This window comes from Cygnus atratus, chromosome 18 (genome assembly GCF_013377495.2).
Source record: "Cygnus atratus isolate AKBS03 ecotype Queensland, Australia chromosome 18, CAtr_DNAZoo_HiC_assembly, whole genome shotgun sequence".
NCBI classification, from domain to species: Eukaryota; Metazoa; Chordata; class Aves; order Anseriformes; family Anatidae; genus Cygnus; species Cygnus atratus.
The window spans coordinates 11,725,768-11,793,386 of record NC_066379.1 but is presented as its reverse complement, the minus strand read 5'-3'; the positions used below and the strand labels follow the sequence as shown (position 1 = coordinate 11,793,386).

At 65.4% G+C, this 67,619-nt stretch overlaps 1 protein-coding gene across 1 annotated transcript; it reads left to right on the top strand.

Moving 5' to 3' along the window:
* The first annotated feature begins 16,178 nt into the window (after positions 1-16,178).
* Positions 16,179-63,042, top strand: SDK2 (sidekick cell adhesion molecule 2). Its single transcript, XM_035558765.2, has 45 exons — positions 16,179-16,285; positions 35,807-35,966; positions 43,654-43,760; positions 45,094-45,241; positions 46,102-46,235; positions 47,226-47,337; positions 47,584-47,774; positions 47,922-48,005; positions 48,093-48,287; positions 48,468-48,584; positions 48,733-48,900; positions 49,125-49,227; positions 49,393-49,569; positions 49,650-49,786; positions 50,044-50,191; positions 50,262-50,402; positions 50,496-50,677; positions 50,930-51,045; positions 51,725-51,920; positions 52,124-52,222; positions 52,351-52,542; positions 52,631-52,752; positions 52,822-52,931; positions 53,023-53,173; positions 53,340-53,577; positions 53,669-53,784; positions 53,951-54,140; positions 54,338-54,436; positions 54,691-54,885; positions 54,974-55,175; positions 55,396-55,499; positions 55,606-55,676; positions 55,883-56,018; positions 56,736-56,792; positions 57,015-57,116; positions 57,301-57,416; positions 58,147-58,333; positions 58,445-58,582; positions 58,649-58,810; positions 58,953-59,078; positions 59,771-59,935; positions 60,111-60,251; positions 60,986-61,124; positions 61,343-61,469; positions 62,689-63,042. Exons 1-45 carry the CDS (start codon positions 16,207-16,209, stop codon positions 63,040-63,042), a joined length of 6,534 nt encoding a protein of 2,177 aa, XP_035414658.1. The 5' UTR covers positions 16,179-16,206.
* Positions 63,043-67,619: the final 4,577 nt, after the last annotated feature.

Here is a 67,619-nt window from a genome sequence, read left to right as displayed (position 1 = left end):
CGGGGCTTTTGCTGCTGACGCAGCCTCGGCGCTGCCAGACGGTGCCGGCCCCTCGTGCGGACGCGCGCGGCCGATGCTGCCCGCGGCGGGACCAGCCCTGCTCCTTCCCCCGGCAGCGTGGGCGCTGTGGATGCGGGGAAATGTTGGAAATCCAGGCTGACGGCTCCTCCGTGGGGTCAGGGAGCACTGGAGGGGGGGTCCTGGGGCCCCACGGAGCTCTATGGGGTGGGTGTACCCTGGGTGCTGCAGGGTTTGATCGGGGAATCCGATGGCTTTGCAGCCCAGCGCGGTCCCACAGCCCCGGCTGCTCTTAGCCCGGGGTTCACTTGGCCACCGCTGTGCAGGCACAGGCACAGCCCGGGCTCGGAGGCAGCCAGCTGGCTGCGGCCCCTCGGCTCGCTCCAGCACAAGCACATGCCTCCGGAGCGACGTCTCCGCGCCGCGAGCCGCCAGCGCGGCCTCTCAGGGCTTGTCTCCATCCCTGCCGCTGCCTCCCCGCCAGCTCCGGGCCGCCAGCCAGCACCGGCGGCTCGCAGGGCCAGGAAGCAGCCTCTCCCCTGGGCTGGGGGCCGCGGGGGTGCAGGCGTCCCGAGGTGCCTCTGCTCGTGGCAAAGCTCCTGCAGCAGGCGCACCCTGGCCCTGCTGCGTGCGCGGGGCTCCAGCACGAAGGGGACCACCGGGCACCGCATCCCTCCCGCCCCAGTGGCTGCAAGTCGCTGTTACTGCTGGACCTTGTCCTCGTGCACAACCCGCTGGTGCCAGCGAAGGTGGTGATGCATCCAGGAGGGCTGGGGGCACAGCAGAGCGCAGGCAGCACTGCCAGAGGAGGAGCGAGCAGGGGCCGGCACGGCCTGAGCACGGCGCCGGGCGTCTGCCAGCAGAGCCGCCCCCGCTGCCGCTCGGAAGTGGAGCTTCGTGCGGAGGTTTGCTGCCATTTCGTGGAAAAATGGGTGGAGCGAAAAAAATCCTCCTCGTACAGCTCAGCCGGGCAGACCTGACTGCCTCTTCTTTTCCCCAGTTTCCAGCTCCTCTTCTCAGTGCTGCCTCTCCCAGCAGACGGGGGGGTGCTTGGAGGTGCTGCGCACCCACACCCGCAGGACTCGGTGCCAACCCTGTCCCCTGCCTGGCACGGGGTGTCACCGGGGGCCTCAGTGTCACCCAGCCAGCAGGATGTGATCAGACCCACGCCGTCCAAGCCAGAGCAGGATTTCTGCCCCACAGTAGCACGGCGGGGGGGGGGGGGAGGGGTGTCTCCTCGCCCTGAACACAGCTGCTGGGGAGCATCCCCTTGGATGCATGAGGGGGCAAAACCCGCAGCCCCTCCATCATTCACCTGTGCTCCCTCTGGGACGTGCTGGCTGTATCCACCTCTCCCCTTGTCCTCTTCCCCTGCAGGAACACATGGCATCACGTCCTCAAATAATTGCACAATTATGGGCTAATGAGTGCAATTAGATGAGCAGCGCTCCTGTGAGTGCGCGCCAGACCCATGCCTGGAGCCGCGTCTCCTCCAGCCCCTCGCAGCCCTGCCAGGCACGGCCTGGATGGACACGAGGGCCGAGCTCGGCACCCTGAAGGGCGCTCGCCCCCATGGGGACCCCGAGAAGAGCACAGGGCTGGTTGAGAGAGTTTTCTGGCCCCTTGTAGCTGCCTCGGCCAGCACACGCCTCCCTGCAGGTCACCGCAGGACGGGCACGTGCCCGCAGCACTGCGTGGCTCCGCTCCCCCGGCTCTGCGGTGGCACCGGTGACATTCACAAAGGGGCTGCCGTTCTCCACTGACCTTTCATGCCTTTGCTCGTACGCTGTGGCTCCTGGCACCCCGGCAGCACCCCTGGCAGCTCCGTGAGCGGGGCCGGGGATGTGCCAGCGGCCACAGCCCGGTGCCGGCCGGGAGCAGGGCTATCTGAGGGCTATCTGTTTCAATTAGCGCAAGCGGGGGAGCGGCTATTAAGTGCCTGGCTATTATGGTAATGGATCTGCTCTGCATGCACGGGGGAAGCCCCGCGCCCTCCCGCCAGTGTCCAATTTTTTATCTTTAATTTCTCCCCTGGGTCTCCTCCCGTATGTGGCATGAAAGAAGAGAACCGCGGATGGCTGCAGCCCAAGGGGAGAAGCAGCTCCTCTCCTGTGCCCTTCAGCGCTCCCAGCCCAGGGGCAGAGTGATGGGTTCCCGCACCCTGTGCCTTGGGGTTCCTCTCAAAGCAACGGGAAAGGGACCCTGGGTGCGTGGAGGCAGGATGCGGCCCTACAGGCTGGGCTGGCACACGGGACCCCGCACTCCTGAGAGGCTCCACTCTGTGCCACCAGTGGGGTGTTGCGGGGGGATGCTGCGGAGCCGTGGGGGTCCTTTCACCTGCTGCCACGCGCTGTCACAACGGGTGCGTAATTGGGCTGCGCTGCACCGGTGCGGCGGCACGCATCCCTCCCGCCCCGGTGCGCCGCTGCGCTCGCGGGGAGCCGGACGGGTGACAGGATGTTTTCCCGTAATTGGCTTATTTGCTTTCCTTTGTAACTGCGTTGTTGATACAGGAATCGCTTACGGTGACACGGCCGTGGGCGGTGTGCGGCTGCTGAATGGGCCCCCCCCCCCCCCGCCCGCATGCAGGCAAGACCCAGATCTGCTGCTGGGGGTGCAGCGGGCGCAGAGCACGCGTGTCCCCGGCTGTCCCCCAGCACAGGGAGCGAGCAAGGAGTTGGGGTGACAGGCGGTGGCCCCCAGGTGCACCCACCCTCCCTGCCACCCCCGTGCCAGCACCGTCCCGGTGCCGCCGTGCGGGCAGGGAGCGCTGGGCACAGCGCGTCCCGTGCCAGCGACCGGCTCAGCGCCGCTGTCAGCGCCGCTGCCTGAGCCACGGCGATGCTTATGAATAAATGAAGTGAGAGCAAAGCGTCTGCCTAATGGAATGATGACAAATGTGCACCGAAACCGAAGGGAGAAGGGAACGATTTGAGGAATTCAATTATTTAACAGTAGCTTGTTACTGGTATGCACTGGAGAGCTGTGCCAAGCGCATTCCCGAGTGCCAGCGGCGGGAGGCACGGCGTGTCCCGAGGTGCCCCGTGGGACACTGGGGACCGCATCGGGGACCACAGGGGATGGGAGCACCCCAGGGTGGGGACCTGGGGGAAGGTGGTGGCCAGGCAAATGTGGGCAGAGCAGGGGCAGCGCAGGGACAGCGCCATCAGCATGGGGACCGCACGGGGAGCGTGAGGGATTCATTCGCACCTCGCCTGGGCTGGCGAGGCCGGGGCAGCCTTGCTAGGGAGGTGCAAATGGATTCAGCAGGAGTCCAGTGCGTGCTGCAAACCCCCCCTTTGATCGGCTGAATTGCAGGCAGCTGAAAGTGGCTCGGGGCCTGATCCTGCTCAGCGGGGCCCTGCACACTGCGGTGCCCATGGATGCTGATCCTGCGGTGCGTGGTGACCAGTCCCCCCCCAGGGATGCCGGGGTTTGACGTCACATTGCTCAGCGCCAGATCTCGTGCAAGGGAAAATGCATTTCAGAGTGATTTCAGCCAGTCTGTGTCGCCAGCACCCATCGACCTGTGTCCCCACGTCCAGGCTGGGGTCAGTTCTGCATGGCACAGGGGACGAGGGGCACACACGGGGGATCGGACGGGTCCGTTCTTCCCTTGGGGAGTCACAGCGGCGATGGGGACCGCTTCTTCCACCCCGTACCATCGCAGGGAGCCGTGGATCAGCGCCTGTCCCTCTCCCTCGTGCGGCTGGCAGTGACAAAACCTGGCAGGGGACGAGAGCGTGTCAACACGGGCAGGCTGCTGGCAGGGGCCGCGGGCTCTGGCAGCCAGCTCCCCGCGCACGCCCGGCTGCTCGCCGCGCTGCCTGGGGACCGCTCGCTCCCGGCTTGCATATGCTGCGAGGCGACTCGCTTTGTTCCCCTCCAGCCTCGTTTGGCTGCAAGCCACCAGCACCCGGGACCGAGCCAGGGCAATGACATCCCAGCACGGCCCCGCTCCCCCCGGTCCTGCTGGGAGGGGGCACGCATGGAGCAGACCCCGTATGAGGCCCCGCATGGATGCTGGGGGACGTGCCCCCATCCTGACAGTGCCAGCAGGCGCTGGCAGCTCGGTTACTTGATGAAGTGAATGTGAACCTTGCACAGGTGGCTGAGCGCTGACAGCCGGTCACCTTCAGGGGGACAAGCAGTGCTGGAAGGAGGGCCTGTCCCCTGCCAAGACAGGGAGGGAGCAGCAAGAACGTCCCTGCTAATCGTCAGGGGCACTTTTCAGCAGGAGCCATCGGGTGTTTGGATGCCGGCATCTCGTGAGCACAAACCTGGTGCTTCCAGGTGCCCGTGCTGGGGGAGCCGGGCTTGGTTGTGCCTCTGAACAGCCCCGGGGGTGCTGGGTTTTGGGGTCCCCTTTGCAGGGTCTGAAGAGGCACAAGTGCCCCATGGGCTGGGTGCCCACGGTGCCCCCGTGCCCCCTCCCCAGGCCCCCAGCAGAGCCCAGCGGGCTGGGCGCCCATCTGGAGAGAAGACAAACGCCGGCATCAATCAGAGCCGGGAGCGGGAGCGCAGCCGGGTGATTTAGGTGACTGGTCACTGCCGTAACCGATGATGAGCTGCGAGTCGAGGAGAGAGAAATAAGGAAGCGACACAGCCTGGCGTCTGTTTGCATAAACTATCTTATCCGCACAGAGGATACGGCACCGGGGGAGGTGATAAATCCCCCTCTCCGCGGCTGTGCGCGGAGATTAGATGGATTTTGAAGCAAGGCAGTGGCTCAGCCAGGAGTTATTGGCGGGGAGAGCGCGCGTGCAGACAGCAGGGTGGGGGTCCTGGGCTGTGGGGACCCCAAGGATGCCGGGTTGTGGTGGGGAGGATGGCTGTGACCGAGATGTGCAGGGGACCCCCAGTCCCCCCGGTGCCATCCCGTGTCAGGGCCACGCTGTGACGCCTCGCAGAGCCCGGTGGGGGTGGCACCACGCCGCACCAGGCGGGCCCCCCGCCTCCATCCCTCCCAGCCCTTCCGTCTTCTTCAGCTCTCATTTGCGAGCGGGCTGCAGCCAAGTGAAGGCACGAGGAGGAAATACGAGCCAGCTTCGCCGGAGCTGGGGGTTTCATTACCTGCACACCTGTTCCCCAGCGCCATATGGGCAGAGGTAAATAGGCGGTAATTGTTTATCCAGAAGCGGCTCTGCGATGCGGCGAGAGCCGTCTCACGAGGAGTCACCTTCCTCTGCAGCAATGGGGCAGGAGCTCAGGTGCGGGCGGTGGGGCTCCTGCACCTCCTGCTCCTTGGCACTGCCTCCGGGTGACACCGGCACAGCCCCCGTGGAGCACCCCCGGCGGTGCCGTGCGATGTGCGATGGGTGCTGCTGCTCGCCCCGGCCTCGGCACCTCTGCCTGCTTCGTGCCAGCTCTGCGGGCTCCCCGTCCCACCCAGGGCTGTCTCCTCGCCGGGGGGAGGCTGTGCAATCACAGCCGTGTGCCCCCAGCCAGGCCTTGGTGGCACAGGGCGATCGCTCCCTGCTCTGCCGGTGGCCAAAGCCTGTCCCGGCTCTCGGAGGCGGTGAGGCCGCACGGTGCTGAGCCGAATGCAGAGAGGAAGGAAGGGTGTCCTGGCACCTCAACCCCGTGCTCTGCTCCCAGTGTGGCGAGGAGGCCGTGCTGCTTTCGGGGACAATTAATCATGGGCAAAATAAAAGCGTTTATTCGCGCCCAAGCAGTCCTTGGGCAGGCGGGGAGCCACGTGCTGCGGTCCGCCTGCCTCCTTGGTGCCGTGTCGGGGAATTGCTCTCCCCCGCCGCTCCGAGTTTACATTTCTCTCCCCTGCTCTCCCTCAGCTGTGTAAATTTCCCCTCTTTTTATTTAGGCGCACGAGCCGCTCTCCATCCCCAGGCCCTGAAGCTCACGTAGCCGAGCACGGCAGACGATTTGCGCAGGAATGATGTACGACCTGCTCGCTCATCAGAGTTCGTGGCTAAGGCTGTGGCTGCGATTTCTCTGCGGGGAGAAGGGACGGCTTCGAGGAGGGGGAGCCTCCTCGCACGCTCTCTCTCGGCTGTTTTGATCGTGCTGTTTGAGGAGGGGCTGGGGCACGGCAGCGGCACATCCTGGCACCACTTGCCTGCTGGAGGTTTCGCTTTTCCCTTTAAATGAGGTTTTTAAACAGCTCCGCAAATCGATCCCCAGTCACCCGTTGCCTGCTTCTGCCTTGGGTTAATGGCAGGCAAACGGGTCCCCCGCTCCCAGGCAGGAGCACAGGCTCTGCCCTGAGGCTGGTACTGGCAGCGGGGGCTGCACGGCCCCGTGTGAGCCCGGGCGGCACAGATCTACCCCGTGTGCGTGTGCGTGAGCAATGTGTGTGTGCACGGAGCCTCCCCGTGCGCCACGTCTGCGTGCACGTGTGCCGGGACTTGCCGTGCATGTGTCTGCACATCCATATTTCTGAGCGTGCGTCCTCGCTCTCTCTCTCTCTCTGTATATGGGTGTGCATAGCTTTATGACATCTGAAATAGAAAAGACAATTGGATGTCAAAACCTATCTGAGGAGCCCATTTATACCCACCGACTTTTATGGGATTCCCACTGATTGATTTGGGCCCCATAAAACTTCCCGCGGCAGCTCCCACCCCTCGCAGCCGCCTCTGCCTCCCCGCACCACGGCGGCGTGATTGACTCCCCGGCCGCACCGGGATGGGATCAGGGAACCCAGGGCCGTGCGGCTGATTTCCAGCTCCCCCCACCCCCCCCCCTCCCCGCAGCGGCGCCAGATAACGGATGCGGCGCATGTGCCGCGGTGGCAGGGGCTCCGCCGCCGCCATCCATCACGCTGTCAAAGCATCCATCAGGACGGCGGCCACGGCTGGGCCCCCGCAGCCCCCTCCGCGGGGGGCCGCGACTTTCCATTCGGAGCCACTTTCGTCTCCTCGCCGAGGTGAACCTCGCGCTCTGCTGACAGCCTCCAAGTGCCGCCTGTGTGTTAGAGGCAGGAGCCCGGCGCCATCCCAGCAGGACCATGGCTCTTGCCCCGTGCCAGCGCCGCAGGGTGCAGGCTCCTCGGAGTCCCCGCAGCCCCCCGGAGACCCCCGGTGTCCGAGGGTCGAGCGGGAGCTGCGGGCGGTGGTGTGCCGTGGAGATGCTGGCGGTGTGTGCGGGAGGGATGGGGACGCGCTCGCCTGAGGCTCGCCGGCATCAATCACCGCAGCTGCTCTCGGGTAACGGGCAGCAGGCAGATTGGGGAAGGCACTGAATCTCCGCGTTGACACAGCGCATCACTGTCAAACTCCAGGAGCGAGGAGGAGGGCAGCCTGGCCGGCAGGAATTGGGACGGGGACAGGGAGCTCTGCTCCCCGCGCACCTGCAGAGCGGCTGGTCCCCAGCCTTTGGGACACACCAGGCTGTGTCCCCCACCCAGGACAGGACAGAGATGCAGGGCCCAGCCTTGTCCTGCATTTATCTGCGAGAAAACCCAGCAAACCTCTTTACAAATGAACGCGCAGCTGCGAAGGTCCCCATTATCCGTGCAGACAGCGCACCGACGAGGAGCACACGGGATCGGTGGCTGTCCCTGGGGCGGGCATGGCCGGGGGGGCTGGTGCAGGTCTCCCTGTGTCACTGGGAATCACACAAGCTGTGCAAACCCTGCACAAGTCTGTGTGAGGCGCGACACATCCCTCTGGCCTTGTTCGCTGGGTGCTGGCCCCGTGCCGTCGCTCCCTGCTGCGGGGGGGTGGGGGGGGGAGCCGTGGCGGTGACAGACCCTCCCCGGCGTCCCCGAGCTGCTGGCACTTGTCGGAGCGACTCGGGCAGCCGCTGCCCGGCAGCGCTCTCCTTCCCCTGGCTGAGCACGCTGACCTTTCCCTTTCCCAGCATCTCACAGCTCTGCCCCCAGCCCGCTGCTCCTGCTGGCTGCAGCGAGGGGCGGGGGGCACGGGGGGGCTGCTGCAGATGGGCAGCCCGATCCCTTCCCCCCCCTGCTCTCCTCCCAGCCCTCTCCTCCCCAGCACTCATCCGGCACCTATGAATATTTATACCTCCCGGTGTGCAGTGAGAGCTTGGACACAATCAGGACACTGAAATCGTTACGCGGGGGCTGCCGGCGTGTGCCCGGTGAGGGGGGGCACCTGTGGCACCCAGGGAGTGACGGCGGCAGATGAGGGTGAAAGGCAGAGCCTGATCTTCCTGCTCCACGGAGAGGATGGGGGACACAACCCCCCAGGGCTCCCGAAATTTGGCCTGAAGAAGCTCGGCACAGCCTTCTTCCTGTGCAGGCCACCAGATTTCAAGAGCACGGGAGCGCAGCTGCTGCGTCGCCGTCGCATTGCCGCTGTGCCGCCGTTGCACTGCGGCTGCACAAAGCCCTGGATAAATCCCCCTGCCCCCTGCTCCCTGCAGCCCTGAGCCCTGGCCGCATCCTGACGCCTGCGGAGCCCCTCGGCAGCACAGCCCTGGGGCTGGCACTCAGCCCCGGGTGTCGCGGGAAGGGCAGGCACACGTCGGCTCCGCCGTGCACCGCGCAGGGCGACATCTTCCCACCCCCTTTTATGAAAAGCAACGCTCCTGTAATAAAGAATTTAATAACCCGCTGTGCCTGTGTGGATAGAAAACTCATTTGTTTAATAGGCAGCAGTTTGGCTTTGTCATGTTCATTTAGTTTTTAATGACGCACAGTTGTGCCAATATTGATTTTAGCTTATAGGGACTCAAAAAATTTACTATCTGGAATTATCTGAAATGTAGCCGTTTTATCTGGCAGTCAGGAAGACGGATCACTCCCCTGCCTCGCTGCCGGGCCTGGCACGGCTGCACAAGCTGCACGTGATGGGCTCCGCGTGGTCCTGAGCCTCTCCGTGTCTCACCAGGGTGCTGGGGACTCGGGGCAGGGCTGGGCTGCAGCCCCCGTCCCCGCGGATGCACCAGGTCACCCAGCTGAGCGCCACCAGCCGCTGGTGCTGGCCGGCCCCATGCATGGGGAAACTGAGGCAGGGGGCAGCGGGGTGGCCCTAGGTCAGCCTCTGCCTCCAGGGAGAGGATTGGGTGCACGTCGGGGCTCTCCGCCTGCCTTTTGTGAGGCTGTTTGGGGCAGGAAGAAACATTTTGGTGGATCCGGGACCGGATTGCCTGCTGGCTCCTGGGGGCTGCAGGCGGTGAACCCCCGGGTAACCGGGGGGTGCTGGGGGCAGAAGCAGCCCCGTGGCTCTCCACCGCCAGCCCTTGCAGCGCAGTCCTGCCTCGACTGCTCCAGCACGGAGCCGTCTCCATTTCCTCGGCTCATTTTTAATGAGTCAGCAGTCGGTGCGCAGCCCGTCCCCCCCCGCCTGCCCCCACTCGGCTGCTCGCTGCGCGGGGTGACAATTGGCAGCAGATCGCATCGACAGGCTCTTATTGAGCGTAATTACTCGGCAGGAACCGGCCACGATCCATTTCCCACATGTCTGCGCACATCTCTGCGCCCGGCCCCGGGGGAACGTGGGGATGGCTCGGGGTGCACCCCCCTTGCCCAAAACCCAGCAGAGGGGAGAGCCGGAGGGGCGCAGAGCCCACCCGGCAGCACGGCCATCCTGCTGGGTGCTGGGCACGGGGAGGGGGCTGCGCAGAGCCCCCCCATGCCCAGGTTCCCCCGGGTCCTGATCCCAACCTGACTTTTTGCCAGTGCGCGCGGAATAATTCACTTTGAGGTTTTGCTGCTGTTAACAGGATTGATTGAGGAGCTGGTAACTGCATCTCCCTTAAATGCCCCTGGGGCTTTGTGGGCACGCAGGCAGGGGTAAGGAATGGCTGGTATTTGGGGTGGGGAGGCTCTGGGGGCCCCGCAAAGCAGCCTGCTCCCCTCCCCAGCTCCCCGCTTGTGCCCAGTCCCCTTTGCAGGTTCAGCAGCGCTGTGGCAGCCAGCTCCACCAGGCATGGCGATTCATGCTCAGCATTATTCATTATGCAAGCCTGTAAATATATTATTTACTATTTCTACTATTATTATCCATTATTTATGACCTAATCCTGTAGTGCTGGAAATCAGTGCAGCACCTGAAGTGCCCTGTGCTGGGAAAGCACCCACCAAGTGATGGAGAGCCCCCCGCACCGCGCCGGGCTGGAACACCGAGGCTGGGGTCGAGCCGGGCAGGCACAGTGAGGTGGGGGGGAGCTGGGGTGTGGGGGGCTCATGGGGGGAGGGTGGATGTGGCCTCGCTGGAGGAGATGGTTCCTGCAGTGGCAGCACGTGGAGAGCCAGCAGCGTGACCCACATTGCGCGGCGAGCAGGCGAGCGAGCCCCGCTGAGCGTCACGGCACACGAGGACACACGGGGCTGGACCTGATGGCCATGGGGAGCAGCCACCCACTTCGGGCATTCCTCTGTAGTTTTCTAACTACAGCATATCAGGGACCGAAACACTCTGCAGCCTACTGTGGGCGTGCAGCGGAAGGAGCCAGCAGCCCCCTGCCCTTGTTCCAGTCGGGGGCCTGATCCTGCCTGAGGCATGGCAGCGCCCAGCGAGGTCCCCATCCTTTGCTACGGCCTGTGACCCTGTCAGCGAGGGGACAGGGCTTCCCCTCCCCTCCATATCAGCCAGGGCAGGAGGCTGGCACAGGGAGATGCTGAGGGGCTGAGCACACAGGTGTGTTGCATCTCCCCGCTGAAGGCAGATGTATTAAGTGAGCCTGAGCCAGCAGGGCTTGGAGGTGCCTGCAAGGCTGGGGCCAGGAGCCTGGGAAGGAGCAGGCGCAGCTCTGCATAGAGCCCGGTGAGGACCAGTAAGAGGGGCTTTGGCTCTTGTTTCTCTCTTTGTGCTGCTGCTGTGAATTGGGGTGCCCAGGTGGGTCTGCGCGGCTCTGCGCACACTTCAGTGCGGTGCGGCAGATCCGAGGCCGAGGGGGTGCTGTAGAGAGCTTGGGTGGTTTTGATGCGTGCTCCCTAAAAAGGGAGCCGGCATCCTACCAAGTGCTTTGCTTTTGGGCGTGGTGAGTCCGTCAAAAATCCCTTCTCTGAGTGGGGAGCTGGGGGTCAGAAGTGTGGTTACTGCAGGTGCCCTGCCCAGGGGCACAGAGCCGGGGGGGCTCAGACCTGGCCTGCTCGTGGGGCTGCCAGCACACGAGGCTCAGCAGTGAGCACCTCTAAAACCTCACCTTGTGCATGCTGGCGATTAAGTGAGAGCCTTGGATCCAGCTCCCAGCAAACCCGGCCGGTCCCCAGCTGCTGTTAGCGAGAAGCACTCAGGAAGATGGCCTTTAAATGTTAAGCAACCATTTAAAATCAGCCAAAGCCTTTGTTTAAATTTTTAATCTCTTGATTTAAAAGTCAGCCTTGTGGCTGGGGCTGCTGGTGGAACCCAGTGCTGGCTCATGGGCATTTCTGTGCCGGTGGCTGTAGAGTGGTTTCACCTTCATCCTGCCCGCACGAAGAGGAGCCAGCTTTCCCCAAACCCATCCTGGGGGGCTCCTCTCAGCTCCTTGCAGCCTGCAGGAAAAGCACAGCTCAGCTTTGGGGTGGCGGAGGAGCCGTTGGCGTGTCCAAGTCTCAGCAGTGACTTTGGGGTGGGGAGCCAACCCCACAAAGCCCGTGTGCAGGGTGCTCGTTAGCCCTAATAACAGGGGAGGGCTGTGGGGCTCGTGGTCCCTGGGCTGCAGTTTGGGCAGTTTGCTTTAACGTGGGCATGTTCAGAAATGCTTCTGCTCCCCAGTGGCTGCTCCAGAGGAGGATTTCTCCCTGGTTGGAGAAGGGCTGAAGAGTTTGGAGCTGTTGGAGCAGTGCTTCCCTGCCGTGGGGCTCAAGAAGCCCCCTACCTGCCGCAGCACTGGGGTCCTGCTGGGCTCCCGAGCCCCCTGCTGCCCTCCCCATGGGGAGAGGGGCTGGCGGCTGCCCCCCTGCCCTGCCCTGAGCTGCGGGGGAGCTGATAAAAGCTCTGTGCTGGAGCGAAGGCTCCTGTTCGTGCCTGCTTCCCAGCGGAGCACGGCTGCGGGGATGAATGCTGCCTCCTCTCGCATCTCTGGCACGGTGGGGACTGACGGCGTGAGGGTGGAGCGGAGCTGTGGCGGCTGCGGAAATGTTTCCCTGCTCCGGGGAGTTTCTGGCTCTTCCTGGCTTGTTCCCAAACCACTGCTCACCATGGGGAGAGAAGGATCCTGCTCAGAAATGGGGCAGGAAGATGTCTCTGCTTTGCTCTGCCAGCTCTGCAGCCCCTGCACCGAGCATGGGGATGTGCGGCTCAGGGAGGGTTTGAAGGAAGGTCTTAATTGGGCTGAGACACCCCAAGCAGCTGATGCTGGGAGAGAGCTCCCGGCTGAGAAAGGGAGCAGAGCTGGCAGGTAGAAGGCATTCACTCCTCTTGCTATTCCTTCTCCTGGTATTTTATTTTAAAGTCATCAAATATTAAAGATGTTTCTGCTCTGAGCCGCTTTGGAGGCCCCTTGCACAGCATCCGGGGGCAGCGTGGAGCCCCGTTTGATGCCCTTCAGTGGGAGGCAGCTTCAGTCCTGCTGAGAGCGGAGCATCTGCTGTGTGCAGCCCTGCCTGGGGGCTGGGAAGCCATCCCGCAGCCCGAGGTGCGCGGTGGCTGCCTCGCCCCATGCTGCCTGGGCTCTCCTGGGGAGCAGGGAAGTGCCCGAAGCCCAGCTTTAAAGAGAGGAGCTAGCAGATCAGAGTCTGCTCGTGGTCTGCTGAACCACCTTGAATTCACCCCTCCAGGAGAGCAGATGCTTCTGGAAAAAAACAGAAAAACAAAACACAACTTCCAATCTTAATTACAAAGGAGAACTATCGGGGAGCCTTGCTGCAGCCAGTCAGTTATCCTGGCTGCTAGGAACGTGCACCTTATTGCTAGTCTGGGTATGTCTGGCTTCAGCTTCTGCCGGTGGGAGCTTGTTATACCTCTATCTGCGAGACTGCACAGCCTCCATTATCCAATTTCTCTGCCCTGCGCCGGTGCCGACAGCCTGTGGTTACATCTGCCGCCTCTCCCCTCGGATGGCAGGAGAGGGCTGAGGGGCTTCCAGCCCCTTTCTGGGGCTCTGGGGGCCCTGGGTCCCCATGGCACTCGGGGACAGGAGGTGGCACGCTGCTTTCCTGCTCATGGAGCTGTGCCGAGAGAGCTGGGGCCTCGTCTGAGGAAGACAAGGGGTGCCGAGGACGGCTGAAGGAAGCTCTTGGCTGTTGTCCTGTAGCCTTTGGATAGTGCTGACTCTTGGTCCCCAAAGCGCCTGACATCTGAGCAAAGACTTCTACATTTCAAACAGCCTTGATCTTTTTTTGGAACTTGCCTTGGTTTCAGATGAGTTTTTTAATTCAAGCCTAGCGACGTATTTTGGGTTTGACTTTGATGCGCCCTCTTCAAGCAGGAGGCAAAATAACAGCTTTCAGTTCTACAAATAGGCCTGAGGCTGCCTTCTGCTGCCTGTGGGGCTGCGCAGGGCAAACCCCTCATTAGCAGAGGCCCCAGGCAGCAGCCGGTGGCCGTGGGGCTTCTGTTGGGGGCTGGAGCCCCCTGCTCTGGGAGCCAGGGACGGGGATTTCTAGAGGGGAGCTCAGAAATTCACCCTCCCCCGATGTGCACTTGGAGACCTGCGCCTTTTCACCTCTTCCAGAATAGTCTCGGAGAGGCGAGAGTCATGCAACCGGCTTGCAGCTGGTCTGTGTGCGAGCCTCACCGTAATTACAAGTGACACTGCCCCGAATCGTAGCTCAGGAGCTGGGATGCTTCATAGGCCACGGGATGTTGCTGGAGGATGAGGCCAAAGCTGATGTGAGATGGAGAGATGGGGCGGGTGTGCACAGGGGTGCACAGATATCACCCAGTCTGTGTTAGGGTCATAGGGAGTGGGGCAGTATGGGTGCCACCCGAGCTGGGTGCCCTCTCTGCGGTGTACCAGCATTGCCCAGGGAAGGTGTCAGCTTTTCCAGCCACCCCTGGAAACAGCTACGGGGCTGCGTGCGGGAACTTGCTCCTGCTTGGATAAATCTGGGCAGAGGAGAGCTGGTATGGAGCAGGCAGTGCTGGGTGGGAGTGTTTCTGTGAGATCAAAACTCTTCCAGTCCGCCCGGGTGGCTGTGGGGAACCAGGTACCTCTGAGAGTAAGTAATAAAGGGCTCGCACCTTGGCAAGATTAATTGTAATAACCATAAATCAGTGCTGGCAGCAGGGGCAGGTGCTGAATTTATGGCCCTGGAGACAGGAATTCCTGTTCTTTCAGGAACAAAGCCCTGACCCTGCGGGGGGCTGGGAGCGTGCTGAGCGCTATCGCGGCTGCTCCCTGCTGCAGCACGTGTTAGTGCTGCGGGACCGGGCTCCAAGCCCACCGCAGGGTCCTGTGCTCGCCCCTGGCAGGGCAGCCTTCCTCCCCGCTGGTTCCAGCCCCCGTGCTGGGGAACACCTCCTCGAGGGGCGAGCCAGGCTTGCAGCCTCCCACAGCACATCGATCCCTGTCGTCTCGGTTGAGAATGCCAGCCACGGAACTGATTAATGCTGGGGTGGGCAAGTGCTGGGTTATTGTTCAGTCTCGCCTCGAGAGGTCGATGGGAAATTTGGCAGTAGCTCTCCAAATACGCAACATGCACACAGGCGTTGTCCCCCTGAGCCCTGTGCATGATTTACATCTGAGCCTATATCACGTAGTGAAAATGCATGCCGGTGCCCAGGCACCAACATGCAGTTGTATCAAGGCTTGTGTGAGAATGCTCCCCCTGTCCCTGCCCTGATTTGACCCTCTGGTGCTGGGCCTGGCTTCAGCCTAATCTGCTCGTGCTCTCACCCTGATCCTCATAGGTCCCTTGGCTCAAAGGTACTGCCTGTGCTCAGGAGGCTGATCCAGCATTCAGGGCAGATATTTCCTTCTGTGTGAATGTTTTAGGTCCTTAGGTGTTAATGCTCAGTAGCAGCCCTGACTGAGCCGCTCTCCCCCACCAAATGCAAGGCACCATACTGACATAAAGCAGTCATTTTTGAAGGATGTGTGATCAAGGCCTGATCCTGCTGGGAGATCTGGGCTTGAGGAGTTGCAGGATTGGGCCTGAAGAGGTGGTATGTTATCTGGGAGGTGCCGTTGGCTCGTCTCTGGGGTTAGAGCTTCTGTTTTTTCCAGAACCCTATACCATTTGCGTTGATAATCTTGTGGCAGCGAGTTCTCCTTTTGTGCTGTCTCGGGGCCCGCACTCTGTCCCCTTCCTGCAAAACGGGGACTGGGTGCAGATGCTGTGAGCGCTGTCGGGGGAGGGAAGCAGCGGGGAGAGGGGCGGCTCCAGGCGCCTGCCGAGGCGAAACCTGCGGAGGGGCTGCTCCTACTGCCGCCCCAGGCGGGGGCAGCGGGCTCGGCTGGACATTTTGGGGGGGGGGGGGGGGCGCACCCGCTCCGCACCAACCGGGGGCGGCCGGAGGGGACGCGCCCGCTTCCCCCCCCCCCCCCCACCCTCCGCGGCTCCGTGCGCGCCCGGCCGCGGCCGCTGGGTAGCGCTCGGAGCCGCGCCGACTCCCCGCCTCCCCTGCTCGGGCTGCCCCCAGGCTCCGCCGAGCCCCGCCGCCGCGGCTCACTCGGCCGCCGCGCCGCGCAGGAGGAGGAGGCAGCCGGCCGGAGCTCCCAAAGGGGTCGGCGCCGCGCCGCCAGCCCGCCCGCCGCGCCCCGCCGCCGGCTCCGAGCGGGACCCCGCGCCGCTGCGCGCCGCCGCCGCACTTTCCGCGGCTTCCCCCGGCTGCCGGGGCGCGACGGGGGGGAGAGACGCCCCCAGCCCCCCCGCCCCATCGCCCGGAGCCGCCGAGGCGGGGATGTCCCCAGCAGGGAGCTGAGCGCTGGGGAGGGGCCCCCTGCAGCCCCCCGCCCCCGGACCCCAAACTTTGTGTTTTTTGTGTTTTTTTTTTTTTTTTTTCTTTCCCTGCGGCTGCGGTGTGCTCGGCTCCGGGAGCGAGCCGCGGGAGCGGCTCCGGCCCCGATAGTGCCTGGGGACGCAGAAAGGGCCGGGGGCGGACAGCCCAGCGCTTCCCACCGCCTCCCCTGACGAGGGGCTCGGCTGCCGGCCCCGCTCCGGATTTTGAGGGTCCCGGCTCTGCACGCCCCCCGGGGAAGTTGGACACGGCGGGGAGCTGCCTGCGGAACCCCCCCCGCCCTGCCGGGAGCCTTGCCCATCGCCTTCGCCTCCCCCCGAGCAGCGCTGCTGGGGGGGTCCCTGCGCCGGGGGGGGCCGGAGAGCAGCGGGGGCTGGCGCGGCAGCCGCCCGGATTATAAAGTCGGGGAAGTTGCCCCCGCCTCGGCGGAGCCATGGCCCGGCTCGGGAGCTGGGCGCTGCTGTGCTTCGTGGTGCTCGCCCTGCCCGGCCCCCCGGGAGCCGGAGCCCAAGGTAAGGGGATGCGAGGGGGGGTCCCGGCGCGGGGTGCAGCTTCTTCACCCCCCAGCTCCCGCTTTGATGCTGGAGGTGGAGCAGGAATGGGGGGCGAGGGGGTCCCGGCGTTGCTCACCCCTTCAGCCGAGCCCACTGAGGTGGGAGCTCCGGGGAGCCCCCAGTCTGCCCTGGGAAGTTTGGGTGTCAGCCGGGGGGGCGGGGACTGAGGCAGCCTCGGAGCGAGGAGGGGGCACAGCCCCGGCGGTGCTTAAGGAGCCCCCCAGGGGCTGGTGCCCAGGGCTGAAGGGTGCGGAGCGCAGCTCGGTGCCTGGTGAGCAGCACAGCTCTGCTCTGCCTCCTCCTCCCCCCTGCCCCATAACAGCCCCTGCTCTGGGGGTAGGAGGGAAATTTTGCTCCGAGCATGGGGTAGAGACTGCACCGGCCTGTTCCGGGGGGGCTGAGCACCCTCCAGGGACAGCGCAGGGCGAGGGCACCCATTTCACCCCCTCCCGGGGGACCCCACTTGTGTGGCAGGACCTGGGGCACAAGTTTGGGAGCTCCCAGGGAGCAGCTCTTGCACTGGTGTTGGTCCCATCGACCTCCAGCCGGCTGGTTGGGCTGGGCAGGGTGCTGGGGCTGGAGGGGGGGGTTGCATCCCCAAGCCCCCATGGGTGCCCTGGGGCTCCTCGTGCACCCAGCCGGTCCCTGGGGCGAGTTGGTATCGCTGGGCAGGGCGAGCCCTGTCTGCTCGTCACCTCTGGGGCTCTGGCGTGGCACAGTCTGGTTTTAGCTGCTCCGTTACCCTAGAGAGAGGTAGAAATAGTTCCTGGCCCTTTGGGGTGCGACTGGGGTTCAGGGGTGCGAGGGGGGGCCCTCCTGGAGTCCTGCCCCACCCTAGCAGAGAGGATCCCCATGAGGATGAGGAGGAAGGTCCTGCCTGGAGGGCTGCAGTGCAGCTGCCTCCGTCCCCACTGCTTGGACTGAGTGGATCCAGGCTGCAAAATGGGGGGGGGGGGGGGGGGCACAGTGGGGTGCAGCGCTGTGGCTCGGGGGTCCCTGCCGGTGACATTTCTCGCCCTTGTTTGCAGCAGTGAGTGGAGCCAGAAGTCCCTGTGCGTTCCCGTCCTCCTGCTCCCCCTGAGCCTCCCCTAGCACTGCTATAATTTCTCAGTAATTAAGTTCAGAACATAACATCTAAAGCGGCAGTATATTATCCGGGCAGGCCCTGTGTGGGGAGCTGTGAAGGTCTCTTTGATTGATTCACTCCCTTGCTGAGTTTCTCTCCTCCTGGCTGGCGTCTCCAGCTTGCGAGTCCCCCACGGTCCGTTTGTTCCTGGCTGCGGGATGGGCTCCTGGCGGGACCCGCTCCCCTCCTGTTTGTCTGGGGGGGCTGCAGGGGCTCCTCGGGGGGGGCCATCCATGCCTCAGCCGTGCCTGGAAGCGAGGGGAAGGAGCTTTTCCTGGAGCACGGTCTGGGCTTTGCCTCTTCTCTCCCTGCAGCGCGCCGCACGTCCTGGCGGGCAGCGTGACATTGCGCTGCGTGGCGGCCGGCAGCCGCTGCCTGCGACGGAGCAGCGCGGGGAGCGTCGCCGGCCTGGCGCGTGCCTGTCCCCCGTTACGGGCTCGGCAGAGGCCCTGGGGACACGCGGGCAGGGTCACCTCCCCGGCTGCCGTTCCCCGCGTGCGGGGGCTGAGGACGAGCATCGCTGCAGCCCGTCGTGGCCAACTGGACGCCGGGGTGGAGGAGCTGGAGGAGGAGCGGCCCCACGGGCGCGATGCCCGCGTCGGCTCAGCCCCGCTGCGGTGGGGCAGGCGGGGAGCACGGGGTGGTGCCCTGCGGGGACAGCTCGGTGCGGGCACCCCCGGAGGGCTGGCGGCCCCACGGCCAGGCCGGGAGCGGAGGCAGACACACGCTCTGTGCGGGTGCTATTGATTCCGGCAGCCGAGGAAAATGGGATCGATAGAGATGGAGAGCAGCGGGGGAGGAGGGCGCGAGACCTTCCCGGCCGGGGCGCCGAGCTCCCCAGGCGCAGGATGAAACGCTTTTAATACCTGCAGTTACTAAAACAAAGGCTCCGTACCGCTGGGAAGAGATGGGATGGAAGTTTAATTACAGCCTGGCTGCGCCGCGTAATTATTAATTACCCATGGCAAAAAATAACTTATTGATTAGGGCCCTCGTGCTAATTACCCGGAGGCAAATGCGGTGCTGGTGGAAGGCTAATCAGTCAGCGCTGCCCGGGCGGGAGCTGTGTCGCAGTGCGACCCTCGCAGGGGGTGCGGGCAGGTTTTGTGGCCCCCAGGGATGCAGTTTTCCCTCCCCTGGGGCTGGGGGCGCAGCCCAGGACCCCCCGCACAGGCACAGCGGCTGTAATGGGATTGAGGAGGCTGCGGCCAGTCCCAGGAGGGATTTGGCAGGCTTAAGGTTCCAGACGGGATTTGGGGCAGGGGCCTGAAAAGGCAGCCAAAGAGGCTTATTAGGGGCTGGAGTGGAGGTGCGGCTCCTCCTGGCACCCACGCGTGGATCCTGGGCACATCCGCACGCACGGAGCCTGCGGAGCAGAGCTGGAGGGGAGCAGCCCCAGCCCCTTCCTGGGGATGTGACAGCGGCGACGGGCTCGTGCCAGGCACGGCAGGACTCAGGGCTCGTGTGAAGGTGTCTTTATCCATGAAAGGGTCCCTGTGGGGTTGGTAACACCCAGCTACAGAGTGGCAGTCACCAACCCAGGGCTGGCCAGGATGGGGCTGGCACCCACCCACCACCATGCTGCCCCCGGAGCACCGGGTGCCTTTTTCTCTTGGGCTTTCCTTGGGCCAAGCCCCGTGCAGCAGGGCAGGTCGGTGTGCATGGTGCTGGGGGGGCGGTGGGGCAGGGACGGCCGAGCGTGGCTGCTCCTGCGCCTCCTCCCCTTCCCCGTGAGCTCGGCTGCTGCTTCAGCCGCTGGCCTCGTGCAAAGCTCCGGCTCAGGAAGGAAAGTGGCTTTTAGGGGAGAGGAAAGGGAGATTAAAATTTGATGCTTCTTTGGAAGCCATTAGTGGCCAGGCGCAGCAATGAAATTTTGATGACCCGATAACCGTGCACAGGAGGGATGCGATCCGCTCGCGGGCAGCCCGGGTCGCCGTGCCTGGTGCCCTGGTGGGTCCCTGCAGGGTTGGGGTGCAGGCACGGCTGCTTGCTCGTCCCCCCCTTTGCACGGAAGCCCCTGTGCCGGTGTGTTTGGGTGCGTTAGGGCGGCTGAGCTGCCCCTGCCCAGCGGTGCCGGCTGTGCGCGCCCCATCGAGTGCTGCCCGTCCCTTAATGTCAGGGACCGGGCTGCGGTGGTGTTTTTGCTCAGTGGGAGCAAGTGAAGGAGCTCGAGGAGAGAGGGAGGCAGGCAGGCAGGTGGATGCAGGCTGCTGGTGATCCTGGGAAAACATTGATAATTAAACCTGGGAGGAGGGAGGCTGGCTCACGGGCTGCAGGCGGGGCGGGTGTGATGAGGAATGACCCCGCGTCTGCCTTTGTGGGTTTTTATGAACTGTGTCCTTGTCCCCAGCCCAGCTGCTGTGGCACTCGGGAGTCCTGTGCTTGCGGATCCGCCGGGAATGGGGCAGCTCCAGCAGCTTCTGCCCGGGGCTGTGAAGCCTGAGGTGCTGCTTTGCCCCGTTGGGACACCCCCTTCCCAACCCAGTGCGGGAGGGGAGCGCCCGTCCTCCTCTTCCCCTGTCTGGAGCTGGTCCCTGATGGTGGTTCCTACCTCAGGATGAGCTCCAGCCACAGCACGTTATGTAGGTCCTACATAAACAGTCGCTGGTGGCTGCGTTGATGTTTGCAGCAGCTGTGCAGGCTGGTGCCTGGGGAAAGCGAAGCGCTGCTCACATCGGGCTGCGGAGCTGCATGGGAGCAAATCCCTCGTGGTGCTGGGTCCCAGCTGGGTGGGTGAGCAGCGGGTGTCCATGCCCATGAGCCCTCGTTACCTCCCTGAGCTCGTTAGCAGGCTGCGTGTCATTGGGTGAAAAATGGTCAGTGCTGGGCCAGGAATAAATATGCTGCTGTCAGATGTGATGTGATCGCGCTAACGAAGGGCGAGCTGAGCCCCACTGCGGCTGTGGGGCAGGGCAGAGGGGCCGGTGGTGCTCTGCTGGTGCCACGCAGCTCCTGTGCGTGGTGCTGGGCTGTGGCTGTCCAAAGTGTGTTCACCCATGGGGATCTGGCACCCTTGTGGGGATCAGAGCAGTGGGTGCAGGGGACAAAGGGGCGTCCTTGGGAGCTCCTGGGGAAGGACAGGCCAGGGTGGGAGCTGTCCTGTGCAGGGGAGCACTGCGTGGAGCTGCTGGAGGGGGCACGGTGTCACGCAGGGGCTGGAGATGTGGTGGCAAAGCCAGGTACCCCACCCAAAATCCCTAGGCATGCTGCTTTCTGTTCTGGGGGGTCCCACCCTTTGCTTCACCAGAGCCATCCATGGCCGTGGGTCTGGATTTGGGGCAGGATTTTGTCAACTCACCCTGCTAGCAAGCAGGAATGTGCCGGCAGCGGCTCCCTACTGCGCTGGTCCCTCCTGGCATCCCTTGCTCCCCGGGCATGCCGGCGATGCCGCCTGCAAGGGCATGGCCCCGGGCACCCCTCCGGTGAGCTGGAGCCAGCTGCTGGGAGTGCATCCCCCCCCCTTGCTCCCAGCAATGGTTTTGGGGCGCATCCATCCCCTACTTGCTCCCACCCCCCCCCCCGTTTTGCTCCCAGGGATGCATCCTGCTGCTGCCACCTCCCTCCCCAGCCCCCGCAGACCACCTGCCCGCGCCCCCTCGGCGGCCCCCTCCCTTTGCCCCCAGCCCCGCGGGGCGCAGGAATGCCTGCGCCTGGAAAAGCTGCGCCGGGGCTCGGGTTGCCTGGGAACTGGGTAACCTGATCCTTGGGAACGGGGCCGAGGGCAGGGGACATTCCCTCCGCAGCTGGTCCCCGGCCCCCTTTGTCTCCCCTGCTCCCATGGGGCCAGTTGCGCCCTCGGTCCCCCCCCCAGGAACGGGGAATGTGGGTGCAGGGGGGCTCCCAGGCTGTGCTGTCCCCGGGGATGCTGTGACTGGCAGCCACCGGCTGCTCCGGGCTGCCACCTCCCCGCACGGATCGGTGTCACCTCCTGGCTGGTGGCCACCGCGGGCCGGGGACGGCCCTGGGCACGGTGGCCAGCTGCCGCCACGTGCCAGCAGCTGAGCGTCCCGACTGGGAGCGGGGACAGCATGATGACAATCCCAGGAATGCCAGAACCCGTCCCCGTGCCAAAGCCACCCTCGCTTCCCTCCCCGGCAGCCTTTTTGCTGTCACTGTCCCCATCTCGCAGCACGACAGCTGTCCTGAGCGCTGGGGAAACTGAGGCAAGGGGGGGGAGGCTGGGCGAGGTGGGGACGGGGACAGGGGTGCTCTGAGCCCTGGGGCTGCTGGCCAGGCCGGTGTCACCCTGCCGTGCCCCCTGGGGACGGGCTCCGCTGCCCGGCACGGGCACACACGTGAGCGGCTCCGTCGGCTCTCATCCATCACCGCCCGCCCGCACGGAGACGCCGAGGCCCCTGGTGTAGGGAAACCTTGATGGGTTTGACCATTAGCAGGAAGAAACCACGGAGCTAATTTTAGCTGCGATAGCTAATTGCTTTTTTGTGCTGCTGGGTGAGGAGGCAACAACCTGCGAGTCCTCGGCTGTAACCTTGAGCCCTCCTGCCTGCGTGCCGGGGTCCTGTGGGACGTGGGGGCGGTCACGGGGGGCACCGATTCACGTGTGGGGGTTCGCCAGGGAGCGAAGCCGGGTGCCGCAGGGCTGGGGTGCGCTGGTTTGCATGGGCAGGTGTCCCTTGTGCCCCTTGGGGAGCGGGGATGTGTGTGGCATTGAGGGGGAGGCCCCTGCAGGCGGTCCGGGGCCGGTGGGAGACGTGGGCTGCGTGGCGGCGTGCCCCAGCGCTCAGCACCATCGCTGCGTTCGTGGCTCACAACAAGGTGATGAAGGCAAATGCTATTTTTAGAGCCCTTTAATTGATCAGGGCGTGCGTGCCTGCTCCTGGGCACGTGAATCGCCCAAGCCGGCAGGCATTTCCCCGGGGTGACTGGGGCTGAAGTAGGCTTGGGCTCCTGTGCCGCGTCTGCAGGGCTGGGGTCCGTGTACCGGGCTGCCCGGAGGAGCCTGGCCCCAGCGTGTCCCCGCTGTGCTCCCCAGGGCCAGGTCCTGGTTCACGGGGGGGTTGCCTGAATTAAGAAACTGGGCTGAATGTAGGCCAAGCGCTGGGCATTAACCGGGGTTTGGTGTCATCGACATCTTGTTCGTTGCCCTCCTTCGGGAACTGATCCTCCCGGCGGGGAGCGCCGAGCACTGGGACGTGCTGGTGGTGTCCTGGGGGTGTCCCTGAAACTGCGGGGTCAGCGTGGGGGGACACGGGGGGTTTCCTCGTCCTCCTCCTCGCCTGGGCTTGGAGCACAGGGTCCTGGGGGAAGGGGACGCGGGGAGCAGCTCCTGCAGGGGCACGGTGCCGGGGTGGGAGCGGGTGCGGGAATGCTGCCGGGTGCCTGGGCCCTGATGGATGGAGGGGGCTGGGGCGGTGCGGCGAACACAATAGCTCTGGTTTCAGCAACCCGCCTCCTGCATGCCTGAAAAACAGCTGATGGCCATGGAGGGGGATGAAATGGGATTAGCTGCTGATTCCAAAGGGAGCACGTCCTGCCGAGCCGGACAATGCGCCCGCTGTCCCCCGCCTCACGCCTCGGCGATCCAGGCCCAGCTGAGAGAGGGGCTTGGCACAGGTTCCCCAGGGTGGGTGCCTCCTGCCCTGGCTGTCCCCAGCATCCTTGGGGGCTGCCGAGTCCCCAGCACCACTGCGCTCTGGTGCAGGGCAGGCTCCCGGGGTGCTTGCGGGGTGCAGCAGGGTTGGGGCTCAGCCTGCCCAGCACAGCCCGGAGGGGCCATGGTTCATCTTCTGCCCCTGCAGCAGCACTGAGTGGGTCCTGGGGACCAGGGGACCTCATTCTGCCTGTGCTAGGAGCTGGGGCCATCCTGTCCCAGCAAACGGGAATGCTTCGTCCCCCCCTCTGGAGCCCCGCAGCCAGGATGGAGAAGCAAACCTGGTGGTGCGAGGCGCTCTGCAGGGTGGGTGGCTGCAGCCCCCGCGTGTCCCCCGGGTGTGGGGCCTTTGGGGGTGCAGGGAGGCGGGCACCGAGGGGACCCGGGGCAGGAGCTGCGCGTGGTCCCAGCTGCAGCGCTGCCGGGGCGCGTGTGCGCGGCGCGCTCAGTGGAGTGAATTGATGTTTATTTTGATAATGAGTTCTCAATGCATTCGCAAACTAATAAAATCAACTCATTAGGGTGGTATGTTTAATTCAAAGCTCCGCTGTTGGGAGAGCCCTCCCCGGGGGCTGCCAGCAGGCGCGGAGCACCCAGCCTCTGCCTGCACACTGGGTGCAGGAGGAGGAAGGTGATGGGCGCCTTCATCTCCCTGCGTTCGTCGTTTTGCTTGCTTGCACCAGGGAGAGAGGGGCTGGGAGGGCAGCGGCAGGGAGCCGAGCTGTGCAGTGGAGGGTGGAAATAAGGCACGCGCTCTGAGCAGGGGAAATAAGCCGCCGAGCCCTTCACCTGGGGCGATGGCAGAGCCTCGCTCGCTTGGCTTCTCCCCCATAAGCCGCACGTCAGGCTGGGCAGCGGCGCTGGCTCTGCTGCTGGAATCGCTGGCCTGGCTCCGCAGCGCTGGCTGTAAAAGCCCCTCTGGCTGAGAGAGAGCCACAAGTGTGTAAATAAGTGCAATAACCGGAGTTCGCTTCTCTGCCCTGGAAAGCCAGGGCTGTCGGGAAGGGCTGGGGGGGGGCTGCCAGGCTGCGAGCTGTTCCCGTCCCTCGCCTGCGAACAAGGGCGTCTGGAGAGGAAAGCTTTGGAAAAGGCTTTTTCCAAGGAAAAAGTCTGCTTGCGCTCATGCTACAGTTATTTATGTTTGAAGTGAGCAATGCGATGACTAATTAATAGTCTGAATAAATGATATCTGGATGGGCCCCCAGTAAATCCCTGCCTGCCTGTCCCAGCTGTGCGGTGCCTGCTGGCTTGGGGGATGGGGACACGGGCAGGGGACCTCGGCCACCAGTGGCTTTGTCCCACTCAGCGCTGGGGGGGCCGTGGGGAGCTGGTACAGCCTTTTCGGTCCCGCAGGCCTGGCGACTTAATTGCGTCAGCGCCCTGGGAAAGGCTGAGTGGGGTTTTTCTTGTGGTTTCTGCCTTCTGTTTTTCTTTCCCTGTCGTATTTTTTCCGTTGGGAAATGCTGCCTTGTGTAGGCTTCGTGGTGAGCCTGGAGAGCGGCTGGCTGGCTGCGAGGGCGGTTGCAGGACCAGGGCTGTGCTGAGCATCCTGCACGGCCAGGGGGTGCGGGGGGCTTTGGGAGCTCGGGGACTCATCCCGCAGAAGTGAGGGCCCAGGCACTGCCGAGGAGCCCCATCGGCTGCCGTGTGTCAGCCAGGGCTGCTCACGGCCTGGGCTTGGCGGTGCCTTTGCTTTCCTGCCCCTCACCGGCCGCAGTGGCCCTGGGTCCGCGGTCTGGCTTTTGGGGCCAGGAGCCACTGCTGCCCTCCAGAAACACCTGGAGGATGCGCTCGGTGTGCCCCGTGGGGCCAAATCCAGCCTGCAGCTGTGCTGGGCTGCACCGGGCTCGTGTGCCATCCGTGCCACGGGGACGTGTCCGTCCTCGCCCTCTCGCTGTGCCGGGGTCGCTCCCGGGGAGCCAGCGGCGCGACCCGGCCCCTCTCCGGCAGAGCCCTGGTGGCGTTGAGTCACCTCCCGGGTGTCCGTGACTCACAGCAGTGACCCAGATTCGGAGGAGCTCAGCAATCGCAGCGTCAGGAGGATTTGTGGCCTCGGAAGGAGTTTGCTGGGGAAGGAGTTTTGGCCGGAGCCCGGCAGCTTGTTAAGTGGCCCCAGCTGGGGACAGGGCTGTGCCACGCGTGGGGACGTGCTGCGCTCGGAGGGGACAGGATAGCTACAGCTTGTGGGGACACCCAGCTGTGCCCCCCAGAGCTGGGCAGCCCCTGGGCTGGGTGGGCTGCAGCGCCCTGTCCCCCTGCTGAGCCCCTGTCCCCATGCTGAGCCCCGTCCCCACGCGTTGTCCCCTGCACGGTGCTGATGGATTCAGGGGGACGTGTGGCTGGAGCAGGGAGGGGACATTGGAGGTGGCTCCCGTGCTGATGCGGGCTGACAGGGGAGCAGGACAGGAGTGCTGACGTGGCCGTGGGGACGCTGGCATGTGCTGGGCACCTTGTGGTGGGGTGCGCGGGGCACGGAGCCAGCCTTGGGCAGGGGGAACGGGGCAGTGGCTGACGGGGACCTTTGCTGTGTGCAGGGGACCTGATATGGGGCTGGTACTGGGGGGCCACTGGGATCAGGGCCAGGCAGCCGGGTTCACAAATTTGGAACCAAGCGATAGGGTCCGTGCTTTTGGGGCTGGGGTTTGTGGATTTGGGGCTGGGATCGGGGCCAGGCACCGAGGGCTGTGCGCATGGAGCTGCGCAGCGTTTTGGAGCACAAAGCTCGGCTTGTTGGCCCCCCCCCGGGCTCAGGGGCTGGGAACGCACAGCGGTGCCGTGTGTGCACTCCTTGTTGGGGCTTCCCACACGGGGAAATGTTGTTTTTTCCAGCCGGAGCTGCCGGTCCGGGCGGGCAGAGGGGCTGGGTGTGCGAGGACAGGCAGGGCTGGGCACGCACACAGCCCCGCTCTGTTCCCTCAATGAGGTGCTTGCTGTTCCCTGGCCAGGGCTGGCGCCTCTCCCTCCTCTCTGTGGGGGTCTCGGGCTTTACCTGGCCCCCGTGGGCACCGAGCTACCCCCAGCTGGGTCCCCGCTGCCAGGGCTGGGCACTGGGGGTGTCCCAGGCCACCATCCTTGGGCAGGGGGCTGGGGGCTAAGAGGGGGCGATGCTGGCATGGCCTCAGCTCTGCAGCTTGGGGCACAGGGGGAGCTTCCCCAGTCTGGGACCAGCTGGTGGCCGGGGACACGTGCTGGGAGCTGCGTGGGGCTTTGAAATGGGTCCTGGGAGAGGCTGCGAAGGGAGGTGGCTTTGGGAAGGGAGGTCCTGAGCGGGCACCGTGGTGCTGCGGGGCTCAGCACCCCTTTTGCAAGTGTCCCTCGTCCTGGGGGAGCCGTGCTCGCCTCTCCCCATGCGCCCTGTCCCCGGTGGGGCTTGGCCGGGCACGGCGAGGCCGCCAGCCCCCTGCAGCCGATGGCCTGTTGAGCCCTCCGAGAGCCCGGCTGCGGAAGAGGAGCTTGTTATGGAGCCATCCTGCTTTTAATTAACAAATTAAAATCCTAGTTAACAATCCAGCCCCAGGGCTGTTGGAGTCTGGGAGAAGCTGGAGCGTTTGTTATGGAAACAGCAGTTAATTAACAAATAAATAAATAAGTGTGGGCCTGGAGACAGATCTGCGGGAGGAGGAAGCGGGGATGGCAGCGGTCGGGGCGTCCTGCCGGCCTGGGGAGAGGCAGTGCAGGAGGAGGGTGTCTGTCTGTCCGTCTGTCCATCTGTCCCTCTGTCTGTCCTGGGGGGGTACCACAGCCCCGCTGGGCAGTGCTGACCCTGCTCAGAGCCGGCGGGTGCGAGGGGCTGGATCCTGGCTGTGCCACGACGTTTCTGGCCCCGTGCCGTGTCCCTGCGTTGGGCTTTGCAGGGGGCCCCAGCGGTCGCAGCCTCTCCGCACCCCAGGGCCGAGGCTGGGAGCTCCGGCGGCGATGGATGGAGGGTGACAGGGGCACAGCCGCTGCGCACTCGCAGGTGACACCGGTGCCATGCCGGGGCTGCAGGGGCCGTGTGGTGAGGCGGGGGGGTCACTTTGTGCGTCCCCAGAGGCGGGGATTGCTGAGGTCCCCCATCAGCGTCTCCTCTGCCCTGGGGCTGGGTGTGTGCCGGGCATCCAGGGCGCAACCGGGGCTGCTGAGATCACGGCCCACAGCGCTCCCTGTCCGTGCCCTGCAGCACCCAGCTTGCATTAATTGCAGGGCTCACAGAGAGCCAGGAGCTGGTGCCGGCTGCCAGCTGGGATTGTCACAACAGGGGGCTGTAGGGTCACTGTGCCGCCCCACGGGTGTCACCTCGCCCATCTCACCACCCAAAGGGTGCCGGAGCTGAGCGCAGGGGTGGCTGCGTGGGGAGGTGACCCCGCTGCCAGCCCATGCCTGGCCCCACAGGGTTTTTGTGTGGGGAGAGGAGGCGGCAGAGCCCCCGTCTCTCCCGCAGCTTCTCCTTTCTGAAGGCTTAAGGGAAGAAATCAGTTTAAAAGCCAGCTCTGCAAATCCTGCCGGCGTCACACGGGCTGCAGCGGTGCTCCGCTTAGCAGCCGCTCCAGGTCTGCCTCTCTCGAAGCCTCCCACCTAATCCAGTTAACACACCTCTGCAATCGGCTTACGGCGTGTAAGAAACCCCAAATCTCCTGCGAGGGAGGCGCAGGATGCTCCACCAGGTCCCTGGGGGCGGCGCCCAGCCTTGGCTGATTCACGGTCATGCCGTGGCAGCTTCAGGGCAATTTGGAGGTGCAGGGGACCCCTCCTGCCCCTTGATTCCCCTGCCTTTCCCCCCCACTCCCCCAGCTGTATGCAGCGTGGATGTTGTGTGCACACTTGCACGCTCACCGTGAGGCTGGCCGCATCCCCCGAGCACCCTCCCAGCACCCAGACCTTCCCTGTGCCGGGCGTTTGCACCCCCTGCCTGCGCTGCCTGCTCTCCGTGCCGGTGCCCACCCAGAGCCGTGCTCGTGGCCCAGCTGACAGCGATTCCCCGCTGCCTCTGGGGCTGGCTCAGGGCTGTGCAGGGCTGTTCGTTCGTGGTCGGGGTGCGTTGGGAGGAGGCACCCCGTGCCTGCATCCCCCCCCAGCTGGGCAGGAGTCGTGGTGTGAGCCCCAAGGGCTTTGCTGCCAGCCCCGCACCTCTCCGCCGTGGTCAGTGCTGGTGGGCTCGGTGCAGGGCATCAGCAGAGACGGAGCCATATCCACGGGTGGCCAAAGGGCCCTGGGTGCCCGTGCAGCACCGGGAGCCTCTCGCTGCTCCGGGACCAGCTCTGCCCTCGAGGGGGGCACCGGGCATGGGCTCGGAGGAGGCTCAGCCTGGCGCGGCTCCGGGCTGTGCTGCTGGAGGGAGGGCTGCAGCGGCTCCGAGACCCTCCCGCATCCTCTGCATGCAGGCGGTGCGGCTCCGCTCCAGCCTGCCGACAATGCGGGGCCACAGCCCCATTTCCGTGCAACGAAGGTGGTTTTCTTCCTTAAAAACCGCTCAGATCTCTGCGCGGCTGGGGCCGAGCGAGGGAGGCTCTCCAGGTTGTGCTGCCTCTGTTTAAAACCCTCTGAGCTCTGCTCTGCAATCGCTTTAGGAGAAGCCGCCTCTTTTCGGCACGGCTCGCGGCTCAGCCCCCCCCCCTGCTGCCCCTGCATTCTCTGGGCTTGGCGTGGCCCCGCTCGGGCCCTGGTGCTCGGGCAGGGATGGAGCCAAAGCCCCCTGTGCTTGTGCCAGGCAATGTGGAAGCAGGGGGGCTGCAGGGCTGCCTTTGCTGGGCAGGAAAATCACAGCTGGTACGGGAGGGGGCTGCAATTAGCAGCTCCAGCGTGGAGAAGGAGCAGTTGTTGGGCTCTGGTTTTTGGGGCATCGTCCCCCCAAGGCTTGGGGACACCCCGTGGGGCTGGGGAACTGCTGGAGGTGGGGCTCAATGGGAGATCTGGGCTTGGAGGCTGCCACGGCCCAGCTGAGCTCTCAGTGGGGATGGGACCGGGTTTGATGGTGATGTTTGTGGGGCAGGGCCAGGACACAGGGTCCTCACCGTCATCCTGTGCTCGTCTGGGGTCCCAGAGCTGGAGCAGCGCCTCGGGGTGCAGTGGGAGGGTGCTGTGTGGGTGGGGAGAAGGGAAACCCTATGGAGAAGGTGTGTAGGATCGGGGGGCTTGGGCAGTTTTGGGGGCCAGGCTGAGAGGCGAGCGCTGTCCATGGAGGCTGTGGATAAACGCGGTAAAAGGCTGAGAAATGGAGCGTGCCTTCGGGGAGCCACCCCCACGCTTAGCCCGGCCACCCCGGGGCCTGAGGGACAGGCCAGGAGGTGGCGAGGACACGGAGGGGACACGGAGCGGGGACAGGGAGCGGAGCCGCAGCCTCTGCTGGAGCATTGGAAATTGCATTTCACGGCTGGGCGGGCTGGGATACCGACTCCAGCACCGGGCGCTCGGAGAGGAGATAAGATTTGATTAAGAAGGCCGCTATTAATTTATGGCAAGTACACTCATGATAGCAGAGGGGTTGCTTTTAATTAATAGCCAGAAGGAGATTTATAAAGCTCTTGGTCTCAGCGGGGGGAGAAGGGGAGGGAGGGGAAAAGCAGGAAAGGAGAGGAACAAAGTAAGTTGCGAGGATTAACGGGCACATCTGCAGTTATAAGTCTTTTTATTGGTAAAAAGCAAAAAAATGTTAAAAACACACCAAGGAGCTGTTCTGGGAGGTGGGCGACGGGGGTGAGACCGGCAGGGTCACGCTGGGTGCTTTTGGCACCTCTCCATGTGCCAGTGGGGACCGGAGCTGCTCTGTGCCACTGCACGGCCACCAGCCAGGCCCGGAGGGGACAGGGGGGCAGCCGGGGTGTCCCTTGTGGCCATCTCAGCCGTGCTGACCTTCCTCGATCGTGCCAAGGTTGTGCAGGAGCTCGGCACGGGCTGCAGCCCGCTCACACGCACGAGGCGCTGCAGTTCCGGAGGGATTAGTTGGGGTGAGGTGGAGCCATGCCAGTGCCCCCCATCACCCCCCCGGGCATGTGGGCACCGAGCCCCCCTGGCAGAGACCCGGGCAGGGGTCAGGGACTCTGGGCACACCGGGATGGGGACAGCGTGAATGGTGCTTTGGGGCTGGTGGGGCTTTTGTCGAGCTCTTCGGTCACTCCTGTCCTCCTCGGGTGGCTGAGCTGCGGTTTCTGGGTGTCCCCGGGCGGGTTAATCCTGGCACCAGCCCCTGGTGCTGGGGACGTGCCACCACCGTGGGGCGAGCGGGGCTGGCACCGCCTGAAACGCTTCTCCCCGCTGCACCCAGCGGTGGGAGATGAAAGTTGGGCCGTGCCGAGAGCCCCGTGCCGGGGATGCCATGGGCGGCGATGCCGGTGAGCGGTGCTGCGTGGCTGTGGGGCGCAAGCCACGGTCCCCGCTACCGCCTTGAAGCACCGCCTGGTGCCTCTCCAGTGCTCCTGCCCCCTGTTTGAAGCTGGTGGCGAGTCACTGCGGGGAAGCCGATGATCGGGGGTGGCTCTGGGGGTGAGCGGGGCTCGGCGAGGGTGCCCACACCGTCCCCACCCCGCGCCCACCTTCCCTCTCGGCCCCTCGGCGCCGTGGCACGGGCGCGTCGAGCTCCGCGTCTCCCCAGGTGCCGGCAGCGCTTGGCATTTCAATTCTGTTTGCTTTTTATTAAGGGGAAGAGGCCTCGTCTCAGGAATACTAATGGCCCCGGCAGCGGCGGAGAGCGCTGCTAATCCGCCAGCACCTGCCGGGCACCGCGGGGCCACCGGCACCGTCCTGGGGGACACACGGGGGCAGCGGGGGTGGCTGCCAGCGGCGGGGCCGTGCGCGGTGCTGCAGCAGCTCCTGGCCTGTCCCCGTGGTGGGACCGTGCCCTCCGTGCTCCACGGGGACGTGCGCCGTTCCGTCACGCGGTGGCTTTACCAACACGATGAAAAATTGATGCCTCCCCACCGCACGCTGGCGTTGAGCGAGCAGAAAACGGAACTTAGCCAGCGCGAGGCTCCCCGGGCACCACTCGGGGCGTCGCCTGGCCCCAGGGTCAGGTCCCTGGGCATGGGGACACCGTGCTGGGGTGGCTGCGGAGGGGACGTGGTTCATCCCTGGGGACGGGCACCCTTGGGTGACCTCTCTTTGGAGAACCGAGGGACTCCGAGGGGGTGGCCGGTGCTGGGGCGGTGGCACGGACCCGTCCCACAGCCAGGGGAGCTGCGTGGCACCATGCACCCACCAGCCAGGGCTGCGACCCCACTGGGGTCCCCCGTGGGCGCCGTGCCTGGCGGTTTTAACCCCTTCCCTGCCACGCTGCCACCCGCCCGCCCGCCTCCCCCGGTCCCCCGGCTGCGGAGCGGCTGCTGCGGCGCCAGGGAACTGCTCCGCGAATATGTTCCACAAATGAATAATAAAAACAAAGGAAAATTACCCTCTTTATTGAAACTCGTTTTATGAATAAAACAATTATTCTGGTAATTGAAAAAATGTGTCGTTAAATTAAATGCAGTGGTTCCTATTAAAATTTTAGTGGATTTCTTCTTCTCTGCTCCTTTTTTTCCCCCCTTCTCCTTCCCTCCCTCCCTCCCCTGCCTCCGCTGGCGGCTAAAGGCTGGTAATTATAGCGGAGGGTTTCGCTTTCTCTTTATTGTTTTTTAATCTCCTCGTGCTGCGTAGCGCCAGCGATAGTCTGATGCAGAAGAGATTTAGCTCCGTCTCCCCTTGCTGGGGGGGCTCTGGGGGGCAGAGCGGGGGCTGCACAGCGGGGCTGCCATGCAGGGACACCCCAGGAGGGACGGAGGACCCTCGGGGGCTCTGCTGGTGCCAGGACCGGTGCTTGCAGCCCTACAAACCCTGGGGGAGCAGGGACGTGGCTCTGTCACCCCGTTGTGCATTTGGGGTGGCCCCCCGGGGTCCGGCTGCGTGATGAGCAGGGATGGGTTTGGGCTGCCTGGCGCATCCAGCTGCTCCTCGCCCTGATTAATGGCAATTAGCAGGAAGCAGGCACAGGGCTGATCAGCTTCCGATTAATGAGCCGGGGAGGGGAGTGTCTGGGTGTCACCTCCCTGTCCCAAGGGGCAGCGGGGTGGTGGCCCTGTGCTGAGCCCAGGAACGGATGGGGCCTGCGGTCCCCCCACCGCTGTCCCTGGGGTCACCGTGCTGGGCAGGGGGGGACCCAAAACCGCTCCGTGTTTGTGCAAGGCGTCAACAGCAAAGATGGGGGAAGGACCCGGGCATCTTGTGAGCTGCTGGTCCTGCACGGAGGGCTGGGGACAGGTGAGCATGGTGACAGAGCTGTGGGGACGCCGTGCTGCCTGCGGGGCCGTGCCTCGTGCCCCCAGCCCCATCTCAGCTCCTCTTGCTGGGGCTCATTGAGCATGGGGGGGCTGAACTCAGCCCCCACTGCCAGCAGCTGCCTGGCAGAGCCGTGCCCTTGGCAGGGCTTCAGGCTGGATTCCTCCGGGCTTAAAACTCCCTGTCTCTTCCCATCAGGAGGGATTTGAAGCTGGGGGGGAGATGCTTAGATCCCAGCTCGCCCATTACGCCCTGGTATTAGGATCCATTACTGCTCTGCTAGTGAGGCCGGGCCCCCCTGCCCTGTATCCTCATGCCCTCCCCAGTGCTAATGCACCGGCCACGGGCTCAGACCCAGCTCCCAGTGCCCATTATGTAAATAAAGGGTAAGGACCAAAGATTTTGATCCCGTTAGGCTGGATTAGTGCCTTGCGAGGCCTTGGCATTAAAATGTCAGAGGCAGCGGAGGGAGAGAGCAGGGAGAAGGGAGCCGGGGTCACCCCCCCTTCCCCTTCCTGCCCTCCTTCCCCATTACCGGCGCTCGGCATCCCATTTATCCCCTCCGTCACCCTGGCAGCTCGGCCAGGGGATGCGCTGCCGTTCCCCCTCCTCTGCACTGCAGGCTGGGGATGGAGTGGTTTAGGGGGGCCCCTTTCGGCGTGCAGGGGACTGTGCTGGGCTGGCATAGGTGGCACGGCACGGCATGGCATGGCATGGCATGGCACGGCACGGCACCCATCCGTCTGCCCCGGGGAGCCCAGCACCGCCAGCAGATGTGCAGCTGTTCCCGGGGCCGCCTCTCCCTCTCGCTGCCGCCTGTGTTTGGAAAGTGATGAATTTCTGCACCAACTAATTAGTCTCTAATTAGCAAGTGGAGTGTAAACAGTCACAACAGATGGGGGAGAGGCAGAATTAGCAGTAATGACCCTCCGTTTGGGGGGGGGGGGGGGGGGGGGGGGGGAACGTGGTTGGCACGCCCCAGGAATTCTCCCGCTGGGCTCAGGACCGAGGGCGGCGGTGTCGATGCTGCGGGCACCGACCTGCACCCGGCGCTGGGACCCTGCCGTGGCCCATCCTGCCCCGGGCAGCGGGAGATTTTTGGGGGAGGAAACATAAATTGTTTGCAGGGGAACCTCCCAGCTGCAGCTCTCTGTCCTGCTCCGGCTGGGCGATGCGTCTGCGAGGCTGGGATTGCAGAAGGGGGATGGGGAGGGTGGTGGTAGCCGTGGCGGGGAGGGTGCTGTCAGCCTTTGGTGGTGCAGGTTGGGTGCTGCGACGCCTCTCCCCTCCGAATGGTGCTGAGTTGTGCCCGTGGCTGGAGCTGGTGAGCAGGTGAAGGTCGGGAACAGCCCAGCCCCTGCTCGGAGACCTCTCTGAGATGCCAGCAGTAAATCAGGCATCCTCCTCTCCCCAGGTTCCTCTGCCTCTCCTGCCAGCCCCGGTCCCCGCGCCGGGGCACGGGCGCCCTTGTCACACGTCGGGAGGGCAACGAGGATTTCACATGCGGCCGCCCCTGCGTGCAGCCGGAGCTGCTCCAGCGCAGCCGCTGCGGGGGGGGACGACGATGGAGCCCGGAGCTACCCCCACCCCGTGGGAGCCCCAGCCTGGCTGTGCCCTGCCGGGGGGGTTTTGGCTTCCTGGGGGGAGCGGAGCAGCGGCTCATGGGTTGGGGACAGGGGAGCTGCTCCGTCCGAGGCGGCTGCCGTGACCTTGGTGGGCGGATAACGATCGCATGATCAATAGCGGAATTAGGATGCGCCTCTCCTCCTCGGCACCGCTTTCCACCCTTTAATGCAGAACAGATGGCTGGGGCGCTTCAAAGCGAGCTGAGACTTAGCTGCTTAAAATCAAATTAGGATGTATGCAAACAGCGAGCTGCCCCGGGGAAGGTGCGGCGGGGGCACCCTGCTCCCAGGCGCCTCCTGCGCCAGCGCCGGGCTCGGCGTGGGGACGTGCCCCGGGCACGCCGCTCTCGGGGCTGCCGCGGCGCCGCTGCAGCACGTGGGGGCAGCGGGGGGCCCGTGGCAGCCCCCCGCCGGGCGTTCCCATGGGTGCTGTGCCTGTGGATCACACTGTACTGCCCCAGGTCCCCAGGTGCATTGGCAGCATCCATCCAGCTGGGCTCCAAACCAGTCGGTGGCTCATTTACTGGTTTCGGTATGGGGTCGGTGTCTGGCTGTGCCTCAGCCCCAGCCGGGGGCCGTGGTAATCCCAGGGGTCTCCATCCCCAGCGTGAACTCATCCAGCGTGGGCCAAGCCCTGGTGTTTGAGGTCAAGCTTCTCTCTGCTGCTGCCCCTGGCACGTGTGCAGCCCCACGCACACGCGTGCAGAGCAGCGCACGCCGTGCACGGACACAGCTCCCGCACCTGGATGCGCACCCATGGCCCTCCGAGCGCAGCTCTGTGCCCCCCTGCAGTGTTTGGGGCTTACGGGGGGGGGGCAGGAGCCGGGCTGCTGGGGGGTTCAGCCCTGATACCCACATCCAGGGGGCAGCAGGACGACAAGGGCAGTCCCCGACAGCCCGCGTGCTGCTGGGGGTCAGGCTGGGGACTGCAAGGAAGGAGCCGTGAGCTGCTGCTTCCCCACCTGATGATCCGCCTGGCATCAATGCCGCTGGCCCCCCCCCCCCCTCCCCCAGGCACTGGGAGGATGGGGCTGTAAATTGGTGCAGCATTTCAATATGGGTGCAGCAAGGGGCTGGGGCACCCTGGGCATGCTGGCAAGGAGGAGAGGGAACAAACAGACCCCCAGGGAGGGACTGGCGGTGTCTGGGTGCCTCTGAGCTCCTGCACACCCCCAGCATCCCTCCCAGGGTGGCGGGGGCCCCACGGCGGGCTGAGCCCAGCATCCCTCCCGGCCCTGGGCAGCTCGGGGCCGGTGCTGCTTTGCTGGCAGCTCGCAGTGCGGAGCGCCGGGGCTGGAATTCAGCAGGCGCACACAAGAAAGCAAAGCCCGACCCCAAAGAAAAAACCCAAAGCCGTGATTGAAAGCGCACTTGAAAGCTGCTGGGGAATATGAATGTGTCTTTGAAGTAAAAGGGCTTCCATTTGTTAAGCAGAAAATGGAGCTGTGTGTTTCGATTTATAGTTTTACTTAGCAAATAAAACAGGAGACGAGTAAGTGTTTATGTCTCACTCTGCTCCCAGCCCCTCCGCCCCATTTCACCCCCCGAGTTAAAAGCTCCGTGCTTCTGAAACGCTACAAAGGCGGCCAGGAATAAAGCAAAGAAAGCAGCTTAGAGAAACCCTAGATGGGCTAAGCTCCCGCCGATACGCTCGGGAAATGGCTGGGCTGGGGGGTGGCCATGTGGAGGGGTCCCCAGGCTGGGCTGGGGGCTGTGGTTTGGGGGACAGGGGAGGCAGAAGCTGGGATCCCACATCCCTGAGCCCTGCTGGAATAAAGCCGTGCCCGGGATGAAGTGGTCGGGGCCCCGGTGCTGCCCTGCTATGGGGGCGTTGCTCCTGGGGTGGCACGGGGCAGGTCCCGGCTCTCACCCCTCTCCCTTCTCTCCCCCAGACGACGTCTCCCCGTACTTTAAGACGGAGCCGGTGCGGAGCCAGGTGCACCTGGAGGGGAACCGCCTGGTGCTGACGTGCATGGCCGAGGGCAGCTGGCCCCTCGAGTTCAAGTGGCTGCACAACAGCCGGGAGCTGACCAAGTTCTCCCTGGAGTACCGGTGAGTGCCCGCCTGGGGATGCGCGGGGTGGGGGGGGGGGGGGGACCAAATCCTGCCCGGCGTGCTGGTCCCCATCGGCTCTCCTCGTGGCAAGGGGACACCTCGCGGGCACCGGGGGCCGTGCCGAGGCTGGAGCTGTGATTAGCATGCCGCCGGGAGCTGCCTCGCTCTGTTTGGAGGGCGAACGGGAGCAGAGCAGTGGATTTAAGCGGGTCAGCAGCGAGAGGAGGCGTTTGCACAGCGCAGGATTAGCAGCGGGCCACAGATCACGGCCAGCTCGTGGCCAGGTTTGGCCTGCCCGGGCCAGCACCGGTCCCAGCCCCGTGCACCGAGTAATCCTGCCAGCCCCCGTCACAGCCCACTTCCAGCTCGCCTTGAAACCAAGCCGGGCACCTCTCGCCGTCTCTTCTGTGCGTGCGTGTGTCATCCTCTCTGTTTTAATCAATAATTCAGCCCGAGACACGCCGTTCCCCGTTTAAAGGCATTGCATCCGAAGGCTTCGTGTTGCTGTAGCAACGCGGGGCTGCTCCGGGATGCCAGGAATGCAGACAGCGGGGCTGGGGGACGTCCCTGTCCCTTCCCCTGCGCCGGGCGGGGTGCTGGTCCCCTCCCCAGCACCGTGCCGTGGTGGATGCTGGTCCCTGGTACCATGCACCGTGATGTGTGCTGGTCCCCTCCCCGCTACCAGGTGCCGTGGTGGCTGCTGGAGCCACGGCGTGGTGGCCGCGGGTCCTGGGGACCCTTGGGGTGCCCCCCACCAAGCCCAGGGGTGCCCCAGTGGCTGCAGCTCTGCGATGCTCCTGGCTCAGTACCAGGGTGCTCCAGCGGTGCTCATCCCGGTGCTGGGTGTCTGGTGACCCTGTGGGACAGGTCCCTTGTCCCTAGGCCTGGTGGCAAAGCTCAGATGCTCGTCGGGCCCTGTGATGCCGGCAGTGCAGGACTCCAGCTGCAGCAATGCAAAATGTCAGGCGTTAAATGGGGTTGTGGAAGTAGGGTGGGGGCTGCAGAGCCCATGCAGGAGCAGCCTGTGCCCCAGGGGCCAGCACTCGTGTCCCCACACCGCCCTGGGATGCCCTGCAGCCCACGTCCCTGGCGCAAGGTGACTGCCTACCCCCGAGCCCCCTGCCTCCGGCTCCAGCTCGCAGCCAGGGAAGGATTAAGGAAGAAAGCAAGAAAACAAACAAAAACGCAGGGAAAAACCCAAACAAAGCTCGCTGCCGAGCTAACGAAGCACACAGGCTCCCTGCAAATCTCTGCCCGGCTCCCCCGGCCCCGCAACCTGCCAGCAGCGGCGTCACAGCCCGGCTCACGCTGCCCGGCCCCGGCTCCCCGCGGGGATTTTGCGTGGCGAGAGGAGATTTCGGACGTCTCGTCTGCAATTGGAGGCTGCCGGAGAGGAAGGCGAAGTACCAAAATTAGTTATGATGGGCATAAATTGAATTTTAATAGAGATGTAGGTGGCTCGGAGCCAGCCCGCTCAGGCAGCGGGAAGGTAGTAATTAAAAGTTAACGAGTTTAGAAACAGAGTAATCCTTGGAGGGGGGGGGAGGGCTGGGGCCGATGGCCGGGAGCGTGCAGGGATGCTCGGGCTGTGGGTGCCTTGGTGGGGTGGGTGAGGGATGTGGGGTGCAGCCACCCCCTGCTCGGGGCCAGCGCGCACCCCCCGGTGTGCCCCCGCTCTGGGGGCAGCGGGGACCCCCCCGGGACCCTGCTGTGCCCGGGGCAGGACGCACCATGCTGCCCACATGCTGGGCCCATGCCCATGAAGCTGCAGTTCCCAGCCAGGGCAGCGTGCCACGGAGCCTTCGGCCTCAGCATCCTCCCCTCTCCTCCACCACCCGCACCTCCGGCTGCTCCCAGCCCCGCGCTTTTCGCCCATTTTCCTTCTGCCCCCTCGGCCCCGCGCCCTCCCCGAGCAGCTCCAGCCCGTCTGCACGGCTTCGCTCCCGCGTTCGAAGGCGAGGAGCCGCGCTCCCAATTTTCCAGCGGGTTTCCATGGCAACTGCCCTTTCCTTCCCGCAGCAAGCCAGCCGCCAGCTCGCGGCGGGAGCGACTCGCTGGCACGCGGCGAAGGGCAGGCCGGGAGCGGGCTCGGCGGGGCCCCGGCGCTCGGCCAGCGAGGGGCAGGGACATCCCCCCATGGGCAGGGGGAGCCATCCCCATCGGGAGCATCCCTGGGGACCACAGGGGACCGTCCCCTGGCCACTTGCCTCCTTCATCGCCTGCTGCTGGCGTGGGGACGGCTCTCTGGGGGGACCCCAGCTGCCCCCACGCCTGGGCACCCCGCAGCACCACGCAGCCCCCCGATGCCCGACGTGACCTTGGTTAAGAGGAAGGTGGTGGTGAGGAGGGCGGTGGTGGTGGCTTGCCCGGTGTGCTCCGTGCCCCGGCACGCCGGCACCGTGCTCTCCGGGGCCGGCTCTGTTTTTCCGTGCGTAATCTCGCCGGTGCCGGGCTCTCCCGTCAGCTCTCCGGGGCCTGACTTCTCCTCGTACGAGGAATCACAACATGCAAATCAGGCAGCTCGATGCCTTTAATGAAATCCTCCGAAGGAAAGCGCTTCTCTGGTGAATTGAGGATATTTATTTCTCATACAAGAAATTTAACATGCAGATTAGTTGGGTCTGGTAATTTATCACATGAGATTGTCCTATTAAGGTTTGCATCGAGTCCTGCTGCCTTCGGAAATTGCCTTACACATAGATTACCTCTGGACAGCCTCCCAACCTTGGAGATGCATCTCCCATCTATGCAATCAGCCCTCCTTCCTCTCCCCACACCCACCGCAGCTGCTGGGGGAGCCCAGCAGCCCCTAAAGGAGCCCCCGGCGCTTCCCAAGAGCCCGGACCCCCCCGTGCCAGGAGCATGGAGCCCAGGAAAGCAAAAACACAGCTCCAACTTGTGTGGCTTTGCCCCGTTTTTCTGGGGCTCCTTGGCTCCCCTCGCTGGGCTGTTTAGCTGGATTGGGGTGTTTTGTGGTGCACGTCCCCCGGGGACGCAGCGCGCCACAAACACGGGACTCTGCCAAGCCTTTGTGGCCCTCCGGGGGTCCCAGGTGTTTGAAGCACGTACTTCATCCCCAAATTTTGTAAAAGATGTGGCAGAAACCCCTGAAAACCATTCCGGGGGCACGCTGGGTGGCTCGCCCCAGGCTCCCCCGTCGCACCCCGAGCTGGGACGCTGCCAGCCAGGAGCAGGGCCCGGGGCTGCCTGCGTGAGCTCTCTGCCAGCCCAGGTGTGAAGTGCAGCCGGCCCCCTGGGGAGCTAATTGCCATTCATTAACGTAATTAACAGGAGTTGATGAACATAAGAGTGGGGGTTGCAGCCAGGCTAAGTGGGGTGCTGTGCTGCTTCTGTGCTCAGCACCGCTGTGCGCTGCTCTGGCGCCGCGGAGGCTGCGCCCAGCGGGTAAGGGCAGCGTGGGGTGGGCTTTGCTGGTGCCACTCGTGGCACAAAGCCTCCTGCCTGTCCCCGGGGGCTTGTTTGGCTTCCTGGGCATTACGTGGGCTCGGGCAGCAGTGGGAGGGAAGCTCCACGGGGGGCTGCTGAGCCCAAAGCTGCTGCTGCTGGCACCGTGGATGAGTTCACAGGGAGCAAAGCGCTGGGGCCCCTTTGGGTGCCGCGTCCTGGGCTGAGCCTGGTGCCCTGCGGCAGCCGCTTGCTCCCCTCCCTGCTCTGCAGGAGGGCAGCAGATTGATGTGTGGGCATTCATTATTAAATGGCTCGTCGTCCTAGCAGGGCCAATTGAGGCAGTGACTCACAGGGCCGCTGGTGCCCTTGCAATTCCCCTGACTAAAGGAAAATGCTGGCAAGCGGCGAGGCGATGGCTCCGGCCACATGTGTCAAAGCAGAGCCCTTTCCAATCAGGAGCTAATTGAGATTCAATAATAGAGCTAATGGGCACTGATGAAATCCTAGGGGGAGTATTTAAAAACATATTGAGCAGAAGCCCGGCGTGGTGTGGGTGAGGTGCTGGGGCACTGGGCTCAGATGCTGGGAGTCATTAAACCCTCGCTAAGTGTGTTTTAATGCTCACTTGACATTTCATTATCACACAGTAACTATTCAAATACATGTCCCCTCTAGAATTAATTAGTCGTTATACAGGATATTAATCAAAGGGGGCTGTGCCAGTGTGCTTATGCCCAAAATCCGATCCAGCTGTTGCTGTTACTGGGGTGCATTGGAGGAACCGCTCAGGTTTCTGCGCTCTCCTGGCTTTAAATTTGATGGATCAGATCCTTTGGCTGGTGCTTTTCCCGGCCCCTCTCCACCCCCTCAATCTAATAATAATTCAGCAACGTCAGCCCCACGCTTCTCATCAACCCTACAATAACAGAGCCGCTGGCATCAGCCAAGGCTGGGGCATCGCTCTGCCGGAGCGCGGGGGCCCTGCGGTGTTGTGAGCAACCCTACAATAACAAGGCAGGGCGTGCGGCAGGGTGTGCTGGGAAGTGGAGTAGGAAGAGTTTGGGGACCCTGTGCCCGTGGTGCTGGTGCTGCCAGTGCCTTGCCAGGGTGGCACGGCGAGGGGGTAGTGGCTGGTCTCGGCGCTGTGCCATACAAGCAGGGTGATGCTCCCCTGGCTGTGGGGTCCCTGCACAGACACCCATGGGAGGAGGGGTCCTTGGGGCTGCTTTTTCCTTGGGGCACCCAGGAGCCTCCCCTCGCTGCCCCTCCAGGCTGTGCTGTGGTGTCTCTGCCCCAGGGCAAAAGCAGCTGCTTGGGATCGGGTTGGGGCTGGGGGCTCTTCACCCCGTTTTTTCCGTGAGCACGGAGGGGAGCTGCAGCCGAGCTGCTAGTGGGAGTGTGGCAGGTGCTTCCCTGGCGCAGTAGATGGATGAAGAGGACTTGGTTTCCAACGGGAGCCCATCCTTCTGTCAAACCCAGCCGGTGCCAAAGCCGCCTCCTGCTCGCTGGATGCTTCTGCAAAGCCGGCGGTCCCCTGGCACGGGGCTTCTGGCTTCGGGGCCCCCCCGGTGCGAGCACAGCACAGACGCTTCCTGAGCGAGCCTCGAGACCGCGGCTGCTTTCCGTCATGGCTTTCTTTTGAAGCGCTGGTCACTTCTTGCCTTGGAAGTGCTTTTCCCCGTGGATGATGCCCTGTCAACCTCTGTCTGTAAAAGCAAAACAAACAAGCCCCTGAAACAGAGGAGTCAGCAGCACGGGATGCTCCCGGAGCGAGGCAAGATTTCCTTCCCAGCTTGAACTGGTGCAACACATGCTTGCGGGCTCGTGTCCTGGCAAAACAACCCCTTTGGGTTGGATTTTGGGTGCTGCAGCCCCTGCCTGCCTGAAATTGGGGGGCTGTGGGCGAGGGGCTGCTCCCTTCGCCTCTCCCCCTCCTCGCACGGAGCCCCCGGGCAGCGCTCACCCCACAGGAAGCGTGAATTTGGTCACCGTCCTCCTGCATCCATGGCTGGGGAAGGGAATTGCATCGGAGCAATCTGGGATAAAGCCTCTGCAGAAGCCAAGTGGCAGAGAACGCCGTCTCTGCTCGTGTCGGTTAATAACTGCAGGCCAGACTGCGCCCGGTAATTGATTTCCTTTCTCTGGGCTATTTTCATCCGCTTAGGTGTGTGCAAAAGCTCGTCTCCTTAATAGCTCCTCCAGCTCCGGTGGCGCAGGGACGAGGCCCCGTTAATTGGGCTTTGCAGGGCTGTCTCCGTCGAGGGGGGGGCGCCTCCCCGTGCCCACGGAGGTGTCTCGGGAAAGAGGTGCTGCAGAGGGAACAGATCGCACCGCGGCGGGCGCCTCGTGCGCGGAGGGGACGTGGCGGCGAGGAGAGGCACAGGGGGGCTGCGGGCGGGCTCTGTGCGCCCCTCTGCTCTGCTGTGAGCAGCTGGCGTCGGCTGGTGTCTGTCTGTCCATCCGTCCGTCCATCCACCCGCGTGTAGGCGTCGCGGTGTGCCTGCGTGATTTATTAACGAGGACAACGCAAGGAGAGCGTGCCCATTATTTCTGGTGTCCGCCTCAGTTCCTGACAGCTCCCTGGAATTGAAATATCTTATTTAAAGCCTGTAGGGATCGTTTTAAATATCAGCCGTGACACTCAAGGACTCGCTCCCAAAGGGCACCCTCCCTTCTCCCGTGGGGACTCACGGTCTCTGGCACACAAAGTGCCCTTTTGCTGCCTCGGCGCACGGCCCCAGAGCAGCGCAGGAGGTGGACGGGGGGTGGGGGGGGGGGGCTGGGTGTCCCACCCCAGGTTCCCTTTGCAGGGTAAGTTGGGACCCCTCCAAATCTGTCCCTTTCTGTGGCCACCTCGGTGGCGGTGCTGTGGCTATGGTGGGGCTCTGCATGATGCTGGCGCTTGCTGGGGCTCTGAATGCCACCACCGCCGTGTGGGACGGGGACGCGGCTCTTCCCCAGCACGTTTTCCCTCTGGACGCGCACCCAGCTGGTCCCTAATGCCACCGCCGCGGCTGTCGGAGCATCCCTGGGGCAGCCCAGGGCCAGACCTTGGAGCCCCCAAAGCCTGGGGCCCCTGAGGGTGGGTGCTAGCAGAGGTCCCTCCGAGGTGCCCAGCCTGGCTCGGGGGCAGCCCCGCGCCCCCAGCGCCGTCTCCCACACCAGGAGATCCCCGCAGAGGGGACGCGCTCCTCGCATCTTATGAAAGTTTAATTTACGCTCTGTTATCAAAAGAACAAACAAAGCTCTGCCGAAACAGCCCGCGGCGTGCTTTAATGCAAGATTGGATTTCGGGCGAGGAGGGCTGAGCTTTCTTCTTTATTCCCCCTCCGCTTTATCTCGGAGCGCTCCCTGTTCGGGGAGGCAGCGGTGCGGAGCCTGCCCGGCCCCCGGGGGTCAGCGGGGGGGCTCCAGCCCGTTCTGGGGTGCTGCAGGAGGACCCGTGGTGGTCCCAGGAGCTGAGAATGCCCTGAGATGTGCTGTGCGGGGTCTGGTGTGGGGACTGGATGATGCTGGGAGCCGAGCCGTGCTTATTTCCCCCGTCTGCAGATCAGCCTGCGCGGCGCTGGCGCTGATAAGAGCGGCGACGAGGGCGCTGGGGCTGATAAGGCTCAGCCCTGGCTCATCGGAGCGGTGCTGGGCTCAGAGCCTTGGTGTATGCGGGGCTGGGGGGAGCACGAGGAAAGGGGCTCCTTGCTCGCATTGGGGTAGGAAATGCTCTGGTCCCTGCAGGGCAGCCCCAGCGCCACGTCCCGGGTCCCGGAGCCCCGCGTGGGGGAGGCGGCAGCCCGGGCAGACCTCCCAGGCCTGGCTTGAGGAGAAGGCAGCACCGCCTGCAGGTCCCAGGTCGAATCCTGCTTCTGACAGCTCCAAAGCTGCTTACCCAGCACCTCCCACCCAGGACACCAGCACCTCGGGCAGGCAGGGGGGTGACGGCTGCTGGCTCGCAAAAGCGGGGGGCTGCGGGGCCGCCTGCGGGCAGGGGTCACCTTGGCAGCTCCGGGAAGGAGCAGGGCAATGAGCTCCGTGGCTGGCGGCTTGCACATGAGTCCCTCAGTGCCGGGGGGGCTCTGTGTTGGCCCCCCAGCTTGCACACACATGTGCACACGTACCTCCAGCAGCTGCGGTTTGGGGAAGGGACCTGGCGCAGGGGTTGCTGCCCAGCAATTGTGGTGCTGGCGTGGGACCTGCAGCCCCTCCTGGGGGCTGTGGCAGTCACTCGCTGTCCCCCGCCGGCCGCAGCACGCCGAGTGCTCAGCGCTGCTCCCTCCTGCAGGTACATGATCACCTCGCTGGACCGCACGCACGCCGGTTTCTACCGCTGCATCGTCCGCAACCGGATGGGAGCCCTGCTGCAGCGCCAGACCGAGGTGCAGGTGGCCTGTAAGTGACAGCCCTGGGGACAGCAGGGACAGCCAGCCCGCTGCGGCAGCGGGGCTCTGGGCTGGCCGGGTCTGTGCTGCGGGACAGCTCGGGGACACACGCAGCCGTGGGCCGGCATGGGAGCCTGGAGCATCCCCCGGGGTGATGCTGGCAGGGACAGGGCCATCACTGCCTCTTGGCTGCTCTGCCCCCTGCTCGGTGCCACGATGGTTCAGGGGTGCAGGATGTGTCCCGCGGGCACGGGGAGCGCAGGGGCAGGTGGAAACCCACGGCACCACCTCGTGCAGGGCGGCTGCGGCTCCCTGGAGGTGTGAAAGGCAGCACGGTGTGGAAGCAGCCCCGCTCCTCCCTGGAGTGCGTAAAGCAAACGCCGTTTATGATCATTAGGGAAAGCAAACAGGAGAGCGCCCAGGGCTGGCACCGCATCCATCAGCGCAGAGCTCGGGGAGCAGCGGGCGGCCGGGCTGGGGGCGGGTGGGCGGCTCAGCACCGGGTGCTGCTGCCAGTCCTCGGCACCGATCCTGCAAACGGGCGTCCCTTGGGGAGCGAGGGCTCGGAGCGGGGCGAGGCGGTGATGTGTGGGGCCTTGGGGCTGTGCTGGGGGTGGTGGAGGGACCCGAGCTGGGAGCATGGGGCACGTTAAGCAGGACAGGAGGGCGCTGGGGCCTGGGCTGTTGGCTCCGTGTCCCAGGACCTTGCTGCTGTTTGCCGCCTGCTTCCCTCTGGGATACCCGCAGTCCCATCCCCATAAACCCCTTCCCGAGGAGCAATGACAAACCAGGAAGCTAATGAGAAATTAATAAGGCAGCTGTGCTAACAACTAATGATAATGGCAAAGTCGTTAAAAAAAAGATTCTTTACATGTTTTTAATTACAGCAATTAAGGGAAGTCAATAAAAATCCCCCCCTTCCCCTTTCTCCACGCGCCCTGCTTCGCTCTTTTCGCTGTTGTAAATCTGCAGCCTGCGCGCAGCTGCGGGCACCCCAACCTTGCTGCGGAGCCAAGGTCGTGCCTTGGCTCTCCCTGCCCAGGGTGCTCGGGGGGGGGGTCACTGGGGAGCCCCGGGGCTGAGCCCTCCTCGCTGTCCCCATCCCCTGTGGAGTCCCCGGTCTGGTTTGTCGTGGTGGGGATAAGCTGCTCTGGGTTCTGCGGGGATGGATCCTGGGGCAAGGACAGCCCCGGGCACGTGGGAGCAGTGCGGGGGCTCAGAAGGGAAGAGCAGACCCCGGTGGATCCTCCCCACCCCTGTGGGAGCCCATCCCCGTAGCCTCCAGCCTGCTCCCGGGCCGGATCCTGCTTTGTCCCCATGCCGCTGTCCCCTGCGCCCCGCAGACATGGGGAGCTTCGAGGACAGCGAGGCGCAGCAGAGCGTGTCCCACGGCGAGGCGGCCGTCATCCGAGCGCCCCGCATCGCCAGCTTCCCCCAGCCCCAGGTCACTTGGTTCCGCGACGGGAGGAAGATTTCCCCCAGCAGCCGCATGTGAGTAGCCCCTGCGGAGCCCCCATACCCCAGTACCCCCCCCCCCCCCCCCGGTATCTCCCAGTATCCCCCCAGCATCCAGGGGGGCTGCTCTTTCCGTGTTCAGCCAGCAGTAAGAGCAGCTGTCTGGAGCGCGTTGCACTAAAACCCGGGGAGGGACTTGGCGACTGACGGCTCCGTTTGTCATCAGGGAAAAGGATGTAAAGAAAAATAAGAAAATAGGAGGGAGGAGGGTGGGCAAAGGGGGCTCGGCACATGCCGGGGCAGCACCGGTGTGAAGGAGCTCGCATGGCACACGTGTGCCAGGAATCCCTGCGGGGCCACGCTGAGTCCCAGCGCTGCCGGAGCGGCGAGCCCACTGCTGGCAGACACACGCGGCCTGTGGGAATTGAATTTGTAACCCACATTATGCAGGAATTGAACTGGGCTCCTTTCTATTTGCAAAGCAGGATTGAGGAGATAAAACTCCTTTATCTCATATTTAATGGTAAAATATATTCCCCAAACCATTTTATGTTTCCAGCAGATTAGATCGTTCCATTAAAAAAAAAAAAAAGAGGAAAAAAAAAAAAAAAGCCCTATTAATCTGCACCATCCGATGCGCTCGGTGGCTGCTTGGCGTGGGAGGTTTGTGGGCGGCGTGGGGCTTGGTCCTGGCATGGTCCTGGGGCCACCAGCTGAGCCCTGCTCCCTCTGAGGGATGGGGACGTGTCCAGGTGCTTGTGGCAGGCTGGGGTCGCACCCGTCCCATCCGTCTGAGTGTCTCGGGTCTGCTGCAGCCGTGGGGTGAGGGAACGAGGGTCCCGGCACATCGCTGTCCCCGTTGTGCTCACGTCCCCCGTCCCACGCTCGCCCCGCAGAGCCATCACGCTGGAGAACACCCTCGTCATCCTCTCCACGGTGGCCCCGGACGCGGGGCGCTACTACGTGCAGGCGGTGAACGACAAGAACGGGGACAACAAGACGAGCCAGCCCATCACGCTCACCGTGGCCAGTGAGTGCGGGGGGCCCCGCGCCCCCCGGGCCCCGCTCCCCAGCGCCGCCTGGCTCGCGCCCAAAGTTAATTTGCAGTAAATCTCCTCGGAGGCTTCTGCTTCTGCTGACTTAACAGTTCGGCTGCCTCAAAATTTATACGGGCACCATGGCCCGTGCCGCAGAAGCCGGCGCCGGGTGCTAATTGAATGGCCGAATGAGCCCTCCCCGCTGTCCTCGTCTCCGGCTCGGCACTGCCAGGATGCCCACGGGTGCTGGGATGGGTCCGTGCCCCGGGATGGGGTGGTGCGGTGTAGCCCCACGTGGGAGCAGCTCTGCTGTGGGTCACCCTGCCCTGCTCCTGGCCTGGCCACGGACCCCTCTTGGTCCCTGTTGTTCTGGCTCAGCCCCTGTCTGGAGGAGACCTGAGTGGCCCCAAACGTCTGGACCCCTTGGGACCCAGCCCAGGGTCCCCGCTCAGTGGTGACCCCAGCCCAGGGAAGATGTCCCAAAGTGGCCTCAGCCCTCCTGGAGCTCTCATCCCAGCCCCCCCCGCACTGTTTGCTCCGCTGCTGCTTTTACACCTTCGTGCCTGTCCCCCCTTCCCTCCCACCCTATTAATCTGCTGCTCTGTACCTCGGGCATCCCGGTGCGTAATAAACAACTTAGAGCCCATGTTTATGGATTCAGCTATATCAGCAGCTTTCAAGCCGATCACATTTTTACAACGTCTACATGAGGGTTTTTTATTGTCGCAATTATTTTGCTTTATATACTCCCTCCTCCCCGCCAGCCGGCGCTGCGCAGGGACCTGCTGCCTGTGGTGGGTGCCGGGGGGTCCTGGGGGAATTGGGGGGCTTAGGGGGAGAGCCGAGGAGGCACCCAGAGGCCAAGTGTTGGGCTGGACCTGCCGCGGGAGAGCAGAGCCCGCGGCCCTTTGGTTCCAGCCCCCTTTGCCTCCTCCACGCCACGCGGGCGCTGACGGCTGTCGCTCTGGCCTGCTTCTCCCCAGACGTGGGTGGCCCGGCCGACCCCATCGCGCCCACCATCATTGTCCCACCCAGGAACACCAGCGTGGTGGCCGGCACCTCGGAGGTGACCATGGAGTGCGTGGCCAACGCCAGGCGAGTAGTGGCGGAGGGGAGGGGATGGGGATGAGGATGAGGATGAGGATGAGGATGAGGATGGGGGACCCCCCATCAGCTCTGCAAGCACCGGGGTGAAGCGTGAGCCCCAGGGCTGGGTGCCCCAGCTCCCCCGGTGCCATGCCGGGTTACCCTTCCCATGCTGGGTCCTGCATGGTGGAGGGAGGTGGGGGGCTGAGTAGGGGGTCTAGAGCTGGTTCTTGACACCCTCCTGGCCCCCCCCAGGCCGCTGATCAAGCTGCACATCATCTGGAAGAAGGACGGGGTGCCCCTCTCCAGCGGCATCAGCGACTACAGCCGCCGCCTCACCATCCTCAACCCCGCGCTGGGCGACAGCGGCTACTACGAGTGCGAGGCCATGCTGCGCAGCAGCAGCGTGCCCGCCGTGGCCGAGGGCGCCTACCTGTCCGTGCTGGGTGAGTTCCTGCCGTGGGCAGCCCGAGCCACGCGTGCAATGAGTTGGGGGGGGGGTCTCAGCGCCCCGGGATGGGAAGGGGCTGCCGGGGATGGGTGAGGGGGATCCCGGCGCTAACGCCGCCCGCCTCGGCGCTTTCCCTCCGCAGAGCCCCCGCAGTTCATCAAGGAGCCGGAGAGGCACATCACGGCCGAGATGGAGAAGGTGGTGGCCATCCCGTGCCAAGCCAAAGGTGAGGAGTGTCCCCCCCCCCCAAACCGCCCGTTGCGGCCCCGTGCCCGCCGCGGCCCCATCCGTGACGCAGCCCCGGCCCTCGCAGGCGTGCCGCCCCCCGACATGACCTGGTACAAGGACGCGTCCCTCCTCCGCCCGGAGCAGCTGCCCCGCTTCCAGCTGCTGGCGGACGGCAGCCTGCAGATCAGCGGGCTGCTCCCCGACGACACCGGCATGTTCCAGTGCTTCGCCCGCAACGCGGCCGGCGAGGTGCAGACCACCACGTACCTGGCCGTGACCAGTAGGTGCCAGCCCCTCCTTGTGCCCCGGGGCCTGGGGTGCCCTGCGCGGGCTCTGGGTGGGATGGGACACCCCCAATGAGCTCGATGGGCACCCCCTCCAAGCAGGGACTGACCCCCCGTGTCCAGTCCAGGCACTGGGAAGGGCTTCATGGGTGGTTGCCCATCTTTTTGCCCCACAGGCATCGCCCCCAACATCACCAGGGGCCCCCAGGACAGCACGGTGATCGATGGCATGTCCGTAATCCTCAACTGCGAGACCTCGGGGGCTCCGCGCCCGGCCATCACCTGGCAGAAAGGTAAAGGGGCTGGGGGCGCGGGGGCGCGGGCAGCCCCGGGTGGTCTCTGCAAACTCATCGCCCCCGGGTTTGGTCCCTGAGCGTGCATCCAGCGGGCTTGGCTGACAGCTGGGTGCTGCGGGTGACGGGACCCCCCCGTGCCACCCAGGGGAGCGGATCCTGGCCAGCGGCTCGGTGCAGCTCCCGCGCTTCACCCTGCTGGAGTCGGGCAGCCTGCTCGTCAGCCCCGCGCACCTCGCCGACGCTGGCACCTACACCTGCCTGGCCACCAACTCGCGTGGCGTGGACGAAGCCTCCGCCGACCTGGTGGTCTGGGGTAAGGCACCCGCATCGCCCCGCTCCGCACGCTGCGGGACGGGCCCTGCTGGGTGCAAGCTCCTGGGATGCCAGGGATGGGCACCGCTGGCACGCTGCTGGGCTGCTTGGAGGGATGCACAGACTTGCTCCCACGAGGCCACGTGTGGCACTGTCCCCACTGTCACTCCCTCGGTGGCTCTGTCCCCCCACTGATGCCCGGTGGCTCACCCTGTCCCCCCACAGCACGGACACGCATCACCGACCCGCCGCAGGACCAGAGCGTCATCAAGGGGACCAAGGCCTCCATGAGCTGTGGGGTCACCCACGACCCCAGCGTGGATGTCAGGTGGGTTCCAGGGGCTGGGGACGGAGCGGGAGATGCTCGGCACCGCTCGGTGATCCTGCAGTGCCACCTGGTGCCCTGCGCACGGGGATCCCGGCGCTGGGTCCCTTGTGCTGGGGGGCTGCAGGGTGCTAGGATCCGCCCCCCCCGGGTTCTCACCCGGCACAGGTACGTCTGGGAGAAGGACGGGGCCCCGCTGGGCACGGAGAGCGGCCCCCGGCTGCGGCTGGACGAGGCGGGCACGCTGCACATCTCCCAGACCTGGTCGGGGGACATCGGCACCTACACCTGCAAGGTGCTCTCGGCTGGCGGCAACGACTCGCGCAGCGCCCACCTCCGTGTCCGGTGAGACCCCCGCCCCGCCGGCGCCCCCGTGCTCCCAGCTGTGCCCCCTCCCTAACCGCTGCGTCCCCCGCCCCGTCCAGGCAGCTCCCCCACGCCCCCGAGAGCCCCGTGGCCGCGCTGAGCCCCCTGGAGAAGCGGGCCATCAACCTGACCTGGGCCAAGCCCTTCGATGGCAACAGCCCCCTGCTCCGCTACGTCGTGGAGGTCTCCGAGAACAGTAAGGGGCTGCCCCCACCTGCCTCATCCCCGTGTTGTCCCCGTGCTGGTGGCTCTGCCGTCCCCATCCGGTGACACGGGACAAAGTCCCATCTTCATCATCACCCCGAGGCAGGCTGAGGTGGCAAGGGGGTGACGAGGGAGGGAAGGGGATGCTGCAGGGAGCCTGGGGACCACAGGACTGCTTAGCCACCGGGCAGGGGATGCGGGCACCCTGCAGGCTGGGTCCTCCCCCCGCTGCCCCCTCTCCCCCCACAGACGCTCCCTGGACCGTGCTGCTGGCCAGCGTCGACCCCGAGCTGACGTCGGCGGTGGTGCGGGGCTTGGTCCCCGCTCGCTCCTACCAGTTCCGCCTGTGCGCTGTGAACGACGTGGGCAGGAGCCAGTTCAGCAAGGACACGGAGAGGTGAGCTGCGGCGGGGGGCCGAGTTGCCCCGGGGGAGGCCAGGCACTGACCCTTGCCTCGTGCCCCGTAGGGTGTCCCTGCCCGAGGAGCCACCCTCCGCGCCCCCCCAGAACGTCATCGCCAGCGGGCGCACCAACCAGTCCATCATGATCCAGTGGCAGCCGCCCCCTGAGAGCCACCAGAACGGTGTCCTCAAGGGCTACATCATCCGGTAGGTGCCGCGGGGGGGTGCGGGCACCCTGTCCCCAGCGTCCCCGGGGTGCTCGTGGGGATGCCGGCGGCTCTGATGGTCCCTCGTGCCCAGGTACTGCCTGGCTGGGCTGCCCGTGGGCTACCAGTTCAAGAACATCACCAACGCCGATGTCAACAACCTGCTCCTGGAGGACCTCATCATCTGGACCAACTACGAGATCGAGGTGGCGGCGTACAACAGCGCCGGCCTGGGGGTGTACAGCATGAAGGTGACCGAGTGGACGCTGCAGGGAGGTAGGCAGGGACGGGCGGGGGCTGGTGGTGGTCCCAGCGGGGCCAGGGCTTTGCTGGCCTTGCGTCATGGGGGTGTGGGGCTCCTGGGGGACAGGACACGATGGAGGGGATGAGTACGGGGACCAGGCACGGGCTGCAGGGCCGTGGCACGGCTGGGGGATGTCCTGGGACACCGTCCTGGATGCCCGGGGTCCCTCTGCCAAGGGAGGGGAGCTGGCAGAGCCGCCACCAGCCTCCCCTTTGTCCCGGCAGTCCCCACCGTGCCCCCAGGGAACGTGCAGACCGAGGCCACCAACTCCACCACCATCCGCTTCACCTGGAACCCCCCCAGCCCCCAGTTCATCAACGGCATCAACCAGGGCTACAAGGTGAGGGGGGATTCCCCCAGGACCCCCCGAAATCCGGGCAGCCTGCGGCGGGGAGCTCCGGGGCCGCCCCTCACAAAGCGGCTCAGCGTCCTCGCCGGCAACCCCAGCCATTTGATTTGATTCCAGCCTGGCTATTAAAACAATATTTACCGGGATTTAACACTTGCATGGGCTCGGAGTCTCTGTAATTAATTCCAATTTGCAATTAATTCAAATTTACATTAATTAAACTGAATTAAAACGTTGAACTTGTTTCTTAATCCACTCAAAAGAAGTTCAGGAATTTAATTGCCGCTGAATGAGATAACCAGAGCAAGTAGGATATTTAACGTTCTTATTAAATGCCACTTAGTATTTTTGATTAGTATTTTTAGGGCCTAATTAGTGTTTAATTAAGTTGCTATAGGCTACTTTGCACAATAGCAATTAAATGCCCAAACATCCGTCCTAAATGGAGTCGAGCGGGCGATTACGCGCCGTTATCGTTGGGAGTTAATCACAGAGCGTGCGCTCAGAATCGGCTCGCGCGGGTAAACACGCGCCTGTTAGGCAGCACCGAGCGCTCCCCGCACCCTTCATTGATATTTAACCCACTTTGAATAAATACGGGGCTGCTGGGGATGCTTGGGGTGGTGCGGTGGGGACGCCGGCGCCCGCTCCAGCGCCTTCTTCCCCGCAGCTCATCGCCTGGGAGCCGGAGCACGAGGAGGAGGCGACGGTGGTGACGGTGCGGCCCAACTTCCAGGACAGCGTCCACGTGGGCTACGTGGCGGGGCTGAAGAAGTTCGCCGAGTACTTGACGTCGGTGCTGTGCTTCACCACGCCGGGGGACGGCCCGCGCAGCCCGCCCCAGCTGGTGCGCACCCACGAGGACGGTACGGGGAGGCTCCGCGCACCCCGCGGCTCCCGGGGCGGGAGCGAGCAGCCCCGTGATGGGGATGGTGACGGGGGGGGGGGGGGGGGAACGGGACGTGGCACGGGGTGCCCCCGAGCCCCCTCCGTGCTCGCCCCGCTCGGGGGGTCCCGTGGGCTCCCTCGGGTGCGCGGCTGCGTGCTGACCCCGGGTGTCTTTGTGCAGTGCCCGGCCCCGTGGGACACCTGAGCTTCAGCGAGATCCTGGACACGTCCCTGAAGGTCAGCTGGCAGGAGCCCCTGGAGAAGAACGGCATCCTGACGGGTGAGGGTGCTGAGGGCAGAGCACGGCCCACACCCCCCCCCCCCCGACCCCACAGCATCTCTCCCTGCACCCCGCTCAGCCCCGTGGGGTGGGCGACGGGGGGGCTGACGGCTCGGGGTGCCCTCCAGGCTACCGGATCTCGTGGGAGGAGTACAACCGCACCAACACGCGGGTGACCCACTACCTGCCCAACGTCACGCTGGAGTACCGCGTCACCGGCCTCACCGCCCTCACCACCTACACCATCGAGGTGGCCGCCATGACCTCCAAGGGCCAGGGCCAGGTTTCCTCCTCCACCATCTCCTCGGGGGTGCCCCCAGGTGAGCGCAGCGGCGCGGGAACGCTGCGGGATGTCGCCGGTGTTTGGGGCGAGCAGCCGGTGCCGACCGCCCTGCCCCGTCCCCGCAGAGCTCCCCGGTGCCCCCACCAACCTGGGCATCTCCAACATCGGTCCCCGCTCCGTCACCCTCCAGTTTCGCCCGGGCTATGATGGCAAAACCTCCATCTCCCGCTGGCAGGTGGAGGCACAGGTATGGGGTGGCTTTCGGGGATGGCACGGGGGTGCCGGGGGGCCAGCTCACCCCACTGCCGCCCTGCAGGTAGGGCAGAGTGGCGAGGCCGAAGAGTGGAGGCTCGTCCACCAGCTGGCTAACGAGCCTGACGCCCGCTCCATGGAGGTGCCCAACCTCAGCCCCTACACCTACTACAGGCGAGTGGCCGGGGCTGCGCTGCGCCGTCCTCCCCGGGGGTCCGGAGCCCTCTCGCCCCCCACCGTGACCCCCCCCCTTCTCCCCTCTCAGTTTCCGCATGCGGCAGGTGAACATCGTGGGCACCAGCCCCCCCAGCCTGCCCTCCAGGAGGATCCAGACCCTGCAAGCCCCCCCAGATGTGGCACCCGCCAACGTCACCCTGCGGACAGCCAGCGAGACCAGCCTGTGGCTGCGCTGGATGGTGAGGGGGGCACCCTGGGGTGCTGCACCCTTGGGTGCGGTGCACATCGGGGCAGGCTGGAGGCTGGGGGGCTGAGCTGGATGGGCCTGGGGGACCAAGGGGGATGGAGCTGGGGTGGCTGTGGGACACCGGGAGTGATGGTACCTCTTTGTGCCCCCTGGGCCAGCCCCTCCTGGAGCAGGAGTACAACGGGAACCCCGACTCGGTGGGCTACCGCATCCGCTACGCGCGCTCGGACGGGCGAGGGCGGGCGGCGCTGCACGTCGTCCACGACCGCGTGGAGAGGGAGTACACCATCGAGGACCTGGAGGAGTGGACCGAGTACCGCGTGCAGGTCCAAGCCTTCAACGCCATCGGCTCGGGGCCCTGGAGCCACCTGGTGCTGGGGCGCACGCGGGAGTCAGGTACTGCCAACCCCCTGCAGTGCTGGGCGCACGCCGTGGCCAGCCCTGATGCTGACTCCTGCTCCTGTCCCCCGCTCCTGTCCCCCTCCAGTGCCTTCCTCTGGTCCCAGCAACGTGTCGGCACTGGCCACCACCTCCAGCAGCATGCTGGTGCGATGGAGCGACATCCCCGAGGCGGACTGCAACGGCCTCATCCTGGGCTACAAGGTGAGAAGCTCCGGCAGCCCCGGCGCTGCGGCTCTGCCTGCCCCAGGAGCCACGGCTCACCCGGGTTGTGCCACCTCCGAGAGCCCGTGCCGGTCCGTGCCACACTGCTCCAGCCCGGGGGTGCTGGGGGCTGCGGTCTGGCCGTGTCATGTAGGGTCTGTTGCAGGTGATGTACAAGGAGAAGGACTCGGAGGCGCGCGCTCAGTTCTGGCTGGCGGAGGGCAACGCGTCCCGCAGCGCCCAGCTGACGGGGCTGGGCAAGTTCATGCTGTACGAGATCCGCGTGCTGGCCTTCACCAGGATCGGCGACGGCGTGCCCAGCCGGCCCCCCGTCCTCGAGAGGACGCTGGATGACGGTGGGTGCCAGCGCGCGGACGAGCAGAAAGACACGAATGGGACGAGGGGTCCCTGGGGTGCCAAAGGCCATCCCATCCCATCCCCTGGGACAATCCCTTTTCCCAGGGATGCCATTCCCAGCGGTGGGGGACAGGCCCCATTTGTGCTGTGCCCTCCCTCGCGCTCCTCACGGTGATCCCCATCTCTCCCCCGCCAGTGCCCGGCCCCCCTGTGGGGATCCTGTTCCCCGAAGTGAGGACGACCTCGGTGCAGCTCATCTGGCAGCCGCCCGCGGCACCCAACGGCATCATCCTGGGTAGGTGGGGAACTGTCCTGTCCGTGCTGCGGTGCTCTGCAGGGGGGCGCAGATGTCCCGTGGGAGCAGGGATCAAGGTGCCAGGGCAGGGACCAGCTCCTGGCCATCCCCAAGCACCTCGGAGCCACCCATTGCCCCCAGGGCTGGGACAAGCCCCCCCCTGCTGCTCCCGGGCAGAGCAGGGAGGGAGGAGGGATGCACAGAGAGGGGCTGACGGCGGGCACAGCCCCACGGTGCCATTCCCTTCCCCGCAGCCTACCAGCTCACCCACCGCCTCAACACCACGGTGGCCAACGCGGCGGCCGTCGAGGTGCTGGGCCCCAGCACCCGGCAGTACACGGCCACGGGCCTGCAGCCCGAGTCCACCTACCTCTTCCGCATCGCCGCGCAGACCCGCAAGGGCTGGGGCGAGGCCGCCGAAGCCCTCGTGGTGACCACGGAGAAGAGAGGTACGAGGGGTCCAGCTCTCCGTGGTGGGGGGGGACGCGGCGTGCCTGGGGGGTGCCCGCAGCAATCCCGGCCCCGTGCCTCTCGCAGATCGCCCGCAGCCCCCCAGCAAGCCCCTGGCACGGCAGGAGGACGTGCGTGCCCGCAGCGTGCTGCTCTCCTGGGAGCCGGGCAGCGACGGGCTCTCCCCCGTCCGCTTCTACACGGTGCAGACCCGCGAGCTGCCCGACGGCGAGTGGGCGCTGCACCCCGCCGCCGTCAGCCACAACGCCACCGCCTTCGTCGTGGACAGGTGAGGCACGGGCTGGCCTCGAACGAGGCCGTGTCGTGATGGGGATCCCGGGAGATGGGCGCTGCTTCGGGCACTCGCCCCGTGCCTCGGTTTCCCCACCCGATGGGAAGTACTTGCACCTGGGTTGTGGTGTCCCCTGCTGCGTCCCCTCTCCTAGGGGGGGGATCTGTGGGGCTGCCCGCCTGCCTCACTGTCCCCGTCCTGCTCTGCCCCCGTGCAGGCTGAAGCCCTTCACCTCCTACAAGTTCCGCGTGAAGGCGACGAATGACATCGGGGACAGCGAGTACAGCGAGGAGTCAGAGTCGCTCACCACCCTGCAGGCGGGTCCGTGCCCAGAGGGGCCGGGGACGGTGCCGTGGCTTCCCACGTGGGACCGGTGTCCGGTGCCCTGGGCATCTCCGGAGCCTCACCACCTGCTTCTACCCCGCAGCCCCCGAGGAAGCCCCCACCATCCTCTCCGTCACCCCGCACACCACCACATCGGTGCTCATCCGCTGGCAGGTACTGTCCCCTGTGCCCCCCGGGGGGTGTCATGGACCTGCCCCGTGGGAGGTGGCACCGAGGGGTGGCCGTGCGAGCCAGGCCCCTGGGGCTCTCCAAGGCTGCGGATTGGGGCTGTGCTGGCACAGACCACCCTGCAGAAGCTGGGGGCAGCAATCTCGGGGTGCCCCAGGTCCGAGCAGCCCCTCCCTGCCCTCTCCCTGCAGCCCCCAGCCGAGGACAAGATCAACGGGATCCTGCTGGGCTTCCGCCTCCGCTACCGCGAGCTGCTGTACGACAGCCTGCGCGGCTTCACCCTGCGCGGCATCGGCAACCCCGGCGCCACGTGGGCAGAGCTCACCCGTGAGTGCCTGCAGCCCCGCGGGACGTGGGGACACGTGGCTGGGGGGTGGCACGGCGGGGGGGCGGGTGCGGGGCAGCGTCCTGCATCCTGCGCTCACACCAGCGTCCTGCGCTCCACCGCCTCTGCCGGGTGCCGGCCCGGAGCCATCGAGGCCGAGCTGTGCCCCGCGGAGTTGTCACCGACCCCTTTGTGTCACCGAGTCTGTCGGTCCCTAACGCACTCGTCTGCGCTGGTGCTGGCTCGGTTCCGCTGTGCTCAGCTCCCTCTGTGCCTGCAGCACGGGTGTCCACGTGTGCGCACCTAACACGGGGGGGCTGTGTGACGTTCCTGCTGTGTCTGCACGTGCTGCCATCCTCAGACCCTGAAGGGGATGGGGTCACGGCCACTCTGGGGACAGCAGGGATGTCAGGGACAAGGGCAGCACCCAAGACCAGACCTTGCCCTGCTGCTGCTCTCAGGAGCAGTGGGTTGGTCCCATGTGGAGACCCCGCTGCCCAGACCCCACTCGTGCCACACAAAGGATGGGGCCGGGGAACAAAAAGGCTGCTCAGTGCTGTGACAGCCCCATCGGCACCCAAGGGTGACGAGCTCTTTGTGGGGTCCCCCTGGCCCACCCCGGGGTGGGCGGCTGTGCTGTGGGGGGTGCTGGGAGGAGGGACCCCCCCACCGCTGTGCCACGACTAACGCTGCCTGCTCTCCCCGCGCCGTGCCGCCAGCCGTCTACGCCGTGCACAACCTCAGCGAGGTGTCCCTCACCCAGTACGAGCTGGACAGTAAGTCACCGCTCCTCGTGCCTTCCCCCCCCGCCCCGCTGCCACCCCCCTGTGTCTCCCCCCTCTGCCTGCCCACGCTTTGGGGTGAATCCTCGTGCTCTGTGCCCAGGGGACGCCTCCGTTCGCTCCTGCTGCTCCCCGGGGACACCCTCCTCTTCCTCAGCAAGGGGCCCCCCGGGGGTGGTGGGACCCCGCTCATCCCTTCCCTCCTCTCTCCCCCAGACCTGAGCAAGCACCGGCGCTACGAGATCCGCATGAGCGTGTACAATGCCGTGGGCGAGGGTCCCCCCAGCCCCCCCCAGGAGGTTTTTGTGGGTGAAGCGGGTGAGTCTGCCGGGGCGCTCAAATGCCCTGGTACCCCGTGCTCCCCCGTGTCACCACGCAGCGGCCCCGTGGCCCCCATCCCCTCTGCACACCCCTGACGTGCCCGTGCATCCCCTACATCTGGGGGTCTCTCCCCCTCCCTGGCTGCAGCCAGGCAGTGACGCTGTCCCCTCCCTCGGCGCAGTGCCCACCGGCGCGCCGCAGAACGTGGCGGTGAAGGCGGCCACGGCCACCCAGCTGGATGTCACCTGGGAGCCACCACCCGCCGAGAGCCAGAACGGCGACATCCAGGGCTACAAGGTACTGAGCCCTGCCACCGGGCAGCTGGCACTGAGCTGGGGGCTCGGGGAAGGTGCTGGGTGCCCTGGGAAGGCGCAGGGTGCCCTGGAGTGGCGATGGGCGCCCTGGGAAGGTGCAGGGTGCCACGGGGGCATGCTGGGCTCCCTGGGGAGATGCTGTGCGGGTGCTGTTGGGGGGAGCCCCGGGAGGTGCTGGGTGCCCCGGGGGATGTCAGGGGCGCCACCGGGAAGGGACGCGGGGCGCTGCGGAGCGCAGCGGGGCACCAGAGGGCGCCGTCGGCCCTCGGATGCGCCCGGTGCGGGGCGGCGGCCGCGCTCTGCAGCCCCGGGTGCTGCCACCCACCCACCCACCCACCGCGGATCCCCGGGGTCCGTCCTGCGCTAGAAGCACAGCATCACGGAATATCCGAGTTGGGAGGGACCCCCAAGGGTCGTCGCCTCCAATTCCCGGGTCCCCAAAGGAGCACCCAAAAAATCAGCGCGTGTGTGAGCTGCAGGCAGGGCGCACGGCCGAGGTCCAGCCCAGCCTGGAGCTGGCCTCGAGGGGAGGCCGCTGCTTTCCCTCCAGCATGCCCAGGGCCCCCAGACCCCCCAGGACAGGAGCTTAGGAGGCTGGGCAGGACTTCACGGGGTGTCCGAGCATCACAAAGGACCTGGAGGGGTGGAAAGGGGACGAACTGGGCAGGCTGCATGCTGCGCCCAGCCCTCGGCGCCTCGCCGTCCTCCTGCAGATCCACTTCTGGGAGGCCCAGCGGCAGAACGAGAGCGCGCGGGTGAAGACGCTCTTCCTGCCCGAGACTGGGGTGAAGCTGAAGAACCTGACGGGGTACACCTCCTACTGGGTCAGCATCGCCGCCTTCAACGCTGCAGGAGACGGGCCCCGCAGCCCCCCCGTCAAGGGCCGGACGCAGCAGGCAGGTGGGGACACGGCACGGGGCCCCCCCCGCGGGGAGAGGGGCTGGCACGGTGCCGGGGGGGTCCCCATGAGCACTGAGCTGTCCCCCGTCCCCCCGCCCCGTTCCCTTGCAGCCCCCAGCGCCCCCGGCTCCATCCGTTTCAGCGAGCTGACCACCACCTCGGTGAACGTGTCCTGGGAGCCGCCGCCGCTGCCCAACGGCGTCCTGGAGGGCTACAGGCTGGTCTACGAGCCCTGCATGCCCGTGGACGGTGAGGGCACGGCGGGGGCTGCTGGGGGCGCGCGGGGGGGGCCCGGCTCAGCCTCGGTCCCTGCAGGTGTCAGTAAGATCGTGACGGTGGACGTGAAGGGGAACAGCCCGCTGTGGATGAAGGTGAAGGACCTGGCTGAGGGAGTCACGTACCGATTCCGGATCCGGGCTAAAACCTTCGCCTACGGGCCGGACATCGAAGCGAACATCACCACGGGGCCTGGGGAAGGTAGGGGGGGGCGTGAGGGATTTGGGCTGAGGGAGGAGATGTGGCTGGGGACAGCCCCCCGGTGCTGTTCCTGACCACAGGGACTGTGTGGGTCCCGTGCGGGATGTGTCCCCGTGCCACCAGCTCTGCTCTGGGTCCCCAGGTGCCCCCGGCCCCCCCGGTGAGCCCTTCATCTCCCGCTACGGCTCGGCCATCACCATCCACTGGTCGAGCGGGGACCCGGGCCAAGGCCCCATCACCAGATACGTCATCGAGGCTCGGCCTTCAGGTACCGCAGCTCCGCGTCGCCGCCAGGGGTGTGACGGTTTGGGGGAAACTGAGGCAGGGAGCACCTGGCTGCGTGGTGGGGGCCGCGTTAGGGTTTAGGACCCGGCGCTGGCCACGTGCCTGCCCCAAGGGTGCTGATAAAAGGACTGATGGAAAGGGGCCAGCGAGCTGCTGAGCCGCTCTGATCGATGCTGCTCGTTTCACGGTTACGGAGGTGCTGACGTCCCCTGGGCCGGGCAAGGGGGCACCGAGGTGTCCCACAGTGGGGGGGGACAGGAGCCCCCGTCCCCCAGCAAGAGCCCGTGGGCACAGCCACGCTTTCTCCTGCAACCTGCCTTAACGGCTTCTCCTGCTGCAGCCCCCAGCACCGACAACCCGATTGATGGCTAACGGGGCGTCGGTGCCGCTGCCTGTGGTCCCTGGGGAGCCGCCTCGCCCTCGGTCACGAGCAGGGAGGTGATAAATCAGCCCCGCGCCTCGCTACGGCTTTTTAATGATGCTGCAGCGAGGGCTCGGCGCCTGATGGAGCCGGGCAGATGGCAGAGGGCACGCTCCCAGCACGAGCGGGGGGAGAAAAACGGCAGACGGGCTGGGGAGGGGCACGTCCCCTGCCTGGGTTCAAGGGGAGAGCAGCCCCTCGCGCTGGGGAGTCCCGCAGGGCTGGTGCCACCCCGAGCCCCTTCCTTCCTGCAGACGAGGGGCTCTGGGACATCCTCATCAAGGACATTCCCAAGGAAGTGACCTCCTACACCTTCAGCATGGACATCCTCAAGCAGGGGGTCAGCTATGATTTTCGTGTCATTGCTGTGAATGACTACGGCTACGGGACCCCCAGCACGCCGTCCCCCTCGGTCTCAGGTAGCTGTGGGGGTGTCCCAGGGGGGTGCCATCTCCTCCTGCTATCCCCACCTAACCGGCTCCCTTGCACGGGCCCAGCTCCCACAAAATCCCTCGGGGTCTCCCCCTCCATACTGCTTTGCCCCCTCTGCCTGCCCCCCCCCCCCCCTCTGATCCTTCCTGCTCTGTGCCCCAGCCCAGAAAACCAACCCCTTCTACGAGGAGTGGTGGTTCCTGGTGGTCATCGCCCTCGTGGGGCTCATCTTCATCCTCCTGCTCGTCTTTGTGCTCATCATCCGCGGGCAGAGCAAGAAGTACGCCAAGAAGTCGGACTCGGGTGAGCGCCGGGGGTCTGCTGTCCTGGGGTGGGCACCCACTGGGGACCTCGGGGGGGCTGCCTGGGATGCAGGAGGAACGAAATGCCCATGGGATGGGGAGGCAGCATGCTGGGCATCCTTGGACCCACGGGGTGCCAGCTGAGGGTGCAGAGCCCTGATGCCATCAGTCTCTCCAGGGCATCCCTGCCTGCTTTTGGGGTCCAAATGGGTCAGTGAGAGCCCAGGGCAGTGCCCAACCCGCCTGCCTTGGGCTGCCTCCTCCCGAGACCTGGTGACATTCCAGAAGGATGTAGCAGGCTTCCCGGAGAGCACTGGAAGCTACAGAGATTAAATAAATGACTTGTCCCGCTGTCAGCTGCGGAGGCAGGGCAGCGCAGGGGCTCGGCAGAGGTCACCGGGATTAGTCAAACACGGCTCTGTTTTCTTAGCTGCATCAGGGGCTCAAATTGTGGGGAAAATCCAGAGCTCCTCGTTAAGCAAACAGAGCCGTTGAGCTGGGAGCTGGCGGCGGTGCGGCAGGTCAGGGTGGGAGCCAAGGCGGGCTGGTGGCACCGGGCAGGGGGCCGCTGCAGGACCCACGGCTCGTGGGTGTCCCCAGCACCAGGGCTGGCCCTGGCCCCTCTTGCTGCCCCCCCGAGGAGTCGGGGCAGGGGCTGGGGTCAGAGCACCCGGCGCCGCGTCACCCTCGGGGGGGCTCGGGGAGGTGTTGGGAGGCTGAGCCCCTGTCCCGCAGGGAACGGCTCCAAGGCGAACGCCCTGAGCCACGGCGAGATGGTGAGCCTGGACGAAGGCAGCTTCCCCGCCCTGGAGCTCAACAACCGGCGCCTCTCCGTCAAGAACTCCTTCTGCAGGAAGAACGGCATCTACACCCGGTAGGGACCCCCGCCGCATCCCCCTCCCCGGGCGGGGGGGCATTTTCAGCCATCGTGCCCGTCCCTACGGTGGGCGCTCACCCATGGGCAGCATCCTGGAGGGGGTCTTGGCGTGGCCGGGGGCAGCCCGTGGCGGTGTCCCTGAGCCTGCCCTGGGGGTGCTGGGGTCTGGCACGGCCCCGAGGTGGTCCTGCACTGAGCACCCGCCCGTCCCCGAGGTCGCCGCCACGGCCCAGCCCTGGCAGCCTGCACTACTCGGACGAGGACGTGACGAAGTACAACGACCTGATCCCCGCCGAGAGCAGCAGCCTGACCGAGAAGCCCTCCGAGGTCTCCGACTCTCAGGTACCGCCCCCCCCCCGGGGCTGCGCACATGGACGGGATGGGGAAATGGGGGCGGAGGGGCTGGGGGCAGGAGGGGCACTTCTGGGAGCACCCCCCCCCCCCCCCGTGCCTCACCCCGCTCTGCCCGGCACCACGCGGGTCCCGGTGTGCGTTTGGGATCGGCACTGCCAGTCCCATGCCCCATCCTGCATTTACGCGGCGCTTCCCCGTGGCCTCGTCGTGGCACGGCTCCAGCAGGAAGCTGGCACAGCCCCCGGCCCGTGGGCACCGCAGGGGATGGCACGGGCCCCCACCCCCCCCCCACCCCCCGAGGGCAGCGGGCTTGGGGACTGTCCTGCTGCCCGGTCGCTGGTGGCAACGGCGGCGGCTCTGCCAGCCCCACAAAATGGCACCTTTGTGTCCTCCCCGAGCAACGGGCAGCCCTGGCCGGGCAGGAGCCAGCCCCTGGGGAGGCCACGGAGCGTCGCCCCCGGGGCCGGATGCTGGGAAGCAGCTGAAAAGCGGAGGCTGAAGCCTGGGGCAAGGTCCTGGGGGGCCCCGCGGCACAGCCCTGTCCCCGAGCAGGAGGGGGACTGGCCCTGAGCACCCCCCTTCCTCCGCCCGCGCCAGCTTTTTTTCGCCATGGTGCAGCAGGATCCCGCTCCCTCCTGCCTTAGCGGGGATCGAGTGTCTTTTGAGGAGCTGTGAAGAGCAGCGAGAGCTGAAAGCTGGCGCGGCGCTGCCTCCCCGCCGCCCCTCAATGGGCCCTTTGTGCGCGGCCAGGAGAAGCTGAATCCAATTACCGCGAGCGGGAGGCAGGGGGGCCGCCCGCCAGCACCCTCCTCCCCACCACCCTTACAACCCTGACCCTAAAAACCCTTACAACCCTAAAAACCCTAAAGCCCTAACCCTAAAAACCCTTACACCCCCACCACCCCCGGTCCCCACCACCCTGGGGGCCCCAGGGCCACGCAACCCTTTTGTGGGAGGTTTTATTCTGCTTTATTTTTGTGTGGAGGCCTTATTTTGCTTTATTTTTGTGTGGAGGCTTTATTCTGCTTTATTTTTGTGTGGAGGCCTTATTTTGCTTTAGCAAAAAGGCAGCAACACCCCAACGGTGCCGCAGCCATCGCAGCCCCCCAAAACCCTTGGGGATGCCGGTGCCGGGAAAGCTCTCCCCATTTCTGGGGCTGGCGGGCTGTGCCCTCAGCCCCACGCTCACCTCCTCCCCGTCCCTTAGGGCAGCGACAGCGAGTACGAGGTGGACCCAGGCCACCAGAAAGCCCACTCCTTCGTCAACCACTACATCAGCGACCCCACCTACTACAATTCGTGGCGGCGGCAGCAGAAGGGCATCTCGCGGGCGCAGGCGTACAGCTACACCGAGAGCGACTCGGGGGAGCCCGACCACGCGCCCCTCTCCACCAGCACCTCCACGCAGCAGGGCAGCCTCTTCCGGCCCAAAGCCAGCAGGACTCCCACCCCCCAGACCCCCGGCAACCCCCCCAGCCAGCCCGGCACCCTCTACCGCCCGCCCAGCAGCCTGGCCCCTGGCTCCAGAGCCCCCATCGCCGGATTTTCCTCTTTCGTTTGATATTTAAAGAGAAGCGAAAAAGAAAGGAGCAAGAAAAAAAAAATACAAAAAAAAAAAAAACACACACACACAAAAAAAAGCCCCAAGGAATCAAGAAAAAAGCGACGAGGGGGAGAAGAGGACGAGGGGGAGAAGAGGAGGGGGATGCTGAGGGCCCCAGGGCTGGCGGCGCTGGGGCCCACAGGGGGCAAAGCCCCGGCTGCCATGGGCACAGGCACGAGCTTGGGCTTTTTCCTTTTCTCGGCAGAACTTGGAGCAGGATGCCAAGTGACTTTGCTGGGCTGGGGAGCAAACCCCCAGCTCGTCTTTTGGCCAAAGCTTTCTGCGTTACAGACTCCTCGGCAGGGCTCGGGGCTGGCAGCTCTGCGCCCTGGGAGCTGGGGGGGCGCGGGGCCCTCGCCGTGCCAAACCCCGGCCCCTCCGCTCGGGGTCCCCCGGGGACACGGGGCCGGGCAGTGACACAGAGGATGACTGCAGGGGGAGAGGGGCTCTGCTTCTTGAAAGCCTCTGGAGCTGAAGCCCCCAGCCCGGCCCCTTTGGGGAAGGGGGCAGCCACTGCGCCAGGAACCATGCGGATAATTAATTCCTCTCTTCAACATGGCCCCCCCAGGAGTAAACCCCAGGAGAGCCCCGAGAGGTGCAAGTGGTGCTGACGTCCCCTCTGATTTGCACCCCGGGGCCACGCAGGGGCCCTGGAGAGGACTCGGCGGGGGTGATGCAGTGACCGTGGCCACCCCCCTGCCTTCCTGGGGCTTTGGGGATGTTTTTATTTTAATTCTCTTTGAAGCAGAGGCCTGTGAGCACGAGGGGCACGCGGGGGCGGCGATGCCCGGGGGGCTTCAGGGCCGTGGAGGGGGGTGGTTCTGTGGTCTCTGCATAGCAAAACACCCGCAGTGCCTACCGGCGAGCCGGGCACCAGCCGGCGGGGCCGCGGCGCCCGGGGTGAGCCGAGGGAGATGCCAATAAAGAGCCTGAGGATGACCCCGTCTCCCCTCTGTCACCCTGCTGCGGCAGCGAAGGAGCTGGTGGGACGTGTCCGTCTGTCCCGCAGCGGCCGTACCGCTGCGTGTTCCCATCCCAGAGCAGCGGGGTCGGTGCCTGGGGGAAAAGGGGCCGGGTGGAGGGAGGGGGCCCCGCTGCAAGCAGCAGCACCTGCCCCACGTTTCTTGCAGCCAGCCCCTGCCACCAGGCTGGCCGAGGGCCTGGGGGGGAAATCAGGGTGACACGCTTGGGTTTAATTGCTTGTCACCCCTCCGGCAGCACGCGATGTGGGTCGGGAGCAGAGGGGCTGAGGGAGGACCCCCCTGGGCCAGGGGAAATGGGGCACGGGGGTGACCTGTGTTGGCATCGCTCCCAAGCCACAGCCACGTGTGGGAGCTCGTCCCCACCGCAGCTTTTTGCCTCGTCCCTGTCCCCGGAGCCAGCAGGGCGCAGAGGGCACTGCTGGCAGGTGACACCGTCCTGCTTTGGAGCTGGCACGGAGCGGAGCCCGGAGCCCAGGGTGCTGACACCCCGCTTGGTGCAGGCATCAGCGCCGGGTGGGCTTCCGAAGCTGCCGGTGCGGCTGCGGCCGGAGAGCCCGGGGCCCTGTGGCACGGCGGTGGCGAAGCCGGGGCGAGCCCTTGCCGTTAGCGGTTCCCCCCGAGTGCAGGATGCGGCCCCGAGGAAGCGGCAGAGCCCGCAGCCCGCCGCAGCAGCTCCTTGGGGAGCCTCCCGGGGATGGGCAGGAGCTGCGCAGCAGGGGACAAAGCACGGTGCAGGCACTGCGGAGATGGGCTGGGTGCCAGTGGCGTTAGCGGCACCTCTCGTCCCCCTGCGCTGCCTCAGTTTCCCCGTGGCACAGAAGTGACCCAGGTGGCTGCTCCAGCGAGGACGAGCTGTCGGCAGCCGTCGGCACCGCGCTGGCCTTGATGCAATCCCCGGCTTGCACTCGGCTGGGGCCTGCGGTCTGCCAAGGGCGAGCACCGCACGCTTATCAGGGCTGGGCCAGCCAAGGGGGGCAGAGGGCAGAAGCCGAAACCCCAAACCTTGGCCGTGTGGCTCCGGAGTGGCACCCGCTCGCTGCCCCCGGGGCAGGGACGCGATGGGGAGGTGTTTCTGTGCCAGAAACGGGGCTGTGACCCGTGAGCCGAGGCTGAATTTCATGATTCATTTTTATTTATTTATTTTAGCTGAAGTGACGTCGGTATAGCCTAGTGGTAACATTTTATTCTCCGGGTTAAGCTGAAGGGAGGTGTAATTAGAGCTAAGGGAAATGCTCGGCGAGGTGGAAGAGAAACTGCCTGCAGCCTGGGCTCTCCTTTTCCTCCTGATTCCTCCAGTTCCCTGCCAGCTCCCGGGGCCGAGCTGAGTCCCTCCACCTTTCCCTTGCCTTGGGCTGTGGGGACAAGGACAGCTCCCTCCTGCATGGCTGCTGATGGGACGGGGCTCAGCGCGTCCTCAGAGCCCCACCACCCCCTGCGCAGCGTGGCCGCGATGCTCTGCCGCGTGGAGCCGCTGCCACGGGCATGGCACCGGCCCCACACCGGTGCAGAGGGACAGGAGAGCAGGGAGAGGACGGACCCAGGTGTGCGCATCCTGCCTGCAGCCGTGGGGGCTCAGCACCACCACGCCGCGCACCCCCTGAAGCCGTTCCAGGGCACGGCCTCTGCCGGCTGTGGTGGCACCGGGGTTCCCGGGAGGGCATTGGGGTTGTGCGAGCTCGATCCTAGCGCACTGGGGCCGGGGGAAGCGTGCTTTCTGGGAACGGGGAAGAAATCCTGCCCGTGGCAAGCTCCGACCTGCACGCACCCTGCCCCGGCGCTCGCCTGGGCACCTGCGGGTGCCGAGGCGCCGGCGGTGAGCGGGCGGCGCAGTCGTGCCGGGGTGCGCCGGGGGGATGGATAACCGCACAACCCCAGGTGAATGGCACGGGGAAGGGGTGAAATCCTGTATTTCTGGCGCGAGCTGGTGGCTGTAGGGTGGTGGGGGCTGTTGGGGAGGTTTCTGGCCATGGCCAGCGCCGACACAAGCCCTGGAGCTGGGGGGATTTGGGGGGGCTGGGGGGCTGTGCCCCACTCCCAGCACCCTGGCTGCCTGCCCGGTGATCCCCACACCCCACTGCAGCTCCAGGGCTTGGGGGAAACCGCCCGGCGTTCTCAGAAGCATCTCCTGTGCGGCCAAGCCAGCAACAGCAGCAGCCAAAGCTGGCAGGCGCTGGCTCGCTGGCTGGGGAGGAGGGGACGGGGCTGCTGGGAAACCCGGGCACATTTTCCCTGGCTTTTCAAAGTGCTTAACAATTTATTTATTTATTTATTTATTTATTTATTTATTTAACTCTGCTTTCAAAAGCTGCTGAGAAGCACTAAAAAGAACCAGCGATGGGTTCAGGGAGGGAGGGTCCTAGCCACCCAGCCACCCGCTCCCGAGCCTCCGAGCACCCCGACCCCGCAGCCACCTCCCCGGGGCCTCATTCAGCCCCGGGGCTCTGCAGGGCCGGAGCTGGTGCGGAGAGGAGCAGGGGCTGGCTCTGGCAGGCAGTTTTTCGAGTTGAGTGGGTGCCTGCGCTTCCCAGCCGCAGCACCGCCAGCCCACGGGAGCCGTCCCCGGCAGCGCTGTCTCCCCGCCAGCCGGCTGATTTTAATTCCTCCTGACTGCGCTGTCTCAGCCGGCGCTGCGCTCCCGTGACAGCATCAGGTGAGGCACCCAGCGCCGGCCACGCGAGGCCTACATCTGACAGGAGCTGGCCTGGTAGCGCTGATCTATCAGATAACGAGGCGTGGGGCGGCTTGGGGCAAGCGGGGAGAGCTCTGGGATGGAGCCTCCTCTCCCACATCTACCCCCGACCCCACAAAAAGCACATCCAGGGGTGGCCCCCAGGGTGCTGGACCGCAGGCGCAGCGCTTGGTGTCCTGCCTCGGTTTCCCATATGCAAAGCATGGAAAATAAAATTTGGCAACCAAACCGGCTATGGAAATGGCAGCGATGCGAACCGAGGCAGCAGCACAGCCCGGGAAGGAGCCTGCAGGAGCAGGAGGGGGCTCGAGCAGTGGTGCTGAGCAACCAGGGGCTGTGCCCACCACGGTTTGGCCGCGGTGCTGAGCGCAGCGGAGCCTCTGTGCCGTGCCAGCGCTGCGCTTCCAGCTCCTGCGTGCCAGCCCCGGGCTGCACAGCGCTGCTCAGCACCACTGCCTGCAGCAGCGCCGGGGCCGTGGTCGCGGCCCCACGCCATTCCCGTGGGGGACAGCAGCCGTGCCGGGGGGGCCATCGCAGCGCCAGGCACTGCCCGGACCCAGCCGCAGATGTCAGGTTGGTGCCGCCGAGCCAACGCAGCGGGATGGCGGGGCACGGAGCCGCCCCGCACGCGGGTTTCTCCTCGCACCGGTGACACCGGCACCCTCTGTGCCCCGGCACCCTCGTGCCCCAGCACCCGAGCCCCCCGGGCACGTCGGGCACCTGGAGCCAAGGCTCCCGCTCGCCACCCCTTTACGCAGCAGCCCGGCTGCACCCAGAGGCGCCAGACGCTTCGGAATATGCAAGAAACGCTGCATTAGGCAGATGCGGGGTAATCTCGCGCCTCCCGCCCCTTCTCCCCCACC

Excerpts from the sequence above, each read along its gene's own strand:
- SDK2 (XM_035558765.2), top strand. The coding sequence starts at position 16,207 with ATGGCCCGGCTCGGGAGCTGGGCGCTGCTGTGCTTCGTGGTGCTCGCC. Across the intron at positions 46,236-47,225 it reads CATCACGCTCACCGTGGCCA|ACGTGGGTGGCCCGGCCGAC; the intron begins GTGAGTGCGGGG and ends GCTTCTCCCCAG. Across the intron at positions 47,338-47,583 it reads GAGTGCGTGGCCAACGCCAG|GCCGCTGATCAAGCTGCACA; the intron begins GCGAGTAGTGGC and ends GGCCCCCCCCAG.